Consider the following 60948-nt stretch of genomic DNA (forward strand, 5'->3'; position numbering starts at 1 on the left):
TGTGGTGTGGAGATTTTTTGTTTGTGAGTGCAGGCTTCCAAATGATTGACAGCCTGGTGGAATCATCTCTTCTGTTCATGCTTTCTGGTCTTTTTTCAATCTCTATGGCTTCTCTGATGACTCTGTGGCTAGGGTTTTCCATAGTGGCCAGGGTTTTGGTGCCATTGAAGTTGATGCTATGACCTGTAGCTTCCATGTGTTGGACTAGTGAGGAAGTGTGTTCCAGCTTTTTGACTGCATTTTTGTGTTCATCCAGGGGTACTTATTCTTCTATTGGTCTGTCCAATGTATGTGGCCGGGCATGATGCACAGGGGACTTCGTATATGCATTGGTTTTCCAGGTCAATTTTATCTTTGGGGTTGCTAAGGATGGCTGCTATTTTTCTGTCTGTTTTGAAAGCAGTCCTGATGTGATGTCTGTGTAGTACCTTACTAATTTTGTCTGTAGTACCTCTTATGTAGGGCAGGACAGCTGTTCCATAGGTCTGTTCATCTTCTGGGTCTCTATTATGTTTCAGTGTGTTTTTGTGGATCAAGCTGGTGATTTTGCTTTTGTGGAAGCCGTTGGCTGTCAGTACTTTAGTCAGGGTGCATAGTTCAGCCTTAATGTGTGTCTTGTCTGCCAGGCGTTTGGTTCTGGTAATTAGTGTTTTAGCCACGGAGTTTATCTGTGCTGGGTGGTGGTGGGATTGGGCGTTGAGGTAGCGGTTGGTGTGTGTTTTCTTCTGGTATATGGTGTGTCCTAGTGTGTCATCTGTTTTTTTGTAGATTAGTACATCTAGGAATGGTAGTTGTTTGTTTGTTTCTGTTTCCATGGTGAACTTGATTTTGGGGTGTGCGCTGTTTAGGTGTGTTAGGAAATTGTTTAGGTTTTCTTGTCCATGGGGCCAAATCACGAATGTGTCATCGATGTATCTTAACCATAGTTTGGGTTTGAGGATGGCATTGGCCAGGGCTCTGGATTCGAATTCTTCCATGAACAGGTTAGCAATGACAGGTGACAGTGGTGATCCCATGGGGGCTCCTTCTATTTGTTTGTATCTTTGTCCTTTGTATATGTACAAAGGGAAAACTTAAGAAAACATATATATAAAGAACTACAATGACGTGGGAAAATGCCGAACCAAGCCGAACACCATATATATATGGTGTTCGGCTTGGTTGAGTATTTTCCACGTCATTGTGTTCTTTAAAGTTAAGCAACGTTTCAGCAGAATCTCATCTGCCATCATCAGGCTTCTGTATAATACAGAAGCCTGATGATGGCAGATGAGATTCTGCTGAAAGCGTTGCTACAACTTTAAAAAGAACTACAATGACGTGGGAAAATACCCGAACCAAGCCGAACACCATACATGTAAGTACCCGCGAAAACTTAAGAAAAATATATATATATATATATATATATATATATATATATATATATATATATATATATATATATATATATATATATATATATATATATATATAATGTTTTCTGAGGTTCTCGCGGGTATTTGTATGTGGATCTTTGGTTATTCGGGTTTTCTCCCGCGTAAGATTGGAAGTATCTAGGCAACGTTTCGATGAAGTCTCATTCATCATCTTCAGGCTTCTGTCTTCAGCTCTGTGCTTCTCAGAGTGATGTGAGCTTGCAGCTGCTTCTTCCTTTTAACTGCTAGTGGGGGTGTGACTTGATTGGGTGGGGGCTTGGCTGTGTTCTGATTGGGTGGGGGTGTGTTCTCATTGGTTGGGGTTTTGGCTGTGTTCTGATTGGTAGGGGGGTTGGCCATGTTCTGATTGGCTGGAGGTGTGTTCTGTTCAGGTGGGGGCTTGGTTGTGCTCAGGTTGGTCTTAGTTACTGGGGGATTTGAGCTGGTGAGCTGTGATCTTGCTGTTTGGCTTCGAGTTCGTGGTCGTGCTGCATCTTCATGGTGGGGTCAGTTCGCTTCATGTATGGCTCAGAGGGGTTTGAAGTGGGTAGTGATGCAGCTGCAGTGCGGCTTCTGGTCTGTGGTCGTGTCTCATCTTCTGTGTGGGTGTGAGTCTGCTTTTTACGTGGAAGTGTGGTGGTGGCATCTCGTGTGGCCCTCGTGGGTGTGGGTCTGGTGTCATTCATCATGTTAGGTACTCGTCTGTTCATGAGGCGGGTTTCCAAATGGCTGGTAAGCGGGAGGTGTCATCTCTTTTATTCATGCTGTGTGGGAGTTGCCTGATGATGGCAGATGAGATTCTGCTGAAACGTTGCTACAACTTTAAAAGAACTACAATGACGTGGGAAAATACCCGAACCAAGCCGAACACCATACATGTAAGTACCAGCGAAAACTTAAGAAAACAAATATATATATATATATATATATATATATATATATATATATATATATATATATATATATATATATATATATAATTTTTCTTATATGATGTTGCCATGTATTCATAACTATGTTTTTACTTATACCTATTATCTTGTAAGCAATTGACAAATAAAAATAAATAAATAAATAAAAACCTCTGACTGGAGATTTTACAGTATCCTTACCCTGCCATGCCCACCGAGCCATGCCCACAAAACTAGTAGTAATTATTTTTTTTGAATCCCACCATTGGATAGAAGGATCTTCACATGCATGCTTGTCGTTCCTGGCCATAGATTATGCATTTGGACTAGCAGAAGGAGGACTTTATGATAATTTTCTCCATCAAAATTACATTTCAGCTGAGGACTTTGAAATTAGCAGGTTAGCAGGGCAGAAAATCTTCCATGTGCTGAGAAAGTTATTGCCCTGAAATCAGTTTCAGCTTCTTCAATAGAAAATTTGTGTCATGAGTTTCTAAGACAATTGAGAAGAAGTGCTGGGGCTTGAATAATCTCTTTGCACATTTGAGGATTTTTGACCACTAGGGCAAATGGTGAGAGACAAATGAGGATAAGTTTTTCCATTCATCATGCTGTCACTAAAAGAGGCTTAATGCGAAGAAGCATTGTTAAAATCTCTGTCTCCACTAGTAATAGAATAGACTATTTTATTTGACAGTGTGATTAGGCACACAAGGAATTTGTCTGTGGTGCAGAAATTCTCGTGTACATGCAAAGCAAAGCAAAGCAGAACAGAGCAAAACCATCTTATTTGTTCTCCTAATGTCTTTGATCCTTTTTAATCCCCAATGATTTTATTTCCCTAAAAACTTTCTGAACCTGCTCTTCACATTTCATAGCGGTGTCTATTTTCTTTAGCACAATGATGATTGCCTACATATTGCCCAAAATAGATGGATTGTGAGACATCAACAGAGTCTTGTCTCTGTTTTATACAATCCTGACTTCTTTTATACCACCGACAAAATAGGGAAGTAAAAGCTTTAAAAAAACAACACACAGTTGCTTAATTGTATGGAATTAAAAGAGGCACATTGCTGTAGCTTAATATGATAATTTAGGCTGATGGTAGTTTTAATCTAATTCAGTTTAGAATGTTAGTTTTATGTGCTATATTTATCAGCTGTCTCTCTTTTATACAGGCATTTCTGTTCAAGACCTGATATATAACACTTCTGAAACTGAGAATTTTAGGAGGCATTAAAGAAGCCTACTTCTGTTTGGAAAATGTCTTTCTGATTGTAAAAATTAAGGAAATAATTTAATCTAAGAGTTTTATTAGATATCAGGTTTATTAAATATGTAGCTTTTAAAAAAAGAGAAATATATTGTTGTGGATTTCAAATGAGTGACATATGTTTTTAAAGTTCTGTAGCTATACAAAAGGAAAGGCAGAAATATAAACAAGCTGGATGAAGTAACCACTAGGTGACAGTGTAGTCTTGTAAATCTTATTTATAACTCACTAAATTTATTTTTTTGGGGTGAAGTGAAAAAGCATTTAATTAAGTAAAAATGTATTCATAATTCTGTATCAAAGAAATGTATCCTATTGTTTACATGAGGGACTGTAATACACCGACACATTTGATTAATGCTTCTATTATGTGCATATGGCTGTTTTTAAAAAAATGATGTAGTGAGACATGTGCAAATCTGTACATTGGGGAAACAAAACAACCACTTCATAAACACAGGGCACAATATAGGAGATCAAACCCATCAAGACAAGATTCAGCAGTTCATCCACATTTAAAAGATAAAGGCAACAATTTTGAAGACAGCAAAGTCCACGTTTTGGACAGAGAGCTGGTTTGAAAGAGGTGTCAAAGAGGCCATCTATGTCAAAATTGAACATCCCTCTCTCAACAGAGGGGGAGGAATATGAGATCAGCTATCTCCAGTTTACAACACAGTCCTTTTAGCAGTTGCACACCCATTTGACCCTGAGAACACAGATAAATCTCCAAGTGGCCTCAATGAATCTCTAAAAGAATGTAAATAACCAGCTGTCTGCAAGGAATATAAATCCTCCAATTCCCCACCATCCAGTCAGAGCTGAAGAAGCTTCTTGGATGAGAAGTGAAATACAAGTTGCCTCTTGAAAAAAAGCACCTTTGGGAGACATTTATAGAATTAAGAGAAAATGCATACAAAATAATCATATAGTACAAGAAATTGTATACCAATTGTAATTCCTTTTTGACTCTTCTAATATATATATATAATCAGGAGAAATGCTGAGAATAAAACACAACCATATTAAGACAAAAAGTAATAATGATAGATTTTTACCCATATTAATATTTCTGCAAAGAACAATTCAGGGTATAAAGTGGTATTTTGTGTTGCTGGAAGTCCTCATTTGCCTGGAGTCCAGTTTGTGCAGTTGTGGTTTCATTTCTGGAAGGCTTTCCTCCCAGCCAATTTATGTCCTTGAAGAAACTTCTAAGAAATTTATCCTGGCAAAAAACTTCTCATGATTTAATGAAAAAGCTATCCGAGACGCATTATGCAGATACTATAATATCTTACATATAAAAGTGCTTCTGGAAGATGTTCCACCTCATTATTTTCTGCCGCTCATGTAACTCTTGCTGAATGGATCAAATGCTATCATATATATGATATAAATTCTTAAAATGGCTACGGGTCCTCTTATTATTTTACTAGTTACAATTGAAGAAACTTCATATCCTATTTATATGTTACTCTTAGCATTCTTTGGGCATTTTATCTTGCCTAGAAATTTTATAGAGTTCTATTGTTTGTAAAACTAAAATAAATAATAAAATAAAATAAAAATAAAATAAAAATGTCTCTCACATTCTCTGGTCATTATGTATTTATTTTATGCATGTACAGATGATGGTAGTGATAGCCATTTCTGCTCATGTCTCTCTTGTAACCTACATATCCATATTTGCCACTATATTGAAATTATTTCCACTGCCTAAAAGGAAAAAGTCGGCCACTGCATGAAAATAAATTGGAATAAATAAATTAGAAATTGTGCATTACAGGCCAAAACTTTTTAAACCAAGGCTTTAAACTTTTTAAATCAAATGAGCTAACACAGAGAATGTGCCCCAAATCCAGAAATCCTTATACCCACGTTACTGAAATTTGGCAAATTTTATACATCATTTTATGAATAAAATATAATAAAGCATTTTATAATACAATACATAATTGTTATAAAACATTTTCTGTTATCAGCTCCTGATGTTTGCTTTATATGGTTTAGTAAGACAAACAAACAAACAAATAAATAAATGATATTTTCAAGCTGACACATCTCTGAATATCCTCTTTTATGTTTACATTTTTCTCCAGTGAAGGAAATACATTAGAATATCTACTCTTTGTTTCCTATGTATGATGCATTATTAAATTACAATATTAAAATTGTAATAATAAAATATTAAAAAGGAATATTAAAAAGGAACAACAAAATAACTTTCCTGGCTCTATTCGATCATGTGAGAAGCTGGCAGGAATTATGTGAGATTTGGAAGAATCTAGTAATTAAATATTTCTGAAGCCATTACCCAACCAGTGAGATGCTGCTAGAAAATTCTACACTAAATTTTAAATTGGAGATAATTTTGAAGCCACATTTCTCATTTTTCTCAGATATACTATGTACTTTATTAGTTCTGAAGATCTCTTCAGAAAACCCGTAACAAAGTACCTATTCATTTCCCTCTCTCCCCACCCCTTCCAAGGGAAAGATTTAATGCTTTTTAGAAGCAGTGTCTATGTAATGGAGCTTACTGCTTTCAGATTTATGACTTGCTGTATAAAATGTGAAAAGAAATCTGGACATCTACATATAGTTTTGCTCCATTGAATAACTACTGATTATTGTATATTTCCAGAAGAAAGCCTAGATGTTTTCTTTGGTAGATTTTCTTCAGACAGGGAGAGAAAAAGAAAACCACAAGGCCTACATAATATATATGAGACACAATTCAATTCTTAACATTTAAATCAGTTAATTTAACAAAAATAAAGGAAGTTAGATAATAGAAATGATATACATTCCATATTCTAACTAAGCAGAAAAAAATGAAGGTTCATGCTTTGATTACATTCCTATATGAATAAGGAAAAAGTGAAAAGATAAATAGAATAGTTATTATGTGAGATAATCTGTCATTGGATTTTATTTGGCAGGTTGTGATTAGAATAAGTGAGCATGGAACACACATGGAAATTGAGCATAACTAGAGAGAAGCAGAGTGCAAATGCACATTTTCCTGTGCTCATATATTCAGCAAAGTGACCAGTAATTTCAGCAAAGGACTAGGGGAGCAACATGATAGAATCTTAGGAAAATAAGCAGAACTGGAAATTGATTCTTCTGAATCTAATTTCATAATATTAGTTAATTCAGAAGAAATGAAAGGATTCTCAAAGATATTTGTTTATCTTCAGATGGTGACAATGGCTTTTATTAAGTTGGTGTAATACACTCAATAAAACATGATTTTCTGGGGATTCTACAATTCTCCTGGGTTCTGGCATTTAGAGAGGTATTATTTTCCCTCAGGAAAATGTGCTACGTACACTAGAGATTATATGCTGCTTTATAAATAAATACCAAATAAGGATGATGCATTGATGCAGTTTGGCACAAACAATGGGCAGCCAGGATTTAGATTAATTACTCAGCCAGATTTAGTGATGTTGATTACTGGTGTTGAAAATACTTTTTGATACTATTTTTACTTTGGCACTGATAGTGATAGAAGCCACAAATCTGCTCACTACAAGAAAAGCTGCCTTCAAAGGTAAGTTATCCTACCCACCTATTTAGAATAGGAAGTAAAACTGTGATAAACTTTCACAGAATAAACTTTCACAGTACTCTCTTTCCCCATTTCAATCGAACTAGCATGACACAAACAAAATGTGGCAGAAGTTGGTGTTTTGAACTATGCCTTATCTTGGAATGCTAAAAGCCATTTTGGCCTGGCACAATACAGAAACACAATTAAATGCCAATTTCTTGGATTTTAAGAAGTCTTTCAATGGTTCATTTTTGAGGCAAAAGGAGCAAAAGAGAGGAACCCCAGATGAAGAAACTGTTTAGTTTATATGCAATTGGCTTTTGGAAGGTTGATATAAGCAATGAAGAAAACATTCAGGAATTAACTTATCACTTCACAATACATGAATTGAAATAGTTAATTCTATATTCTATCATAGCTGTAGTTAATGCAGAAGAAAAGATCTTAGTCCACACTCAGAATGAAGTGTGAAGAATGAAGGTTAATTAATATTTCATAATTTCTTTATATTTTATATAAATCATCCTTCAGAATGAAGGTTAATTAATACTTTATAATTAAATTGCACTAAATTCAGACAGACTTCTCCCATATAAACATATTGGGTGCTTGATGTTCCATCTTTGATTATGCCCTGTCATGGCAGTAGATCTGTGCATCCATCATCTCTCTCTGTCTCTGTCTCTGTTTCTGTCTGTCTGTCCCTCTCCCCCTCTCCTTCTCCCTCCTTCCCTCTCTCTCTGTCACACATCTATCAATCTTCACATACATACATGCATACTTCTTAAATCTATGTAAAAATAGGAATAAAATGAAGAGATCTAATTAGTGACTTCTTATTCTAGCTGAAATTTCAAGCATCTGCAAAGGAGAGTAACTGTGAAATACTCTATGTCCATGGTTATTATTTTAGATACCATCACCTATTATGTAGGCTTGCATCTAGGAACTTCCACAAAGAACTATTTAGAAATGCCTAAAAACAATAGAGGATCTTTTCCTTACTTATTTACAATGTCATCTGGTCTTCAAGTAATTACTTCTCAAGCCTTCAAAAATAGGACAGTAGTTGTGGTTTATAGCTATGGAGTTTATAGCTATGGAATTGTTCATGGAAAAATTACTTACAATCATCTCAATCATGAATCTATTGTTTGGCATCTGCTTTACAAATGTGTCCTTTGTTTATAAGATCAAATGGTAGGAAATGGGTAACACTTTGAAAATGTAAAATGAATGTTGTGTGCTCTTTACAGGTATGAGCTAGTAAATATGGAGAAAAGAGAACAAAAAAACTTAACAGATATCATGGAATTCCATTTGGTAGGATTTGTAGGACTTGGCGATCTGCAGGTTCCACTTTTCTGCCTTTTCTTAGTTATCTACATTGCTACCATGGCTGGGAATATCCTCATCATTTTGCTGGTTGTTACTGATCCTCATCTTCAAACACCCATGTATTTCTTCCTGAGTAATCTTTCTTGCCTGGAGGCCTGCTACAGTTCTAATATCCTTCCAATGATGCTGACTAATGTCTTGTATGGTGGGCGGAGAACAATTTCTGTCACTGGCTGCATAATGCAACATTATCTTTTTGGTCTTTTTGGATCTTCAGAATGTTGTCTCCTAGCAGCAATGTCCTATGATAGGTATGTAGCAATCTGTAAACCACTGCATTACACAATATTCATGAACAATCGAGTTTGCCTACAGCTTATAGCTGGATCGTGGATAAATGGTTTACTTGTTATGGGCATAGTTTTATATTTTATGTGTCAGTTAAAATTCTGTGGCCCCAGTGAAATCAATCATTTCTTTTGTGAATTGAATCCAATAATAAAGCTAGCATGTAGTGATACCCGCTTGATTGAACTTGTCACAATTTTGATATCTGTTGTATGCATCTTGCCTCCTTTTTTCTTAACCTTGTTGTCATATAGTTACATTATTTTTAATATAATGAGAATGTCATCTGTCAGTGGCAGGAAAAAGAGTTTCTCAACCTGCTCCTCGCATCTCATGGTGGTGTCCATTTTCTATAGCACCTTAATGATTGTCTACATTTTGCCTAAATCAGATGGCCTGCAAAGCATTAACAAAGTGTTGTCCCTGTTTTATACAATCCTGACCCCTTTGTTTAATCCCCTGATATATAGCCTGCGGAACAGGGAAGTGAAAGAGGCCCACAGAAGAGCAATTGCTAAATGGTATAAAATAAAATAAAATGCACTAGTGTAATTTATTATGATTTTTTTTAAAAAAAAAACTGGTTTGATCTCCAATAAATGAAAATTTTGGTTATTTTAGGATAACATTATGTTACGATTTAATAATGATAGATTTTTACCCATATTAATATTTCTGCAAAGAACAATTCAGGGTATAAAGTGGTATTTTGTGTTGCTGGAAGTCCCCATTTGCCTGGAGTCCAGTTTGTGCAGTTGTGGTTTCATTTCTGGAAGGCTTTCCTCCCAGCCAATTTATGTCCTTGAAGAAACTTCTAAGAAATTTACCCTGGGAAAAAACTTCTCATGATTTAATGAAAAAGCTAACCGAGACGCATTATGCAGATACTATAATATCTTACATATAAAAGTGCTTCTGGAAGATGTTCCACCTCTTTATTTTCTGCCACTCATGTAACTCTTGCTGAATGGATCAAATGCTATCAGCAGAGATATATATGATATAAATTCTTAAAATGGCTACGGGTCCTCTTATTATTTTACTAGTTACAATTGAAGAAACTTCATATCCCATTTATATGTTACTCTTAGCATTCTTTGGGCATTTTATCTTGCCTAGAAATTTTCTAGAGTTCTATTGTTTGCAAAAGTAAAATAAATAAGAAAATAAAATAAAAATAAAATAAAAATGTCTCTCACATTCTCTGGTCATTATGTATTTATTTTATGCATGTAGAGATGATGGTAGTGATAACCATTTCTGCTCATCTCTCTCTCATAACCTACATATTCATATTTGCCACTATATTGAAATTATTTCCACTGCCTAAAAGGAAAAAGTCGGCCACTGCATGAAAATAAATTGGCTTCTCAAATCCAATGAATGGATTTGAATCTTTGTCTCATCTAACTTTGTCTCAACCTGGAGCACCAGGGAACTACAGAGGACTGGAAAAGAGCTGATGTGGTTCCCATCTTCAAAAAAGGAAGAAAAAAACAGACCCAGGAAACTATAGACCAATCAGCCTAACATCAATACCTAGGAAGATACTGGACAAGATAATAAAAAAACAGACCTGCCAACATCTAGAAATGTAAAGTATTAACTAGCAGTCAGCACAAGTTTGTTAAGAACACATCATACCAAATCAATCTTATTTCATTCTTCAACATAGTAACTAAATTAGTAGACCAGCAAAATACTGTGGACATAATATATTTAGATTTCAGCAAGGCATTCAACAAAGTAGACCACAATCTACTTCTTAGTAAGCTAGAAAAAAAGAGGAATAGATAGCACCATCACTAGTTAGACTTGCAACTGCATAAGCGCACAATCATGCCTACCGTCCATGTCTATTGTCCCCAATTATTAGTTCCTATTTCTTATATTTAAACTTATGTTTATTCTTGTTTCTGTTATACTCTTCAATATCTTCATTTACGACTTAGATGAGGGAATAGAAGGGGAACTTACCAAATTTGCAGGTGATACTAAGTTGGCAGGAATAGCTAACACCCAAGAAGATAGGCTCAAGATCCAGATGGATCTTGCAGACTAGAACACTGGGCCGTATCTAACAAAATGAAATTCAATGTAGAGAAAAGTAAAGTCCTACACTTAGGCAAGAAAAAAACAAGGTACACATATAGATTGGGTGAAACCAGGCTCAATAGTAGTAACTGTGAGAGGGATCTTGAAGTCTTAGTGGACAACCAGCTAAATATGAGCCAGCAGTGTGCAGCAGCAGTCAAAAAAGCTAATGCAATCCTAAATTGTATTAACAGAGGGATACAATCAAGATCAAGGGAAGTACTAATACCACTCTATAAAGCCTTAGTAAGACCACACCTAGAGTACTGCATCCAGTTTTATTCACCACATTATAAAAAAGATGTTGAGACTCTAGAAAAAGTACAGAGAAGAGCAACCAGGATGATTAGGGGACTGGAGGCTAAAACATACAACGAACGGTTGCAGGAACTGGGCTTGGCTAGTCTAGTAAAGAGAAGGACCAGGGGAGACATGATAGCAGTCTTCCAATATTTGAGGGGCTGCCACAGAGAGGAAGGGGTCAAGCTATTTTCTAAAGTGCCTGTAGGCCAGACAAGGAATAATGGATGGAAACTGAACAAGGAGAGATTTAACCTGGAAATAAGGAGAAACTTTCTGACAGTGAGAACAATCAACCAATGGAACAGCTTGCCCTCAGAAGTTGTGGGAGTGCCATCACTTGAGACCTTCCAGAAGAGATTGGACTGCCATTTGTCAGAAATGGTGTAGGGTCTCCCACTTGGGTGGGGGGTTGAACTATATGACCTGTAAGGTCCCTTCCAATTATCTGTTATCTATTATAACTTATCTATTAAACTTATCAAAAGTCACTACTTTACTAATAAATTCCAAATGCACATTTCTGGCGAACCCATTGTAAATTGCAGGCACATGACCATCAGGTGCTGCAAAAGGCTTCACATGTGAGTTGGTTGCCAAGTGCCCAAAATGTGATCACATGATCATGAGGAGAACCTGACATTAGAACTGTGGAACTGGGTCTTAAGTAGCTTTTGGGTAGTCCATCACAAGTCGAGGACTACCTATATAGTACAATTAATTATAAAATATTACTGTGAAATATAAAATTTCTGCCATTGTAACACATACTGCTTTATAGTTTGGTTAGTAGAAAAGATTGCTTTTCCCAGGAAGTTATACATTTGCACACATATGCACACCAGAACAACTAGACACAAGAACAGTTTTTTCCCGAAAGCCATCACTCCGCTAAACAAATAATTCCCTCAACACTGTTCAACTATTACAAAGTCTGCACTACTATTACTGTTAATCTTCTCATCACTCCTTATTGCCCATCCCCTCCCACTTGTGACTGTATGACTGTGATTTTGTGGCTTGCATCCTTATGATTTATATTGACTGTTTCCTGATATGATTTGATTGCTTATTGTACCATATGACTATTATTAAGTGTTGTACCTTATGATTTTGACAAATGTATCTTTTCTTTGATGTATACTGAGAGTATTTACACCAGTATTCTATTTCTATTTCTACATTTCCAGAGCTGTTTTTTAAGATATGGAATGCAACACATTCAAAATACAATTTATGGATGTTACAATTTATTGTAAGCTGCCCAGAATCACTCTGGAGAGTGACATGGGCAGCATATAAATGTAATAAACAAACAAACAAATGAATGAATAAACAAACAAACAAACAAATTTTAAACTCAAATCCACTGATACCAAAATGACATGAAGGTAACGATCAGAGATTCCAATTCTTTAGAGGATGTCAGAAATATTTACTTTTAAATCATTCTTGAGCTTTCAATGGAGATAGGTAATAGGTTTGCCTTCTGTTATGGATAATTCATAATCCATCAAATAAGAGAACATCTCAGATGTCTTTAGAGTGGGCAAAGCATCAGAATAAGCCATCAAAACCAGCTTAAGTAAAAAATATTGACTAGAATCAGAAAAACTCATTGCATAATAACTGGATTAAAAACATAATACCTATCTTAAAACATGGATCTAAAATCTTCTAGTAGTCTCTTAGATTCACAAAGGATTTATTTCCATCTCCCACTCTCAAATGTACTATTCTGTACCGGACAGAGATGAGCTTGTATATATACAACCTTCCATTGGAAAAAAATATCAAGGTAAGGCCTACTCCCTTAGCCTGATTAGAAAGGAAGTGTGTGTGTGAAAGTCCATATTTCTGTTCTTACTTACTTCAGTGATAATTAAGTACAGTCCAAAGTTGATGTTTCTCATCTGAAGAGGAGAGTCTGACCCCCTTTTCCTGATGGTGCCTGTCAGAAAAAAAGATATGATTGCCATTGTGATGTTATCATGAGGTTACTACTGTATCTGAATAAAGGAAACTGACCCTTGTGACTTCATGTCACCTGCGGGTAATTCTCAGTTTCCAACTCATCTTTCTTGCCTTTGGTGAAACTTGTACAGTATGAATGATAGTGTCTATCTAATTTTTTTTTAAATGTTCATAATTAAGATTTCAGAATGGAATAAAGGACTGCTTTCCAAGTAAGTTAAACTAAGTTTATTTAATCTTCTTGATTAAGATTTCAGAACGGAATAGAAAACTCCAAGTTAAACTAAGTTTATTTAAAATTTATCCTTATAGAATAGTGGAATTGGTGCATAACCATCCATAAATTAATGTTTTCTTATATTTAGGGCCAGTAACATATTACAGCCCAAGATATTCCTTTCCACAAAGATCAAAATAAATGACCAATAGAATAACATAGTGATTTTTACAATTGTCTGAGATTCCAAGATGTGTGGATGGTAAATATATGGATATGTTCTATAAGCAAACACTTTGTGCAGTTATGTTTTTATTCTTCATCCTTTTAATGTCTTTGTAGAAATAATTTTGTGTAGACTTTATTATTTCAGCTATTTCAACATTTTTCTCATTGGAAGTAGAGATTTATTTTTTTCTATTTGTGGTCATCATGTCTTACTGCTACAGCTTGATGATATCAACCTTCAGTGAAGATTGCAAGAGAAAATAAGTTTCTGATTTACAGAAAATTCCAAATGTGACATAAAGAACATTTCAAGAGAATAATAAAGAGATCATCATATAAAGTATGCTACTGACTAATCATAGCTTGGTAGCATGAATTATTTTTGTCTAATAGGTAGGGCTACTCATTTAGATAAATATAAGGTCTATAGTTCTATTCCACAACCAGTGGGGTCTGCAAAAGAACTTGCTGGATACTGCTGGAACTAGACAATTGTCATGACAATAATAATAATAATAAAAAAGAGTCAGAGTGCTCATCTTGATGGTTTTAATCCCCTCCTGGATGCTCTGGAACAAGCAGCCCATATCCAGTCTCCAATTAACAAATAACATATATGACTTTTTTTTAAAAAAAATCTGTGTATGAATGGGGTCAGATGAACACTTCGGATGACTTCGTTGAGAAATATTCAAATGGATCAACAAGTTATAAATCTCTAAACAACACAAAAATCTAAAGGGAAAGATTTTAATGTTAGATATCCTTTGGGATTCAGTATTAATTTGTATTTAAAAAATGATCAAATTAGCAGCAAATCTCCCAGGATTAATTATTTTAAATGTTTATGGAAATCATTTAAGAAACATTTCTGTCTCACAGAAGGAGGCATGGATTTTTCCAGCATGGAAGTTTACCGATAATTTGAAGAAATAGTAGCACTAAGTTCTGGAACATCTCTTAACTATGTCAGTTACTTGTTACAGGTACGTTTCAATCCAACTTCAGTATTATTGTATACTTTGGGAGGAGAATGTCCAATTTCATGATATTTTGCATAAAGACATTGGAAGGCTTCCCAAATTGTGCCAAACTATAATATGGGCTTATTATGGTTCATCATGTTTGAGAAGATGATTATAGCTGGAAATCATGATTTTAGTGTGGGTCCAGACACTGTGATTTATTCAACAATACATTTTTAAAAAATTGTATATTTTGGTAGTGTGTTACTCCAGCCCTAGCATCATCCCTCCAAAGAATTTTAGATACAGAATAAGGATTTTCTCTTTTGCTCATTCCTGGCAACTAAAGGACAAGTTTTGTCTTTTAGGAAAGATAACCTTTTAGGTATCTGTATTTCTCTGAATCACAGTTAACCCTGGAATATTATATAACTGGTTAAAGAAAAAACATTTGCAGAACAAGGTTACTGAAGGGAAACTATTTTCCTTTATGCAGGAACAGAGTCAGCAAAGAGCTCATGTTTCCAAAGTTGGAATGTTCCATGCAATATTGAAAACTATTGGCTTTCACATTCTCTTATTGTAGAGGAAACAAAGAGTAGATAGAAAGGGAATATTTACATAGGCCAATTACAATTTTTACTATAATTCTTGATGTAAAGTGATCAAGAAGTAGTATTGGAGACAGAAAATAAAGATCCTTTGGCTGTCCAACCAATCAGCTTGCTCATGCATCAGCATGAGCCACCGATCAGCTTTTGAGGATAGAAGTACATGACATATATTTTTTATGAATGTTTTAACAGGGTTGTGCTTCAGTTTCATTCCCTCAAAAAATTGGATTTTGCTTATCATAACCATCATGGTTTCAAAAATAGAAAAGAGAAATGGAGAAAGAAAAATTGTGTGAAAAACTGATTTAATAATACTTTTCTTTTAGTCATATATTCTTCCCAACTAATTTTTTTCCTCTAGATACAGTATATGAGTGGAATACTTGTGAACATTAGTTATCTACAATTCCTAAAATAAGTATTCATTACACAGATACCTACACATACAGAGACAAGGAAAGAAGAGAATTTTCAATATTTTGGATTTAAACAAGTCTTTTTAAAAAGTATATTCGAGATTTGATGAGACATTTCATGAATTAAGGAAATGCCAGATACAGAAAAGGAAAACCAGACAGCCATTCAAGAATTCATCCTTCTGGGTTTGGAAACTTTTCTGGAGCTGCAGATTCTTCTTTTTGGATTCTTTTTGGTGATTTATTTGATGACAATTACTGGAAACCTTCTCATCTTTCTGCTAGTTGTGACAAATCAGCATCTTCATACCCCAATGTACTTTTTCTTGGCAAATTTATCTTGGCTGGATGCTTGTTATAGTTCTACCATCTTGCCCAAATTGTTGGCCAATTTGTTGACTGGTGATGGAACTATAACTTTACGTGGATGCCTAGCCCAATGTCATTTATTTGGGATTTGTGCAGCCATAGAAACTTATCTTTTATCTGCAATGTCTTATGATCGCTTTGTGGCAATTTGTAGACCTTTGCTCTACAATTCTATCATGAATACAAAATTTTCTCTCCAGCTTATAGCTGGAACATGGATAAATAGTTTGATATTCAATGGCATTCTGGTGGGTCTCATGGATCCATTTCCCTTTTGTGGTTCCAATATCATAGACCATTACTTTTGTGATTTTCTCCCACTGGAGAAATTGTCCTGCAGTAATAGAAATTTTCTTGAGCCCATTGCCTTTTTCATGACTGTAATTTTTACAATTGCCCCCTTTTTATTGACTCTCATCTCTTACATCTGCATTATTGGTACTATCATAAAAATAAAATCCAACACCGGAAGGCAAAAAGCCTTTTCAACTTGCTCATCTCATCTCATGGTAGTTTGCCTCTATTATGGCACATTAATCATTGTCTATGTGTTGCCAGACTCCCCTACTTTGAGACCTCTCAATAAAATAATCTCAATTTTTTATACAGTGATGACACCTTTGGTGAATCCCCTAATTTACTCTTTAAGAAACAAAGAAGTTCATAAAGCCCTAAGACGACTTTACAGCAAACTGGTCATTTTGGGCTCTCCCAAACTACCAGTTCGTGCTTAATTCATTAGCTTGTGTTAATGTTGTATCTCAATACAAATATTAAATAAAAGATATTTAAATATTTAGTTATTTAAAGGGATGGATTCTGAATAAAACCATGGTGGGAATACCTATAATATCAGGATTGAAATACACTGCTTTCCATCTCTTTCTTACAATTGTTTCTTTCTACTGTATGATTCCTTTTAGCATATTTTATTGTGGATACTAGGAAATATAAAGTTATATACAAACTTATATTTCTTGTTTATTTCTGTGGTTTTCCAAGTGTTTTCATACAATTATATACTATGCATGTTGTATATGTATAAAAATGGTTCAGTGGGCTTTTGAAAATATATCAATAAAAATCAATAAAATTTGAAAAAAAAGAAAGAAAATATTTTATACAACTAGAACATGTTTATTCATTATCATTTTTTCTTGTGTTTTTTCCTATATTTCTCATCTGTATTTTGAAGATAAAAATCAGGTGTAAAGTTTATATATATTTGGTTTGGAGATAATCGTGAAGCTTAATTCACAGCTGCTCTGTTCCAATAATTTAGGAATAGGACATTTAAATATAACTCTAAACAACTTAAAATGTGCTCTAAAATTCCACATTCCATTGTTCAGTTTCCATTTTTCTTAATATGGAAAATTGCAAGATATCATGGTAACTTTCCATCAATGCCCTGCTAACTCCTCTTAATCAGCTAAATTATCCCTCTTGATTGATCAAGAATAGTTGATACTCTTTTCAGCATGTCAGAATTTTCAGAAACTAAACATTTCCTGGATGAATTGTGTTTATCAGAATTTATCTCCAATTGCACACACCAAACAATGATATGCTTGACTGATTAATCTTGTGTATTCATCTTAAATTCTGTTTTGTGAAGGTTGATTAGCACATACTCTCCCCCCTCCCCTGACCATTCTTTGGGAATCAAGTTAGGAACACACCTGATCACAAATTAGAAATATATCTTTAAGGCCTACTTCTTAAATTCTTCTAATGAACACCATAGTTAAATTTCAGTTGGCTCTCCCTTTTCATTCATACTTAATTTTCTAATTCCTTGGATTCTTACTATGTTGTATACATTATTCATGTTCTGCAATAGCTTCTGCTTATCCTGTAAAAGCAATCACTAACTCACAATGGGTAATTGTCAGGAAGCATGTGAGAGATAGCAATCATACCTGTATCTGGAGCACTTAGAATATCCATAAAACAAAGGACAACATAATTGGATTACCAATTGAGTAAGCCACCATTAAAATAAATGGAGGACTGTATTTGATACTAAAATTAACAAACTATTCAGAACTTGAGTAATAACTATTAAGAACCAAAAGTAATAAAGAAGTAATCAGGGATCTGTTTGGTACAAAAAAATAGTGCAAGCCTCTCCAAGTGAGATATGGAAAGATTACGATTAATAACAAGCAATGGCACAATAAAAAAAACTCTCTTCTGGAGGAGAGTGGTGAGAATGAAACCTAGGGGAGGCAAATTTGGAAGTGATTGTATGAGATGCTGAGAGAAAGAGTTTAATTGCATGAGTAATTGAAGAAACTTAGAGCAGCTTATGAAACTAGTTAAGAATGCAGTAGTGAAATAATTTTATTATTTAGATTTCTGTTCTTTCTCCTATCCAGTTATATTATCATTCTTCACAGATTTAGAGAAAAGCAGAATCTCACAGAAAAAGGAGGAATGTTAGAAAGAAAAAAAAAACCATCAAATAGTAATGAGCAGAGTAGAAATATTGTTGAAGATACTGGGATATTTGTTTTCCAATTGAAACAATTCCATAAATCTTAAGATTTTCAATATCCCATAAGCGATCGGAAATTTTTGAGTCTTTTCATGAAAGAAGATGGGTGATTCAAATTCACCATGTGGTTGATATTCTTATTTCTTATGAAACCCACACCAATTAAATTGTCTCTACAAACTATAACCTACATCTTCCATTACAACAAAAGTGCATCTACACTCTATGGAATTTCACTTATTTGTTTGTTTATTTAACTTATGTGCCATCCATCTTATCTACAGGCAACTCTAGGTGCTTTACCATCAACAAAAACAAGACAAAACATGAATATATAAAAGCAATCAATATTAACCCTAAATTTGTTTTAAATCCTATTGTAAGAGATGCAACAATAGATCTCTTGCATTATCTATAATAATTTATATGATTGACCATACATTTTCTCTGTGAAAAGTCTTTCATTCTATAGAATTTTTTCCCTCTTTCATACCACAATAGACACAAACAATTCAAAACAATTTCTAGAAATAATATTTTGGATGCAGTATGTGGCAAATGTTCTTACTTTGTTCCCAAATACCAGACTTGTAAAGGTAGTCAAAAAAGTTGCTTTTTCACAGTTTAGGTAGTACCTTGTTTGTGAGGTGGTATGAGATCACAACCATAATGAGAGACTTCATATGAAAAAAAAATATTCCCAACTATTGATATTCCCAGTTTTTACCCCACAACATCTCATCAGAACAAGTGTCTTCATAGTGTTCTACATTCATCCTACAATTTATCTGCCTTTAAGATAAGGATTGGCAACTAGAGCTTTACAGACATCAACTAAGGTGTCTGCCACCTACTCTGAAGACCAAAAATAAATACTGAAAGCAAAAATGTAATATAATTCTAGTGAACGTCAAAGCAGAATGCCAATCTCTGTCACCTTCATTTCCATGAATGCTTCTGTGGCTTAAGAAGCAGAATATAAGGTGGGTGATGACATCACAGTGCTTTATCCAGAAGTGAGATTTCTGCTGCCCACCCTTCTCCCCACCAAGATGTCAAAGGGCCAATGGTATAGGAGAAAACAATCTGAGAAAATAAGAATAGACTTGGATCTTTGCTGTTGTTAAACTTAATTTTAAATGTCTAGGAGACAAACAGTAATCTACAGGATCATCCTTACCTTACCAGGATCCTAGTATCCTCAAAAAGGATGAAACTTCCAATGTGAAGCATTCACTTGAAAAGCTAAGCATGCACTCAGAGAAAGCCCTTATTGAGTGATGCTACATAGCACAGTCAAATGACAGCACTGGAAATGATTTAAGACATTTTGTATTAAGTCGTAATCTAGTATGTAGTTTTGGGTAGAAGCTAGGTATATACCCCCATATACGTCAGATCAACTGTAGCTTTGAATACAAAGTATTATAAGCTAGAACAAGGGACCCTGAAAAGTCTAGACAAAGTCTGTTAAAAAGAAGGAGGAAAAAATGGGTGGTGAAAGATTTAGGGAAGGCCTCAAATCTTCCAATGAGAACTGAACATTTCTTTATTCACAACAAGTTCCAGGTTTGAGACTATAGTTTACATAAGAGGGTTATGAGTGGTTGTGACAGGCAGAAGGATGGAAAAGTTCCTCTTCTTACTAGCGTCTCTCAACCACAACTTAACTTCTGGGTTAGGAGGTTCTGGCTGAGAACATGCTGGCTGGGAAATTCTGAGAGCTGAAGTCCACACATCTTAAAGAGGGTAAGGTTGATCAACATTGCTCAATATGACTTTGTTCTATCCAATTGGTCCCTTTGACTCTTGATTATGCCAGGCTCTTGTGAAAAACAGACTGTCTGAACCGATCACACAAATTAAGGAAGATATAAGAGGAACACAGTAGTAATGTTTGTTCTGTCTGGAAGGATGGGTCCAAGAACGGAGACGAGACTCAGAAAGTGACAAGCTCTTTATTAGTGACTTCCGATCTGAGCGAAAGCTCCTAGCCGCAGCAGCCCCTTTTATAGAGCTGGCTGCGGCTAAACAGCCAATGACAGTGGTTTGAGCTTGCCGCGCTTGGTTCGCCCAATCGCGGCAGCCCGTTTACCAGCCAATCGGATCAGTCTGGAGTGACCAATCACGACCTGCTGTCAGCGGACCAATCCGCTTTGCAGGCTTCAAGCCTGCTAGTCCGGAACACCCCTCCCCTCTAGGTTCCGTCTAAGGGGTGGGGTTATATAGTCTTGCAGGTAGGCGGGTCTTCGCACCTGTCTACCTGACTTGCGCTGTTCGAGTTGTCTATGCTCGGTCTCGGGTTCCGATGGGCTGCTTGCCTGGAATGGTGAGCCGGTTCCGTAGCTGTGACTCCCTTCAGGTGACCTTGGGCTGATTGGCACGCCTCCTTCGCTGCTACTGCTTGTGCTCTCAGGATTCGCTGGACCCGTTCGGTTGCTGCTACTAGGTGAGATGATCATTTGCCAAGGCTCTTCATCAGCTGGTGAGTACTGAAAGCTTGGACGTGGTGATTGTGGGGTTCTTTCTTCTCTGCCAGATGTTGGTTTAATTTCAGAACCCCCGGTTTCCCTTCCCCCTCTGGTTTCGTGGTTAGGGTCACTGATGGGAGATGTGGTTAGCCTGGATCGCAGCTGGTCGATGTGGCGTTTCCACACTCTCCCATCTGTGGTTTCCAGCCAGTAAGAGCGGGGGCCTGTAATTTGAGTTATTTTGGCAGGGATCCACAGAGGATCACCTGAAAAGTTCTTAGCAAATACAGGGTCTCCTACCTTGAAGGCACGGTGTTTACTGCTGGAGCCCAGGGGTTTTTCTGGGGTGTATGCAGGGTGTAGGCAGTCTAGAGGCGATCTGAGTTTTCTGGCCATCAGAAGCTCAGCTGGGCTTTTGTTTGTCGTGGTGTTTGGTGTAATATGCTGGAGAAGGAGCATCCTGGTGACTTTATCGTGGATGTTGCCTTGTTCCATTTTTTGTAGAGTTATTTTTGTGAACTGAACCATGCGTTCAGCTCTACCATTTGCCGTCGGGTGAGCCGGCGATGTCAGTGCGTGTCGTATGCCGCGGTCTGCTAAGTATTGTTCAAAAGCCAAGGCGGTAAATTGAGGGACGTTTTCGGATACCAGGACATCAGGCAAACCATGTGTTGTGAAAAGTCTGTTTAATTTTTTGATGACTGCATCTGTGGTGGTAGTCTTCATCTTGTTAACCTCGAGCCAGTTCGAGTATGCATCTACTGTTATTAGGAAGGTATGCCCTTTTGTAGGTCCCGCAAAATCAATATGGATACACGACCAGGGACCCCTGGGCGTTTCCTATTCGGCTGGTGAGGCTTTTGGTGGAGCTGAGTGTGTCTCTTGGCACTTGCTACATGTGGCGACACAGGTTTCAATTTGTTTGTCCATACCTGGCCACCAGGCATAGCTCCTTGCCAGCGCTTTCATGTGTACGATGCCTGGGTGCCCATCGTGTAGTAATTGTAAAACTTTTTTTTGTAATTTTGGTGGTATAACCACTCGGTCTCCCCACAGTACGCACCCCTTCTGAGAGAAGAGTTCTGTCTGTCTGTTCTTGAAGGGTTTAAAGGTTTGTGGGTTCGATTTGTGGCCATCCCCTCTCCACCCAGCTAAGAACTCGCGCTAAGCATGGGTCTTTTTTGGTTTCCCATGCGATGTCTTGGGCTGTCAGTGGAGGTGAGGGAAGTGTTTCAATTTGAAGTGTGGATAGTGTGGGTGCTGGGTCATCTTGGAGTTCTGGCAATGGAGAGCGGCTCAAAGCATCTGCGTGGGGAATGGTTTTCCCCGGTTGATGTCTTAATTGGTAGTCGTAGGTGGCTAGGAACTCCGACCATCTTGTCATCCTCGGGGATAGTATGTGTGGAGTAGGTTTGTCGCCGGCCAAGATGCCAAGTAATGGTTTATGATCTGTGATGATGGAGAATGATCTTCCATACACATACTCGTGGAACCTTTTGATTGCAGATACGATGGCGAGGGCTTCTTTGTCAAGGTGACTATAGTTTCTCTCTGCTTTTGACAAAGTTCTTGAAAAAAATGCAATAGGCGCCTCTGTGCCATTTGGTAGGACATGGCTCAGGATGGCTCCTACTCCGAATGGTGAGGCGTCACAAGTCACAGTTAAAGGAAGTGTTTCATTATATTGGATGAGCACTGCATCCAAGGTTAAAATGTCCTTTACTTGTTGAAAGGCATGCTCCTCCCGTCGTCCCCAAATCCAGGAAGCCTTTTTATTGAGGAGTCTATGAAGGGGTTCAGCAACAGTCGCCTTCTGGGGTAGGAAAATGTTATAAAAGTTAATGAGTCCCAGGAAGGCTTGAAGGTCTGTTTTGTTTTGTGGTCTCGGGGCATTTTTGATTGCAGCCAATTTCTTTTCTGTGGGGTGAATTCCTTGTTTGTCAAGGAGGTAACCAAGAAATTCAACCCGCTCAGTGCATAACTGGCACTTTTCCTTCTTAACCTTGAGGCCAGCGTCTTTGAACTTCTGGAGGACTGTTCTCAGTCGTTGTTCTAACTGATTTCTTGTGGGGGCGGCGATTAACATGTCGTCAAAGTAAGGCACGACCCCTTTAATGCCCTGTAACAACCTTTCCATCAGACTTTGGAAAATGCCTGGGGCAACGCTTACTCCAAACTGGAGTCTGTTACATTTGAACGCACCCCTGTGCGTAACTATGGTTTGGGCTTCGGCTGTATCAGCGTCTACAGGTAGCTGTTGATATGCTTGGGTCAGGTCAAGCTTTGCGAATATTCTGCCACCCCCAAGTGAGTGAAGGAGGTGCTGGACCACGGGTACCGGATAGGCGCTCTGTTGCAAAGCGTGGTTTAGGGTGGCCTTATAGTCCCCACAAATTCTCAAAGATCTGTCAGGCTTTATGGGGGTCACAATTGGGGTCTCCCATCGGGCGTGATCAATGGGTTCTAACACGCCCTGAGCAATTAGTTTGTCCAGTTGCTCATCAATTTTTGGTTTGAGAGCAAAAGGGACACGGCGTGGTTTTAGGCGAATAGGTGCGATATCAGGGCAGAGATTAAAAGAGATAGGGGACCCCTTGTACTTGCCTAGCTGTTCACTGAAGACTTCTTGGAAATCCCGGACGAGGGCCGCTTCCCAGTCTTCGTCTACAGTCTGATTGATGCCTGCCATTCCGATTCCTAATGGCGCAAACCACTGTAGACCCAGTAGGCTGGGTCGGTCTCTGTCAACGACGGTGAGAGGTAGTATTGCGGTGTGGTTCTTGAAGGAGACCTGGAAATGACTGGAACCAACGACCTGGATCCGGTTGCCCCGGTAGTCCTTTAATATTAGTCTCTGAGTGCTGAGGTCCTGGCGGCGGATGTTGGGAATCAGCTGCTTCAGGGTTTTCCAGGAGACCATGGATAGGGAAGATCCGGAATCCACTTCCATGATGCATGGTCTATTTTCAATGTTGACCTCTACACAGATTTTTCTGGTGTCTAAAAATGAAGCGTGGCCGGTGGTGATGGTCTGATGTGCTTCTTCCCGTCTGGGTGCGCCAGTAAATTTCCGGTTTCTGTTGTACTGGCTCCACTGGTTGTTTGGGTGGTCCCGATTAGTGGTGGGGTTGCCCTCTGTTTGTCGGAAGCTGTTTTCTTTTCGTTTGGGACTGAATCCCCTTTTATTCCGGCATACTTTAGCAATATGCCCTCTTCTCTCACAAAAACGACAGGTGGCATCTAGGAATCTGCATTCGGATCGTGGGTGGTTTCCACCACAACCGGCGCATTGGAATCAGCTGCAGTGGCATCAGCTATGGCGTCTGCGAGGGAGATGTCTCCCTTGGCCATAATTTTGCTCTGGACCATGGGGTCTCTTAAGCCAAGGACAACCCGATCCCTCATGGCTTCTTCTAGATTTGCGAAGCCACACAGGCCGCCTAAATTCCTTATCTCAGCTACAAAATCCCCGATGCTCTCACCTTCGCGTTGGTCCCTTTGGTAAAACTCGTGTCTCCGGATGAGAGTCGGGACTGCTGGGGCGTAATGGTTGCGGAGGATGGGAGCAAGGGTATCCCAGTCCATCGTTTTGACTTCAGCTGGCCTTGCAAGCGCTTTGGCCATTTTAAAAATGGTGGGGCCGCAATGCTTCAGGAAAACTGCTCGTTTCTTGCTAGGAGTGGCATCCTTCAGATTGTTGGACTCTAGGAACATTTGGAACCTGTCAATGTATGAGTCCCAATCTTCGCTGGCTGGATCGAACGGGGCAGGTGGTATAGCGCCGCTGGCCATTCTGCCGATGTCTGCGCGCTGTCAGCCACGTGCTCTGTTGGTTTGCTAGCGAGTGCTCATTCAGCTCTGTTGTCTCCGTATCCCATCCTCATCGCCAGTGTTCTGTCTGGAAGGATGGGTCCAAGAACGGAGACGAGACTCAGAAAGTGACTTAAGCTCTTTCTTAGTGACTTCCAATCTGAGCGAAAGCTCCTAGCCACAGCAGCCCCTTTTATAGAGCTGGCTGCGGCTAAACGGCCAATGACAGTGGTTTGAGCTTGCCGCGCCCAATCGCGGCAGCCCGTTTAGCAGCCAATCAGATCAGTCTGGAGTGACCAATCACGACCTGCTTTCAGCGGACCAATCCGCTTTGCAGGCTTCAAGCCTGCTAGTCCGGAACAATGTTGATAAAATAAAGCTGAGTTATTTAATTGTTAATATTGTCAGTAGCATTAATATACAATGCTAACTTTTAAATAGATTTAGATAAGTTTAACTAGAACAGAAATAAAAGGACTAAGAAAATGTAAAATCTGTTTTAAAACTCTATGTTATTTATTAATCTGCCAAAAGCAAAATAATCAAATATAGAATAATTTTTAAAAGGTTGCACTGGTTGTCTTTCTAAAATCAGAACGTTATTGCACAATGAAACTATTAACAGCTTATTTACAAATGCTAAAATAGTAGGTTAATAAATGAAAGATAAAATCTTATTCAAAATCAAGAAATTATAAAAGAGAGAGAAACTCCAAGGAAGATGACAATAATTTCTCAGTCAATGAATCGTATATAAAACATCAGATGGATCCTGTTAAAATCTTTTTCTTCAAGACTTCAGTTACTATTTCCCATAGATCCATTATCTAACACAAACCTCTCTTAATTCTGAATTTTTAAAAGTTGAATAAAGTTAGACTAGAAAGTTATACAATATAAGCTTCACTGGATTATATCTAATTATATCTGTTAAATTTCCTATTAGCATTTTAAAAGTATGGAATACCAAAAGTGTAAAAGTTGGATATTAGTGTCTCATTTTTACTATAGGTAGTAAAAGTAATGACTGTAGTTAAACTCAAAAATTCCATTGCTAAACAATACAGTGTTAAATGAATTTTGCCCGTTTTTATGACCATTCCTACCACAGTTGTTAAATGAATCTTTGCAATTGTTAAGTTAGTAACATGGTTTTAAAGTGCATGTGTCTTTCAATTTTTCAATCTTTGATTTGGAGGTGCCAAGGTTTGAATAAAGGATAGTTATATAAATGTTTTCAATAAACAAATAATATGAAATAATCCTAGAAAGTATACCATTTAGCAATCATGGCCTGGGGGCATGGAATATTTTTTAAGTAAGAGGTAAGTTTTTCTCACTTACATAAATTCACATTCTACAGCTCCATTCTGCAACCATTTTTTTTCAACAGTACATTTAAAAACAAACAAGAATATATTTGGATAATGTATGAAACCACTATTAATAGTAGTTGGTTTCATACATTATCCAAATATATGTTTTTTTAAAAATGGACTGCTGAAAAAAACCAGTGGAATTAACACAAAGAGTTTCAAAAAATGAAATGTAGACTTGTTTTTTAAGCAGATGAAATTAACTAGAATATCTATGACTGCACCAATTGCCTATGGAGATATTGTAAGTAGTGCACCGTGGTCTTTTACATTAATATTACTTACACAATAAGTTGATTAGGGATTGACTAAAGAAAATAAGTTTCTTTATACTGTAAGATAATTATATTTCAGATTCATTCCCTCAAAAAAATAAATTTTGCTTATAATAACCATCAGAAATCATGTTGGCAAATTTATACTTTTTCAACAACAATACAACAATAACCTACATGTCAACACGGACTTTTTAAAGATAGCGAACCATGCTTTAGAATGACTTAATTCAAATGACTTATTTAGAATGACTTGGAATCATATCTAACAACATTTTAGAAAACAACAGAGGATTGGAGGGAAATATATTTGACAGGGGTAGGAAACGAGAGTACTAACTGATCCCCTGAACTATACTTTACAGGCCTCAAGTTATATCTCTTCTCTTCTATGAAATAAATAAAACACATTATTGTGCTGCTTTTAGTCATATTCTTCCATACAAAATGATTCTTCTAAACATATGAGTGCAATAATTGTGAATATTAATTATCCACACTCCCTGAAATAAATAAACAGTACACAGAGAGAAAGAAGAAAAATGTTTCAGTATTTTGGATTTAGCAATGTGTGTGTGTGTGTGTGTGTATATATATATATATGTATATGTGTTCTTAAGTTTTCGTGGGTGCTTACATGTATGGTATACAGCTTTGTTTGGGTATTTTCCCACGTCATTATAGTTGTGCTTTTAGTTCTGTTTTTGGCTAGCACCAAATTTAAAACAGAATCAGCTGTGAAAGTCTGACTCACAGACGAACACAAAACAGAAGCCTGATGATGGCAGATGAGATTCTGCCAAAACATTGCTACAACTTTAAAAGCTCAACTACAATGACGTGGGAAAATACCTGAACAAAGCTGAATACCATAAATCTCTCTCTCTCTCTCTCTCTCTGTATGTGTATGTGTATAGGTCTAGGTGTGTTCGGGTCTTTTCCCGTGTAAGATTAAGAGTATCTTGGTGATGTTTTGGCGAGATCCCACTCACCATCCTCAGGCTGGTGCTTTCGGCTTCATGCCAGTGCAAGCAGTGTTTGATCGGAGCTGCCATCTCTCCATAAATGCTGGTGGAGGGGGCCTGGTGTGCTGGGCTGGTTGGCTGCACTGCTGCCTCTTGATCGGTTGATGGAGTTGATGTTGGTATAATGGGCTATGTGGTGGCCTTGTGAGTTTTGTTGTGGAGATATCCTGGATCTTGTGCTGTAATCTCTTGGGTCGTTTGTTTTGTAGTGATCTTTTTTCCATTAGCCTCCCATGTTTTAACGGCTTGGGTAATGGGTTGTGTGATGGGCTTGCGAGTTCTTTTGTTGTGGTATCCTGGGTCCTGCGTTGTAATCTCCTGGGTCATTTGAGTTTTGATCTCTTTTCCATTAGCCTCCTGTGTTGTAACGGCTTGGGTAATGAGACCCAAAACAACATGGGACACCACTGCCAATCCCCCTCATCAGACCCAGGCCCAAACCCATCCTATAAACAAAAGACAACCACCATCCAGAAACGAGACCAGAGCTTCTTCACCAGCTGTCACACACCCCGACCCCAAAACCAAACAAGCTGACACATGCCAAGAACACAGACCCAGACCCCAAACTCGAAGCCAGACTAAAACACAGAATGCTACATCATGGCCACCTGCTCAGGATATCACATCAGAAAACTCAGGAAATTACATCACAAGAACTCAAGAAGTTGCAACACAGCAAATGACCCAGGATATCACAGCACAAGACCAAGGATACCACAGCAATAAATCTCACAAAGCACAGTTGTAAATCCAGAGGACGGCAGAGGTAGAGATGTCCTGGCCAGCACAGGTGTGGCGGAAGTGGTCCACGCACTGCAGATTCGGAAAACAAATGGCGTTCTGCAACCATGTCACCTGAGGATTGTGAATCTGAAGCCAAGCCATGCCAAGGACCAATGGGAAATGGAGGTCTACGGTGACATAAAAGTGAATCGCCTCATGTGCTCCAATGGCTAGGCACAAAGGCTGGGTGGTGAATTTAAAGGGTCCTGCAATAAGTTCCCACCCATCAATAGTCTCGAGCCTCATCGGGGGTTCCACCAGATCCAAGGGGACATCAAAATGGGACACAAAGGCCTGGTCCATAAATTTAGTCGTGGTCCCTGAGTTCACCAGCACATGCGCCGGAATCCCCTCTGACTGGTTAGCCAAGAAAACCCGAGTGTCCAAAATCAGATGCCAAGGGGGCCCAGAGTCAACCTCCACTAATTCAGGTGGGCGTTTGATATGTGCCCGGCCTAGGGTTTCCCCCAGGTCAGGCCTGCCCCATTTCCCAACTGATCACGCTGAGATTCAAGCACAGGCTTGAGTGCCCCACTTCGCTCTTGAGGACAAGAAATACCGAAATGTCCGGGATCCCCACAATACAGGCACTAACCCCCTTGACGTCTCCGCATTCACTCCTGGGCCGTCAGGCGAGGTCTGGCTGCTCCCAGCTCCATTGGCTCCTCAGCCGTTGCCACGAAATGTGGGGTGACCTGGGACGCTGTCAGCGCAGGGCGCGGCGCTGCAGACATGGATGGCAACTCCTGGACTGTGCGATAGGTCTTTCGCCATTGGAGACGTGCGTCGATGCACAGGCATTGCACCACCAGAGCATCGAGGGTCTGGAGCGTCTCCATTCGAACTAATTCATCCTGCAGCTCATCTGACAGGCCATCCTGGAAGGCGTCCATTAACACCACATCATTCCAGTTGGAGTCCAGGCACAAAAGCCGAAATTCATTAGTTATCCAAATTCTCCAATTATTTTAGTTATAGTGACAGAGAGAAATAGAGTGCTTTAGAAATTTACATCTGTTTTCTTTTTCTTATATATTCTAGATCTGAGTTTCATTTTATGATGGTAGATACAGAAAAAGGAAATCAAACGGGAATTACAGAATTCATCCTTCTGGGTTTTGGGACTTTTCCTAAGGTGGAGCGTTTTCTTTTCTGATTCATCTTGATGATTTATGTGATGACAATAACTGGAAACTTCCTCATCTTTCTTCTTGTTATGGACAATCAGCAGCTTCATACCCCAATGTACTTCTTCCTTTCAAATTTGTCTTTCCTGGACACTTGCTGCCCAAAATGTTGGCTAACTTGCTGACTGGTGAAGGATCCATTACTGTAAGTGGATGCCTAACCCAATACCATCTCTTTAGCTTTTGTGGAAGTACAGAAACTTATCTTTTGGCTGTCATGTCTTATGATTGCTATTTAGCAATTTATAGGCCTTTACTCTATGCTTCTATTATGAAAAGGAAATTATGTCTCCAACTTATGTCTGTGGGATGGATAAGTAGTTTTATATTTAATGTTATTCTGGCAGCTTTTATGGATCAACTGCCCTTCTGTGGTCCTAATTTCATAGATCATTAGTTTTTTTGACTTTTGTCCATTGGAGAAATTGTTATATACTGATACAAGTCTCTTTGAACTCTTTGTTTTTTGCATGACCATCCTATTTACAATTCCTCCATTTCTATTGTTTGCATCATCGTCACAATCATCAAAATCAACAAAGCAAGGAAAGCCCATGGCTTAGAGGTTAATACATCTACCTAATATGCAAGTTGCTTAGGTTCGAATCCCAGAAGGGTATGGCTAGCTGATGAGAGCTAAATAGCTTGAAATAGATCTATAGAAGTCTCTCTTTATTTCTTTGTCAGTAAAACATAAATTCAAGGTAACCCAGTACCAAGAGGTAGAGAGTACCAATATATAGAAAGAAAGATATAAAAACTATAGCTGATGGTACAGGTTACTCTATATCATCTGTACCTAAGTATCACCCTGCAGATTCTAAGGATTTATTTTCTTGGGGGAGGGGACATTATTCTTCCAAAATAATAAATTCCAAACAAAAGAAAATTCAGGGGAACATAATTAAAGGAGAAATTTTTTTTGAGGCTAGCAATTTGGTTGTAGATTAAAGCTTTATAGAAAGTTAGATAATCAGCAGCAAGTGATCTCAATGGATCATTTAATTGAAATGCCTGGGGAAGATTCTTTAGAGACACACATGTTTATTGTGGAGAATGTTAGTGTTAGGTTTAGTGATGGCTGGACATCTATGAGTTTGAAAATCACTTGTGGCAAGTAAGTTTCATAATGACATCAATCCTTTGTACAAAACAATATGCATTTATTGGCAGGGACTCCAAGTGTTTCAGACTTTAAGAGACTAACTGATATAATAGTTCTTGTAATCTATTTTTCCCCACAAGATGGAGCTTCTGATAGCAAGACTGATAGCTGGACAAAACCTATGGGAAATATGCTTCCTTCATAAACCCATCACTGTGAAAATTTCATTCATTAGATAAAAAAGGGAGATATAAAGCAGTCCCGGATTAGATTGTTGATTCTAAATGAAGTAAGACCACTTTGAATTATAAATTTGGGATTTCTAATTTTAACTGATCCAGTGGAGAACACAATTGCGTGGTTTCCTGATTGTGTTTTTATTTTTGGATATTTGCTGAACTGAAAAAAATGTTAGTTGCAGAGAAAGAAAATGAGACAAGCATCACAGAATTTATATTCTTAGGTTTGGGAAATCCTAATGGATTACAGCCTTTTCTTTTCATGCTTTTCTTGGTGATTTATCTTGTGACAGTAACTGGGAATCTTCTCATCATTGTGTTAGTTGTAGCTGACCAACACCTTCACAGCCCCATGTACTTCTTCCTGGGAAATTTGTCTTGCCTTGAAACCTGCTATTCCTCAACTATTTTGCCAAAAATGCTGACCACTTTGTTTACTGGAGACAGAACAATAACTGTAAATTGTTGCCTAACCCAATATTTTTTCTTTGGCTGTTGCATAGCTATAGAAACATTTCTCCTGGCAGCAATGTCTTACGACCGCTACTTGGCAATATGCAGACCTTTATTTTATGCTTCTATTATGAACAGGAAGTTTTGTTTCCAGCTTATGGCTGGGGCATGGATAAATGGTTTGATAGTTAATAGCATTGTTGTGTTTCTGCTAGCCCAACTTTCTTTCTGTGGATCCAATATAATAGATCACTACATTTGTGACTTAACTCCATTGGAAAAACTGACTTGCAGGGACCCAACACTATTCAAACTCATTGTTCTTCTCTTGTCCTTCATTTTTACCATCCCTCCATTTTTACTGACCTTCAGTTCTTACATTTGCATCATTGGCAGCATCATAACAATTCAATCTACCATTGGTAGGCAAAAAGCTTTTTCAACCTGCTCCTCTCATCTCATGGTAGTTTGTCTTTTTTATGGCACATTAATCATTGTCTATATGTTCCGAGATATCCCCACTATGAAACATCTCAGTAAAATTTTCTCTATTTTTTACACAATCCTAACTCCTCTAGCCAATCCGCTCATCTATACTTTAAGAAATAAAGAAGTTCATAAATCCTTAAAACAAATTCTTATCAAATGTTCACTTGCTTTAAGAAAATATCCATAGAATTCTCTCCTTGCCTTTGGTGATGAATGTAGCTGCTAAAACAGATGCAAGTATGTTTTGCAATCAAAACTGCTAATCTAGATTTGAGGTTTCTTTTTCTTTTAGGACAGCAAGGAAGTTGCTGGCGGGGGTGATATTTACTGTCTATTCTCCCATGAAGTTTTATAATTGTTGCATTGAAATTTACGCATTGATTTCTCTTTTCAGTTTGGCAATACATTTCTCAGATATCAAAAAATCAGCAATTTTGTGTTTCAGGATTTTAATATGAATTTTCCTGTATTAGCAAAATATAATTATTAGTTTTGCAACAACAGCAAAAGTAACAGGGTATGCACACCTGACCCAAGCTCTGTAAAGGACCTTGGAATACTCACCTCTAATGATCTAAGTGCTAGAGCCCACTGCAACTACATAGCCAAAAAGGCATTAAGAGTTGTTAACCTAATCCTACGTAGCTTTTTCTCTGGTAATATCACACTACTAACCAGAGCATACAAAACATTTGCTAGACCAATACTCAAATACAGTTCATCAGTCTGGAACCCTCATTACGTATCTGATATTAGCACAATTGAGAAAGTCCAGAAATATTTCACAAGAAGAGTTCTCCACTCTTCTACTCGTTGTAGAATACCTTATGCCACCAGACTTGAAATTCTAGAACTAGAAAACCTTGAATTACGCGGTCTTCAGTCTGACTTAAGCATGGTATATAAAATCATACATTGCAATGTCCTACCTGTCAATGAATACTTCAGCTTCAACCATAACAACACAAGAGCACACAATAGATACAAACTCAAAGTAAACTGCACCAAACTTGATTGCAGGAAATACGACTTCAGCAATAGAGTGGTCAATGTCTGGAATACTCTACCCGACTCTGTAGTCTCTTCCCCAAACCCCAAAAACTTTAACCTTAGACTGTCTACTATTGACCTCACCCCTTTCCTAAGAGGTCTGTAGGGGCGTGCATAAGCGCACCAACGTGCCTACCGTCCCTGTCCTATTGTTTCTCTTATTCTTTTATTTTTCTTATATGTACCCATTTCATGTATTCACAACTATGTATACACTTATACTTATTATCTTGTAAACAATTGGCAAATCAAATAAAATAAATAAATAAATAAATAAGTTTAACTTTGCACAAGAATTGTGCCCCGGTATACAATACATCACACGTCATGTTAGATACAATCATCTATTAATTGGTTTTAAGGGGGCTAAATGCTTATAAATATTGCAAATTAGCAGATGTAAATGAGGAGAGAAATCAGCCTATTTTAATTTTAAAAATAACCATTTTGTATAATATATATTTATTACAATCATTAGAAGTAATTGTATTGGAGATACATAGAACAGGCACATTTCTAAAGCTTAATAAACTAGTGTATTGTACATATTCTTCAAGTTTTAATTCCTAATGAAGATATTGTTACAATTGGGCTTTTCTTCCAGCGTTGAACAAAGTTTATTCTCACAAGTGTAAGCATATATCTCATTTAGTTATTATGTTTCTTGTTGATTATTTTAGAGATTATTTCTAATAAAAAGTTATGATTTCATTTCAAATTTAAATTCCAAAATATTCTGTATTATGCTATGTATAATGTTTGCATTATTTTTTACTTATATACCACATGTAATAAAATGTTTATTTTATATCCTGGCATTTCCACCATCTACTGACGTATGTCTTAGATAATATTCATAGATAGTGGTAGTATATCAGAGGTGGTATTCAATAGGGTCTGACCAGTTCTGAAGAAATGGTAGCAGAAATTTTGAATAGTTCAGAGAACCGGCAAATACCACCTCTGACTGGAGATTTTACAGGATCCTTCCCCTGCCATGCCCACCATGCCACGCCCATAGAACCAGTAGTAAAAATTTTTGAATCCCACTATTGTAGTATGCCGTCAATAAAACATTTTATAACAATTTTTCTTTAGTTTATAACAGTGTAAATTTTTATAGATTTAGTCCATCATTCTTCCAACTATTGTATGGTAACTTTATTTGAATGTTTTATGCATTTTATTGCAAGTTTTTATTCTGTGTCAAGTCTAAATAAAAGTTTGTATTTACAGCCTAATAAATGGTGTTGATTTATTATTTAGCATTTCATATTCATTTTTTCCTGATGTTCTTCCTTCCTTTTTGAGATCTGATCTTCAGGTGAAGATCTTTTCATTAAATAATTCTTCCTTTTTTTAAGTTCATAGAACCTGAGTGTATCATGTCTGTATACATAGCTACCTCCAGAATTGCCATTTTGCTATTTGGAGACTTTACTCATTACAAGCAGCTTACTTTATAATACAATTTAAAACTTGGAGGGGCAAGGCCACATTTCTCTTTAGAATTTTGTATAATTAGTGTGTTTTATTGATTGTTTCATTGAAATATTTTTCAATTAATTACTTTTCTCCCTTAAAAAAAAGAGTTGTTCAATAGTGAAATGGTCAGTTTAAATTGAATAAATACACATATTTTTGAACAATACATTTTAATTACCAATTTTGATGTAAACTGAACAACATTTATTTTATAGATAATTTGTTTTATTATTCACTTCCACTTTCCCTTTCATTTTAATTTATATTTTAATGTTTGATTTTGAAATTTGATAAAGATGTAAATTGAATAAGAGCATTATAAGAGCTGTGGTGGTGTAGTGGTTAGAGTGCAGTACTGCAAACTACTTCTGCTGACAGCTGGCTGCCTGCAATTTAGCAGTTCCCAGCAGGCTTAAGGTTGACTCAGCCTTCTATCCTTCTGACACGGGTAAAATGAGGACCCAGATTGTGGGGGGCAATATGCTGACTCTATAAACTGCTTAGAGAGCTCTAAGTGGTATATAACTCTAAGTGCTATTGATATTGTGAAGTGGTATGTAACTCTACGTGCTATTGATATTGCTATAATTTTTGTTTTGTTTTAAATGCATAGTGCTGATAGCATGATCATCAAGGATCATGATGATCTTAGAAAATTATGATGTTCCAAGAGGTACAGCAGGGCAAGGTAGGGATCTAAAAGTGCTTAATTTTGGATACTGTCTTGAAAGTTTAAAGAAAAATATGGGATCATTTTCAGCAAACACATGTTTGTGAAACTCTAATTTCTACTTTCCAATTTCTTGTCCTTGTTAGAGACAATGCAGATGATGCCTGACTTGGCTAGAAAGACAACATTTATGATCTCATGCTGATTCTGCACTCCAAAAGGGAGAAAATGTTGTTCCATACCAGTTTTGATTCTCTCAAGATGAATGATAATGACTGCAATAATTCAAATAATTTAATTTGGCCACCCATTCCATGAAAAAACCCATACAAACCAGCAGCCTTGACTAAAATGAACAGAATAATAAATGGTGCAGATAGTACAAAATAGCTATATATTGGGGAATAACTAGCTATATATTGAGGCATAATACCAACATTAACCCCATCCCCAGAAATATAGCCAGATCTTGAGAATTTTCACAATCTGCAGTAAGGCCACTTTAAACCAGAGATTAATTAGATAACATTTGATTATCTACAAAATTGCTCCTCTAAGAGACTTGAACAATTCAGAGAAGACAACAGCAATTGCCTCTCTCACTCTTGGGAACTTTACATTAAATTAAATACACTAAACTAAAACATCAAAAAATAAAACAAAACTTTTATCTCTATCCTGTTTATTTTTTTATCTATCTATCTATCTATCTATCTAACTATCTATCTATCTATCTATCTATCTATCTATCTATCTATCTATCTATCTATCTATCTATCTATCTATCTATCTATCTATCTATCATCTATTTACCTATTCATATCTATCTTCTATCTATGTGTTAGAGTTATCCAACTCTAATAAAATTGCACAATTTTCTTCATTTAAAAAAATGTGATTCCATTTTTACAGAATAAATTGAACTTAATGTACATAGGAACTAGCAATAATCCTTTCACGTGCTCTTATCTTTGCATCAATACAAAGCTAATTCAAAGACTGAGGATTAACAGTTTCTTTAGGACACTATTTACAGGCATAAAGATAATAATTTATGAATGTATATTCACTTTTTTTGCCATAGCCCAGGTATGATATTTTCAAAATAATATTATTCAAAACATCTAATAAGAAATTTTAGATATTAAATATCACTATACATTTTAGTAGTTAAACATAGAAATCTTTGAATAGCATGCGATAGATGTAATTTTATGGTTTAATTGAATACATTTTACATTATTCTAATAGTCGCTGGAAATTTTAATTTAGGGTCTATTTTTGGATAGAAATAAGATTTCTAAAAAGAAAATAGATCATAGAAGAGAGTAGAAGAGAAGAGAAGAGAACTTTATTTGGTCAAGTGTGGTTAGACACACAAGGAATTGGTCTCCAGTGCAGAAACTCTCAATGTACATGCAAAAATCCCAGAGTAATAATAATCATGATACCAATAATAGGAGGTAGTAGAGAAAATGAGAAAAATAATAATACTACAGTCATCAGTAAATATACTTAGATATAAGACAGTACTGTGGGAATTAGGTGTTCAGAACAGTGATGGCAAGAAGGAAAAAACTGTCTCTGTGTCTAGTTGTGTTTGTCATGCAATGCTCTGTAGTAGTGTCCCGAGGGGAGGAATGGAAAGAGTTTATGTGCAGTATGTTAGGAGTCTGTAGATATTTTCTCATCCCTCCTTCTCACCCTTGCAATATACAGGTCATCTCTGGAAAGCAACTAAGTTGCAATTGTTTTTTCTGCAGTCCTAACCATCCTTTGAAGTCTGAGCTGTCAAGTTTGGTTCCTGTACCAAACTAGACAGTTACAGAAATACAAATGACAGACTCAATAATTCTCTCTAGAACTGTATCAAAAGCTCCTGGGCCAGTCTGAATTTTCTGATTTGTAGAAAATGAGATGCAAGAAGAACATTCTTGGGTATGGCTTTTTAATGATGGTTCTAATGTTAGGCATTCATTTCATATAGAATCCAAAAACTTGAAGGACTCTACTATTGAAATTGTGCTATCTAATATAGTAATAAGTGGTAAAATAGAAAGACTCCTAAATTCCACTCTCATCTCTATGGTTTTAAGCATTTTCAACTCCAGATTATTCTGGCTGGACCAATGGGCCAGTTGTTATATATGTAAGCCTATCACCATCTTAAATGATACTAATGACTGTTGTATCCTCTGCAAACTTCAGTACTTTAACAGAGGCTCCTTAGAGGAGGATAATTATTTTAAACTCAAACAACAGATTGCGAAAGATTTGACAAAATGGGGAAACTTACAATTATCATTGATTGGGAGAATATCTACAATTAAGATGAATGTATATTTATTCTGGACAATTCCAATCCGACTAGGGAAGGAGTTTTTTGAAGATTTAAATAGAACTGGGTTGAAATATATTTGGCAGGGCAAAAAAGCAAGAATAAAATTAAAATTGTTATAAGATGCAAGAATAAGAGGAGGGTTTGCCTTGCCTAACTGGGAGTTGTATTACCAATCAACAAATTTGATGTGGGTAAAGGAATGGATAACATTAAGAAACAATAGACTATTGACCTTAGAAGGGCATGACTTGCTGTTGGGATGGCATGCCTTCCTTTGGAACAAGGGAACTAAAACACAGGAGTATTTTAGAAGACATTATATTCGAGAGGCATTGTTTTTAAATTGGGAGAAGATAAAAAGACAATATTATTTAAAAATTCCACTATGGATATCTACCATTGAGGTTTTTTCTTATCCAATAATATATAAAAAGGAACAAACAGATATGGTGAGATATTGAATGAAAAGGGTGAACTTTAATCTATGTAAGCATTGGAAGAACAAGGTGTAAAAATGAATTGGTTTTCATATTTGCAAATACAATCTAGATTTGACAAAGATGTTAAAGCAGGAGGTATTTATGATAAGTTGACTGACTTAGATAAGATTTTGATGGGTACTGATGAAAAGGTAATTAAAAAACTTTATGGACACTAATTAGAATTTAAATTGGAGGAGGAACAAGTTAAAGAAATGATGATTGCTTGGGGAAAATTTTTTGGATATGGGATTGATTTAGAAAAATGGCAAAAATTGTGGTTCAAAATTATAAAATGACAATGTCAACTGCATATAAAGAAAATTTGTTTTACAGGTAGCATCTATCCCCGACGAGACTTGCGAGAATGTTTAAGAATAAATCAGATAAATGTTGGAAGTGTCATCAGATACCTGGTTCATATTACCATATGTGGTGGACATGCTTGGACGCAAAGAAATATTGGACTAAAATCCACCCATGGTTGGAAAAAATGATAAAACAACATGTAGACTTTAAACCAGAAATATTTTATTGGGAATTATACCGGAAATATACAACAAAGAGTTGAAATATTTGATTGTAAATGTACTAACAGCGGCTAGGATTGTATTTGCTAAGAATTGGAAAAATGATAAAATTCCTAGGCAGGAGGAAGTTATTAAGAAAATTATGGACTGTGCTGAAATGAGTAAATTGACATTTGAAATTAGAGAACAAGAAGGTAATTTTATATGATATGGGATTTGTTTTATCAATGTTTGGACAAAAAGACATGGTAATATAATAGACTAGATAATTTTGTGATAGAAATTTAATAGATTGATATAAGACATAATATAGACATAAATAACCACTGGTTGAAAATATAACATAAATTTTATGATAAAACTTGGAACATCTCGTATAAAATGATGGAATAAATAGTTTAGTCATGGATGATTAATAACTGATAAATATACAAGCATACGTTAGTTCGACAATATGAAAATTGTGAGTAAATGACTACAAAAGAATAGCACAAAAGATTTGTAACCAACTGACACACTGTATGTATATAAAATGAAAGATGGTTGTATGTTTTTATGTTTTGTATGTGTATGTTTGTTTTTAAAAATAAAAATTCTTAAAAAAAAAACAGAGGCTCCTTAGACATATAGTAATTGGTATATACAGAGAAGAGTAAAGTAGAGTACATAGCCTTGAGAAGCACCTCAAATTCTGTGTGTTGTTTCTGAAACCTGTCTATAGGCATAATTGAAAATGGATCTTGAGATTTCAATCATAGCTCCTTGAAAAAAATCATTAAACCTGTATGCTGCCAATCTTACCAAAGGAGACTCTGGTTGAAAAAAATTCCCAGTTGCCTAAGTGCTGAAATGCTCTTATTTCATAATAACTGCTTGCAAGAGGATTTTAAAAGTAACAAAAACTGGGTGACTTAAAAAATAAAACTGTTGCCTGCACAAGGACCAACTACTGAAATAGGATTTGTATATTATCACCTGAAAGCTGAAAAATTCACACTGGAGCAACTGGAAAGGAAAACCAAACCCATGATTTTTTCCCATTACAAGAAAGGCCATTTATTCTTTCTCAACTTTATCTTAATTTTAGATTCATATTTCTAATATATATAAAACAGCTACACTCTTTAAAAAATAAACCTTTCTTTATATTCTCTGGGGAAATGTCCTTGTGCACACTTATCTCATATAGCAGGTAAAACCTGTGGGATACATCTCCCAGTTTACTTATTATAATTTAATGATGCACAATAAATTTACCAAAAAGCTAATGCTTAATGATGCACATCAAAATTATCAAAAATGAAGGAACTTTGCCCAAATATACATCTCCCACAGTTCATTTATTTTATTCAGACACTGTTGGCAGGACAAATCAATATATGCTTATTGAAAGCACATCTCATTTTATTTAAAAAGATTTAATTCAAGATAAGAATTATGATTTCCAGAATAGGACTGTGCAGAGGCAAACTGATAGAATGCAGAATGCAGAGGTAATTTAAGGTGAAAGCACAACAAAGTTTTGTACCAAATACACTATCCCGTCCTATTATTGGATCCATTATTCCACTGAACAAATTAAAGGGGTAAATATTTTTTTTCTGAGACATAAGGTTTTAATCTTTTGCAAGATCAATATTTAAAGATTCATATTGATGAACCTCAGGATGTGTAAATTTAAAATTATCATTATTATCATCAGGGCATAATCAGGAGTGAATTTAGAGATTGCAGAACAATTTAATATACAGTATGCCACTGGTAAATACCCTTGAGTACAGACACACTACATTTTGCACCAATTCAAGCTTCTCTGTGGTTTTTAATATCACCACCATGCAATGTGCAATCACTAGTCAGATCAGATGGTGGTATGAGTCATTCCAAATAAAGCTACAATTCCTGTGGAATTGACATTTGCTGAATTTAATAAAAACACTTTGTAAAATTATCATAAAACATAAATGACAGAAAATCCCACTTCCTTCTAACACTGAAGATGCTATCTAATTTGGTAATGAAAGATCTGCAAGAAGAAGAAAAAAACAACAAAGCTCAGAGAGCACCAAAGAACTCACAAGTCAATCCTGAGATATAAATATTCTCTTTTATTAATATCATAAAATATTTTATGACATACTCCAAACATTTCTTGTGATCAACTGCTAATGTCTGACCAGGCTTTTTACATGTGCTATTTTCAAGGCAGATACATCTCTGAGTATCTCCCTGAATTAACTTTTCCACAGAAAGAAGTATATTATCACCGGGGAGGATGAGTCTGCCTACCGAGATTGAGGTGGACCGGTTGCTTTCATGGTGTGGATAACTTGGTCCTCAACACCAATAAGACCAAGGAGCTTATAGTGGATTATAGAAGGAACAGATCAGACATCCAGCCCTTACTTATCAATGGAGACCGAGTGGAGAAAGTGGCCAGTTTTAAGTTTCTGGGTATTACCTTAAAAGAGGACCTGACCTGGGGTGCCCACATTGCAGCCCTGGTCAAAAGGGCCCAGCAGAGATTATACTACCTGAGACTTCTCAGAAAACAACTGAATGAAAAACTGCTGGTGACCTTCTACCACTGGACCATAGAGAACATTTTAACATACTGCACCTCTGTATGGTTTGCCAATTGCACAGTGGCAGATAGGAAAGCACTCCAAAGGGTTAATGTCATTGCTCAGAAGATCATTGGTTGCCCTCTTCCCTCTTTGGAAGAGCTTTATAGCCTTAAGAAAGTTCAAAACATTCTCAAAAATCCATCTCATCCTAGGAACCCTTTTTTTTTTGAACTAGCAGACAGTACAGAATAATAAAAACAAGGACAAATAGGCTGGAAAATAACTTCTATTCCAGGGCAGTAGCTTTTTGAATTCTACTGTATAGTGCAGTGTTGGTGTGGTGTCGGAGGTTTTCAGTTCAATGTGTGAAGGGTGAAGGATGTGTGTTTGTGTTTATTTTCATGGTCATGGTCATTATGTGCACTGAAGATGGTGTTTGATTTCGTTGTACGAGGTGCAATGACAATAAAGTAAATTAAACTAAATTAGAAGCACTATCATTGCTGAAGGCATTGGAGAATCTGTCAAGGGAATTTATTTATTTATTTATTTATTTATTTATTTATTTATTTATTTATTTATTTATTTATTTATTTATTTATTTATTTATTAAATGTATATCTGTTACAATGGCCAAGAGGTCACAGATTTTCTAGTCTAATATAATAATGAAGTATGGGATTAGTTAGTTCATTGCTTAATAACTTTCCCCCCCCATGTGATTGATTTTCAACATTCCAAACTGACAAATTTCCAGACATGAAGGCTCTGTTGTAGTCCTACCAGGGATACATAAAGATTCAGACCATTATTTTAAGGGAATAGAAATTGGTTTAGTAGCCAGGATGGAAGATAGAAGATTGAAGTCAGCTCCAGTGAAGGCGAATCCCCTCCCTCCTAGGATTTCTAGGAAATTTAAACTGGGAAACAGGAAACAAAATGAGATATAATGCTTGGAGTTATGCAAACTAATAATCAGAACCTGGTGGTATCACTAAAAATATATCTCAAAGCAACCCATCTGACCTTTGAAGCATATGCAAAGTCTGCAGATCCTGCCTTTTCTTGAGATTAGAGATAAAGTAAAATTTTCAAAATGCTAGCAATAAAAGGTGTACATTAGTTTTATTACTAGTACAAAAAATGTGAGCCTATGGATTGCCCAAATAATATTGCAAAGGGTTAACATTCTTCAGAATTAGCAAGCTCTGAATAAAAGAGAAATCCCAAGTCCTTTTTAGTTCATAATCAAATTGCATCAGAAAACCAGAAAAGCAGCCTCAGATCTCCCGGGGTTAATTATTTTAAATGTTTATCAAATGCTATTTTGGAAATAATTTTATCTCAAAGCAGAAAATGCTGTAGCTTGCTTGGAGTAGTACTTTGGGGGAGGGAATCCAGTATTGATTCTCTGGGACATCAATAAATAAAACAATAACTTGCTGCTAATTATTTTAGATAGTTTCATGGATTTTTAAAAGATGATACTCCTGTCCTAATGTTCTCTTTCACTAAAATATTTGTTGGCTTCGTAAATCTTAGTAAGTACTATAAATTTATATCATGATATCATTTTAGTTCAACTTGATCTGGGGAATTAGGGTTATGCTCTGCAAATGATAGTTTATACTTTACTTTTGTATAGGAGCCCAACCATTGGATTTATTTAGCAATTCAACAAATATTTTTAAAAGAAATAATGCAATTATGTATTAATAAAGCCAATTTAGGCCACATTAAACAAAAGAGAAGTTTTTTCCCCCTGTATTGATGTCTAGAAAAATATTTGGTGCTCTCCTTGAATTAATTTAAATATCCAGTTTGGGGGATTTATTTATTTATTTATTTATTTATTTATCATTTATTCAATTTATATAGCCATTTGTTATACATCTATATACATCTGGCCAAATGCCGTTTGCCCAAAGAAGCAGATAAATCAACAATATATTTATCTTACACTAGAGTAATTAAACTTTAGAACACATCCTTCTAAGAAAAGAAATGACTACTTATTGTATTAACAAGAAATAACATTCTGTTGAAATTAATGTTTTCTTATTTAGATTAGTCTGAGTTGTTATTAATAGTTTTGTGCTGGAGTGGATTCAATTTCTTATACAAAGCAATATGTTTTACAGGAAGGCTAACAATAAGGAGACAGGATTCTTGTCAACAATTATGATTATCAACTAGAATTTTTATGCACATATGTTCAGGCATATATAAATTGAATAATTAATTCAACTTACTTAATAAGCAAAATAAAAGGAAGACATAATGATAATTATTATAAATTAAACAATGTAGTTGGCTATGAAAGCCTATTGCAAAAGCTGAATGCAAATACAAATATATTCCTGGTTAGCAAATCATACCCAAACCAGTATTCTATTTACAGTAATAGAATCAAACATGTTTTACAAACTCTTGATAATATTCACAGTTTTACTATTGCAAAGTTGCCTTTACCATATTTTATCTGCAAACATTTATTAACTAGCAGAAGCATGAAGACATGTCAACAAAATAATTGAAATAAGTATTGCAATGAAATAAGATTTCCTTAAATATCAAGGAAGACAGACCCAAATTCTAGCCAAGGAAATGGTCTTCTTCTATTTATGTTTTTTATGACAATAGGAAATATAAAAAAAATCTTCTGAACAAAACATCTTTGTTATTGCGGGGATGACATTGTAGTATTTCTGGAGATCCCATTCAATGAATTGTTGTAGTGTTAAGTGAACACCCTTAAACTCAAATAATTGCTGTTTGTGTCAATATTTATTTGTAGTACAAAAGCACTCAATTTAGGTTTATTAATTTATGCCCTTCAGAAAAAAAATGTAGAATTGACAATATCGTCTGTAACTAATTATTCTACCTTCAGTGTCCACTATTTCGGCAGTCCTTGTAAGGTGTTTCTGTCAAGTAGTGTATTCCTCAAATGGAACCCTTGAACACTGTTTGTTCTATAAAGCTAAGTACTCTTAATAATATCAAAATTTAGTTTTTTTATTTAATTCTAAATTTATTGCTTGGTTCTTCCACCATTAAAGAAGATTCCTAAATGGTTTATCTTTCAATTGTATGGGTTTCCCCCCACAGTTTTTGCTAAGGAAGGATATTCTTTTAAAACTTATTAAAGAAGCATATTGAAAAAAGATTTATGAAGATTCAAGTTCGATTGCTTTATATTTTCAAGCATTGAGCCAGGGATGTACATGAACTCTAAATGCCAGATCAAGTTCCATAGTTCCACTTCAATTGTGTTCTCCAACACCTGAAATTGAAATGTATGGTTCTTTCCTTTTTCAATAAGCAAAACTCTGTATAATCAACAGCTATTGATAATTTTCTCCTCTTTTTTAGATTGGTGATCATCATCTACTCATAAATATTTCTATTTATTGTTTCTTTTGTGTGGAAAATGTAATTTTATTCCAGAATTAGATTTTCTAATGGTTCAGCTATTATATTTTTGTGCAAATTTTTTAATATGAGGCTTTATATGATGATGAAGGAAAATAATTTGTCACCATAATCATTAGTTCCTTGTTTAATCAAGTAAAATTGTGTCAACATTTTTGCTAATTATAACTTTCATTATGAAAAATGACAGTATCACTGTTTCAATTAGATCAAATAGCATCTTATTCGGAATTCTGTATGCATGTTTCTTTGCTACAAAATCATTTTCCCTATTGTTAGTTGCACCTTAATTCTAATGCTTAATTTATCATTATGTAGATATAATCTTTTACAGTTTAGAGATGTAGACATACGGGACAATCACAGAGAAACAGGGTATAGGTAGTCCTTGACTAACACCAGTTCATTTAGTGACAGTTCAAAGTTACAATGGCACTGAAAAAAGTATCATGATCATTTTTCAGTTACAATCCTTGAAGCATTCCCATGATCATGTGATCAAAATTCAGATGCTTGGCATTGGTTCATATGTATGACTATTGCTGTGTTCTAAGGTCATGTTCACCTTTTATAACCTTTTGACAAGCAAAGTCAATCTGGGGAAGCCAGATTCACTTAACAATCAGGTTACTAACTTATCAACTGCAATGATTCACTTAACAACTGTGGGAAGTAAGGTTGTAAAATGGCTAAACCTCACTTAACAAATGTTTCACAACAACATACATTTTGGGGTTAACTGTGGTCAAAACTGGAAGACTACCTGTAGTATCTTTCCTCCCATCACCATTGTCACAAAAAATGGCACAAACTACGATTACTATATTTTAATTTTTGCTGTTCACTGTAATTCTCATTATTTTCCCAGGGCATATCTTCCAAGATCCAAGCACGTACACTGAATAAAACCAGATGAGATGCTTCCTTCTTTTGCTGATTTCACTTGTTAGCCAAAACACAGAGAAAAGAATCCCTGGTTTATTTTTCGATAAGACCTTCAATTCTTTGAAGACTTTTTAAAAAATGAAAGTTGAGTTATCTAGTAGAGCATAATATTGTATGATGTCCTGATTATATTCTAACTTTGGTATAATAATTATTAACCAAACAAAATGTTGTATATAGACAAGAGAAATGAGACAAGCACCACAAAATTCCTATTCTTAGGATTAGGGAATCCAGTTGAACTGCAGCCTTTTTTTTTCTTGCTCTTCTTGGTGATTTATCTTGTGACATCAATTGGAAACATCATCATCATCATATTAGTGGCAGCTAACCAACACCTTCATATCCCAATGTACTTTTTCCTTGGGAATTTGTCCTGTGTGGAGATTTGCTATTCTTCGACTATCTTACCAAAAATGTTATCTGATGTATTCGGTGGAGACAGAACTATTACTGTTAGAAACTGTCTAATCCAATATTATTTCTTTGGCTCTTGTGTAGGCGTAGAAACATTTCTTCTTGCAGCAATGTCTTATGACCGTTATTTGGCAATATGTAGACCTCTATTCTATACTTCTCTAATGAATAAGGAAGTTTGTTTACAGCTTATAGCTGTAGCATGGATAAATGGTTTTATGGCTAATAGCATTATTGTCTTTCTGATAGCTCAGTTTTCATTCTGTGGATCTAATGTGATAGATCATTATTTTTGTGACTTAAGTCCACTGAAAAAACTGTCTTGCAGTGATCCTAGCTTATTTGAACTCATTGTTCTTCTCTTGTCTTTTATTTTTACTGTTGCTCCATTTTTCCTGACCTTCAGTTCTTATATTTGTATCATTTTCAGCATCATAAAAATCCAATCTATTATTGGAAGACAGAAAGCTTTTTCAACCTGCTCCTCTCATCTTATGGTGGTTTGTCTTTTTTACAGCACCTTAATCATTGTCTATATATTGCCAGACACCCCAACTCTGAGGCATCTCAATAAATTTTTCTCCATTTTTTATACAATCCTGACTCCTCTGGCCAATCCCCTCATCTATACTTTAAGAAATAAAGAAGTTCACCAGGCTTTAAGAAGAACTGTTGATAAGTTGAGAACCATTTTTTGAAGGCAACTAGACAGAAGATAAGAACACAAATAATGCCTAGCTGGATCAGATGTCCAGTCCATCTAGTCCAGCAGTCTGTTCTTCCAGTGGGTAACCAGATACACAGGGAAGCCCCCAACTCTCCCAAAATATGGCCTTCATATAGAACCACACTGCCATCAAGATTTTCCTAGCTTCCATGGAGCACTCACAAAGGGATAGGCCAAAGAGATTCTTTATCTTTAACTGGTAAAAATGTTGAACATATTTGCTAAACTAGGAATAGTTACTGTATGTCTTTGCAGCCACAACTGTACATCTCTGGTGTTTTGCTTGTCAAGGATGTAACAACTGTGATGAAGTAGTGAAAATGATTTTGACTGTAATTTTGTACTTTGTCCATTTTATAAAGAAGGGTAATATCAATGTTAAAATTAGTGCGCTGACTTTTTTTTAACAAAATGAATCAATTGAGAAAATACAACTTAATCAGGAATGTAATTGTATTTGGACTTCTGATTAATCATTGTAACTTGATTCTAATCAAAAATGATCTGTCTTGTAGATGTGACATTATATACAGTAGTTTAGAATGGAGAAGGAGGAATGAGATGGATTATATGAAACAAAGTTGTAAATTTCCTACCATAAGCACTGATTAAAAACAATCAAAATTAAACTTTCTTGCTCAAATATTAAAAAATATTAATCAGTAGAACATTTTGAAATTCTATTTTTTTTCAAGTTTCCAAGACAAAAATAAATAAATAGATTGAACAAAACTGGAAGATTTCCTTTTTATACCAATCATTTCAACAATTTAATTCATAAAATAAAGATGTTTAAAATAAAGATGCTAAAATATGGTGATTGGTTTTTGGTAAGGCATTGGAAGCTACTATCTTTAATAAAATTGGGATTTGTCATTGTAACATCTAGTGGAGGATATATATAAATGATTTCTTCATTATATTTTAACTGGTACACTGCATAAAGATATGACAAGATTGCTGTATGAAGAGAAAGCAAATGAGATAGGTATCACAGAATATATCCTTGTATGTTTGGGGAATCCTACTACATTATAACTTCTTCATTTCCTTCTTGGTGATTAATTTTATATATAAAAATTATATATAACTTTAAATAACAATAAGAACCAATACAAACTAAAGTAGAAAAAGAAAGAAAAGGAATAAATGAAGGAAAATAAAACTAAAAGCGCAAAAAAGAAAAATTAGAAGAAAAGGAAAGAAGAAAAAGAGAAAAAAGAAAGATATTAAAAAGTTGCTTCCAATCTTCTTCATGATGGTTGTAAGAACAATGATAGTTTAAACAGTTTTTCTATAAGATGGCTCTTTTTTTCTGTTATCTATTTCGTCTAATCATAAAAAAGGAACATTTTTTTTCTTTTATGCAAAAATTCCATAAGAAATTTAAGGTCAGTGTAGATATTATCTTTGTCATCACCACTAACCATTTCTGTTACAGCTATTGCCAGATGTTCCATCTTTGTATATACAAGCATCTTACTTCACTTACCATGCATAAAAAGATGTTCCATGACTTTTTTCTAACTCTTTATTCACCAATCCCAAGAGGAAAAGTTCTGGTTGCAACTGAATATTAATTTTTGAAATCCTCTGAATAACTGTATGAATTTGAGGCCAAAAATTTATTTCTTTTTTAATATGTCTACCAAACACATTATAATGACCCTTCTAGTTGTTCTCTTGATTTTATTTTATATTGGTAAAATTCTGTTATCTCATGATATGTTAAACATTTAACTTTGCCTATTATTTCTCACCCATAAAACACTTCTTGTGCTGACAACAACAAAAGTGTGGCTCTCAGCATAAGAACAAATGTGACCAGGATTTGTATCTATTCCATATTCTCTCAATTACAAGTCCAAATAATATAAAATTTGAAATCTACATTAACCTTGACTTCTAACAGGAATCCATGCCATCCAAATTTGAGATCTTGTTCTTCTAACTCTAAAAGTCTTTTACTTTTCAGAAACACCCATTCTTTTTCCACAAGCTGCAAAGTCTAATTTTAAACCAGATAGACCCAATCTTCTTTTTTCTTTTGCATCTTATAACACTTTTGTTATTTAACTTGTGACTTTTTCTAGTGCCATACAAACTTGGATATATTGTTTTATCTTTGTTAATGGTACTACAGTTGTCAAAATAGATATTGTCTGAAATAAAAAGATCATTCTAGGGAAATATATGTTTATCATAGAAATTCTCCCCAACAATAAAAACTGTAGCTTCTTTTAGTATGTTATTTTTAATTTTGTTCCCAGTTTTAACATAATTATTTTGAAACAACATACAATTAATATTTCTCATAGCGACACACAAATATGTAACTTTTTATTAATCTTAAAACTCATTTTCTTCATCAATTCTGTTTGATCTTTTTCATATTTCTTGTTAATTTTTGTCTTATGATTATTAATCTCAAAACCTGCTAGCAGTTTTCTTCTGAGTGGAATTCAAGGTGTTAGTTTTATTTATTTATTTATTTTGATTTGTCAATCGCTTACAAGATAATATATGTAAGTATATACATAGTTATGAATACATGAAATGGGTACATATAAGAAAAATAAAAGAAACAATAGGACAGGGAAGGTAGGCACATTGGTGCACTTATGCATGCCCCCTACAGACCACTTAGGAAAGGGGTGAGGTCAATAGTAGACAGTCTAAGGTTAAAGTTTTTGGGGTTTGGGGAAGAAACCACAGAGTCGGTAGAGTATTCCAGACATTGACCACTCTGTTGCTGAAGTCTTATTTCCTGCAATCAAGTTTGGTGCGGTTTACTTTGAGTTTGTATCTATTGTGTGCTCTTGTGTTGTTATGGTTGAAGCTGAAGTATTCATTTACAGGTAGGACATTGCAATGTATGATTTTATATACCATACTTAGATCAGACCGAAGATGGCATAGTTCTAGGTTTTCTAGGTCTAGAATTTCAAGTCTGGTGGCATAAGGTATTCTACAATGAGTAGAGGAGTGGAGAACTCTTCTTGTGAAATATTTCTGGATTTTCTCAACTGTCCTAATATCAGATACATAATGTGGGTTCCAGACTGATGAGCTGTATTCGAGTATTGATCTAGCAAATGTTTTTTTTTTTAAACAAATTTTATTCAGTTTTTCACATAAAAACAAAAAGCTCTTTTTAGTGGACAAGATATTTCTGGGCCATCACTTTTACATACAAATATGAAAATAGTTATACATTCATATATGCATACTTAATTCTATTATTACCTTTTCCATTCCAAACTTTCAGAAAAGAGAGAAACAAACAATTTAATCCTAGTCTCTTAGATTAATCTCAATCCAAACATCCTTTCATTTCATTTCAATTATTTCAAATATAATCCTTTGATATTTATTTTAAAAACAAATAATAACAATATATATTTATCTAATTTTTAAAAAGTTACCAATGTCTCTCCTTCCTTTTACTAGTCTGTATTAGCTTATTAATTTAAATAGTTCTTTAATCTGTCATTTTTTTTTCCATCACACATTCTTCCTATAAATTCTAGATTAATACAAAATTTAACACTAAAAAAAAGAAACAAGCATAGGTTTCCCCCCTTTTACTGCTTTGAGTGTGACACCTCAGTGGTTAAAATATACCTTTATTCCCTCATCTTGGTTCCCAATAAACCTTTATTTTTAAGTAGTTACAATAATAATCATTACATCTTTTCATTTGGATTCCGCAATATATCCCCCCCCCTTAATTTTATTTCTAATTTCAAAAAAATAAAAGGGATAGATTGACTATTTAATTCCTGGTCACTGATATTGACCTCATTTTTAAACATCTTCACATTCATTTCAATTATTACAATTTCTTCAATAGACCTTAACTTTTCTTTTAAAGATAAAAATAAAAATGTATATTCATCTAATAAGAGTTATCAGTATCTATCCCTCCATTAATAATCTATATTACCCTATTTTCTAAGTATTTTTTTAATTGCAAATATATTCTTGTTACCACTTGTCACCCTGCAGAATCCCCCTTTTAATTCATCAACCATTATCTCTGAAAAAACAATTTCTTTTTATCATTTTACTATTTCCGTGTTTCTTTATTTCCTGCAGCTTTCTTACTGCCCCTCCTCCCCCTCTTTTTCCCATATCTTTTCTCATTCCAGTTTATATCCCTCTCTTTCTTGATATCTTCCTTTCCCCTTTTCTGCTGTGCCTTTCTACCTCTCCTGATCTCACAGGTATTCCCCTTTATGATTATCTTCTTAAATTTCAACTTTTAAGCCTTTCTTCTTTCCCCTCGTCTTTGTAGTGTTCTTTGTGTTAATTGTCTATTTAAAATGGCTTCTCCTTGAGTCGACTCCTCCTCCTCTGGAGTTCTTTCTTCTTGTTCTTCAATCGCCCTTTCCATTTCTTCTAACACAGAGCAAAGTGATTTGCCTTTTTCCTGTAGTAATTCTCTCATATTTTTAAGTTCCATTCTTAATTCCCAAAGAGATATCATCATTACACACTCTTGTATTTTATAATCGTTGAAGTCCACAAAAAAACACTTTTACTTTCCTTCTTTCTTCTTCAAGTTTTCTAAAGTTTTTAATTGTTCCAACCCAGGGTCTATACCAAAAACATCAATCAATCCCACAGTCAGTCTTTCCTTGCTTCTTTCTTTATTCTGGTTCTGCTTTCACTTTCTAAAATTCTTACTTTGTTTCAAAAATTCTTTAACATTATATTGACATAAGTTCATACCGAAACAGGATGATTTCCCTTTTGTTTGAGTTTATTTGTCAAAAGATGGCACTCTCCATTATACAAAGTTCTCACCTTTCCTCCCTATTTTATTATTTAGGGTTTTTTGAACCTCAATATTCCAGCACAATCCAGTCTCCAATTTGTAAGTTTTATTATTATTATTTTTTGACAATCTTAAGTCCAGCTTTATTTTACACCTTTTTATTGCCAAAATATTTTAGTCCAATTTAATTAAGTCTTTAGTTCCGGCTTCTTACTTTCCCAGTTCAAAGCCCCACTTAGCTGTCAAAATTATTTTCTTATTTTTTTCCTGTCCCTTTGTATTTCCGCCGCTCACTTTTCTTTTCTTAACAGTTTGATGTTACCTTAATCACGGGGTACTTTTGGTTAGTTGTTTTGCCCAATTATCCTGGCTCAGATGTTATCCACCTCTTTCTTCACTCCTGCACAAATCTTAATCCAGCCGAGTCCTCCTCTTTGGGGTGGCCATTTTAAACCACCACTGCTTCAGTTGTCTTCAGGGGGGAAAAAGACCAAGCCCAGGAGGGGAGATGTGGCTCTCCTCAACCTGGCTTGCAGCTTCCCCTTACTCCACCCCCCTGCAAGACAACTTCAGCCCCTAATCACAATGATCAGGGCTCTCCAACAAAAGAGCACGGACCATAGCCACGGACAGTCGCGATCTAGAGTCAGTCTGTGAGGAGGACTAAACCCGGAAGTCTGGTCTTGCAAATGTTTTGTATGATCTAGTTAGTAGTGTGATATTACCAGATAAAAAGTTACATAGGATTAGGTTAACAACTCTTAATGCCTTTTTGGCTATGTAGTTACAGTGGGCTCTAGCACTTAGATCATTAGAGATGAGTATTCCAAGGTCTTTTACAGAGCTTGGATCATCAACAAGGTCTTGACTATTCAGCTTGTATTTTATTTTCTGATTTTTTTTTTTGCCAATATGTAAGACAGAGCATTTATTTGTTGAGATTTGAAGTTGCCATTTGTTTGACCATTCTGATACATAGTCAAGATCTTTTTGAAGGGTAGCAGTATTGTCTGTGGTATTGAACAGCTTTACATCATTAGCGAAGAGAACGCAGTTTCTCTTGATATGATCACAGAGGTCATTTATGTAGAGTATGAAGAGAGTTGGCCCTAGAACACTGCCTTGGGGGACACCACTGTTGACAGGTACAGAATTTGATAGGACACTCCCAATTTTGACCATTTGTTGTCTGTTTGACAGGAATGCTTCTATCCAGTTATGCAGTTGTCCAGAGATACCGTAAGATTTTAGTTTTAGGAGTAGTTTGTCGTGTAACACTGAATCAAAGGCTTTACAGAAGTCTATGTAGATTGCGTCTATTGTTTTGCCCTGATCGAGTTGTATAGTCCATATGTTTTTGCAGTGTAAGAGTTGCAGAATGCAGGATAGTTTTTTTTTCTGAAACCAAATTGTTTCAATAAATAGTTATTGCCTTTTAAGCTTCACATGGCCCAGGACCAGCTTAACTGCAGGATCACCTTTTTCTGATGGTTTCTGGTCATCCCACCAGAATGGATAGAGTGGACTGGCACTCAAGGTCCCTCTTCTTAAATATTGATATCCTGTTTGTTCTCAGGAAGGTGCCAGACACTGGGATAGGACAAAATCGGATCCTCTGAAAGTGACTCCCTGAGCAGCTAGGAGATTTTCCTCTTCTGCTAGTTCTTTGGCCTCATGCTGTCCAGATTCAAACAGTAACAACTAGGAATGGCATCAGATGGTCCGCAGACAACTGCAATTAATTATTTGTGAAGAGGAATCTGGGTGGTTGCAGTTCATGGTAAGAATGGCCAGATTGTTGGATCTATCATCTGTTCAGATTTCTAAGCATACCTTCATTTTAAGATCACTTTTTGAATTTGTTTTATTTTGCTTTGCCTTACATTTTAAATGTTAAAATCTGATTGAACACTGAAGTATCTTTTACACGTTGCTGGATTATAAATGTGATTTTTGTTTTTTACTACTTTTCTGGGAGGTTAAACACTTGATTTTGCTGCATGGAGTTGGCAGCATGAATGTTTCTTTTGTAGTGAAAACGATCTGATTTACACTGGGCTCTTACTGTAAGGAATTTGTAATTTACTGGATTTTACAATAACTTTACTGTTTTACTGTACTTTATTTCTGAATATTTTTTAATTCTTTTTTTTAAGACAGGAACTCTTCCCTTCATCTCTTCTATTCATGCTCTATGGTGGGAAAAATTATCTCAATCATTCCTGCAGTTAGCTGTTTGTGGAATAGACTGTCTCTGAGAAGAATTGCCTATGTTTTTGGACTATGGGGTAAAAATGGAAACAACAAAAGACTTCTTGGAAGTCTTTGAAAGAATAATTCTTTTTTAATATACAAGTTCTCTTTGAAAATTTAATAGGTTCAATGAAGCAACAGTAACCTATGAAGATAATAGGTTCAATGAAGCAACAGCAACTATAAAACAATCAAAAGATACTCAGATACAGGCAATAGCAAAAACAGATTTGGAATCAAAATGGATTGGAAATTAATTTGTCCCTGACAGAGTTTAAGGAGAAGGAACTTTGGTGGAAAATTACAGATTTGATGGAGAAGACGGGAATGGCTATGAATTCAAGAGATTTTGAGATGATAGAATGGATGGTTATGAATTAGATTTTTTAAAGAAAATTCATGGACTTTTAAAAAGACAAATGCTGTGGCGATACTTGCAACTGAGATTCAGAATCAGTTAAGGATATTTGATCCTCCATGGACCAAAGACAATGACTGTAGTGGATTAGACGGAAATTGAAGCCAATGCAGACTTTCTGCAAACTAAATGCAATAATAAATTGTTGTGATTGGGATCTTTTGCACAAAACCTAGCACTGCATACTGTGGAAACTAGCTATCCTTGGGATATCTCTTATTAAGTAGCTCCTGACAGCTTCCAAGTTACTTGGGTGTCATCTTCCTTGGTATGTTTACTTTTTATATTATGCTTTTAAACCTGTTTGCTTTAGTTAATAATAAAGCTTAAAATATCTTTATTTACTGATGTGCTTACTGCCTCTTGATCCAAAACATCCAACTGCCTAGGCATCTGTTCAGTGTCCTGACAATGAAAAAAAAATCCCACTTGCCACTAGAAAACTTTATAGCAAATCTTCAATCTTTTTTGTTTTTTGAAGGTGAGAAGAAAATTTTCACAATGCTAGAAAGTCAATTTCACTCCTGCCAAATATTGGACTCCTGCTTATGTTAATTGTGAAATTGTGAGGATGTGATTGAGATTTTATTAAAAAGATGGTTTAGAGAAAAAAACAGAAGACAGTTCTTTGAGCACTTACTAAATTTTTTTTTCAAGATGTGAAAAAAAATAGCTATTGGATTCTATAAACTTTTGAGCAATATAATGCATGATCTTAATTGATGCTTATTTTCTGAAAAAGACTCTAGGCTGCTTGAATTTTTTATTAAGAAATTTTGGTTAAGAAAAATCTGAAGCTATAATCTTTATTATGGTCAGTATGCCAGATCATTTTCATATATATGTCTTCCAGGTATTGCCTTCAGTAAAATATTTTCTTAAAATAACATTATTGACAATTATTTGCTTTCTTTTGGCCTTCCTTGTGTCACTCGTGTTTTGGAGAACCTAATCTAATCTGCTGAGTGCAGACTTAACTTCCTGGGAATTGATAATTGCTCAAGAAAACTGATTATATTTGAGCTAAGCATTTTGGTCACCTTATCCTAAAATCACTAAGAGAGTCCATTTACCATTTATAAAATGGCATGTATTAGTTTTGTTCATGAAATAATACTGAAATAATACTATAATGAAGTCATTCCTGAATTGGAATTAGACATATTCACAAGGGATTGTTTCTCTAATTATTAGACATGATAATTTCAACTTTTTTTTTACAAAATAATATTTAATAAAGGCAGAGACATAATTTCTATTGACTTCTAAAGCTGCTGTTAATTCTTTGGGGCTGGACAGGCTAGGAAACAGAGCATACAAAGATTGATTCTATTATTACATGGAATATGATATAGTTTTGAAAGCCTCTCTGAGTGTCTTTTTTCTTCCTCACTCCTTTCCATACCAAGGAGAAACAGACCAGGTTAGTCTTGAATAATTTTTTCTTCCTTCTTTTCTTCCAGGGTAATATAGTGTTTATGTAACAACTTTTAAATGCAACTTTTAAGGCCATCTCTGTAATTTTCTACAATAGAGCAGTATCACAAAAAACAGCAAAGTAGTGTCTTTTCTGTCATCACTATTGTTCCTGAAAACTACAAAAGGTTTGCTTTCTATTTTATTTTGGGTGTCTTTTGATGACGCAAATGTTAAAGAGACTGACATAATAGTTTTTGTAATTCTCAATCTTTTTTCAGTCTGAACTTCAAATATCATCAAGCAGAGATGAAGAAAACCAGATGAGAAGATGCCATCTTATTATAAAAACCATTGTCACAATTTCATCATTAGTTAAAATGGAGAAATGTAGAGTCCTCATAATTCATTCTAGCTGAGTTCTTCAATTTTATGTGGACTCAAGCTAATTCTCAAGCTATATTTTATAAGAAAGTTTGGATTCATTATTATATGTTATGCATTTAAGGGCTCAGATTGATTGATTTGGAAAAATGTTGAATGTAAATAAAGAAAATGAGACAAGCATCACCAGATTCATCCTCTTGGGTCTGGGGAATAACACTGAGTTGTGGCCTTTTTTTTTCTTACTCTTCCTGGTGATTTATCTTGTGACAATAATTGGGAATCTCATCATCATTTTATTAGTTGCAAATGACCAACAACTTCACACTCCTATGTACTTTTTTCTGGGGAATCTGTCTTGTCTTGAGACTTTCTATTCCTCAACTATTTTGCCAAAAATGTTGAGCAATTTGTTCACTGGAGACAGAACTATTACTGTGAATGGATGTCTGTCCCAATATTATTTCTTTGGCTGTTGTGTAGGTATAGAAACATTTCTCCTGGCAGCAATGTCTTATGACCGTTATTTGGCAATTTGTAGACCTCTATTATATGCTTCTGTTATGAATAAAAAGCTTTGCTTCCAGCTTATAGCTGGAGCATGGCTAAATGGTTTGATGGCTAATAGCATTGTTGTATTTCTTATAGCTCAGTTTTCCTTTTGTGGACCGAATGTAATCGACCATTATTTTTGTGATTTAAGCCCACTTGAAAAACTGTCTTGCAGTGATCCTAGCCTGCTTAAAATAATTGTTTTCCTCTTGACCTTCATTTTTACACTTGCTCCATTTTGTCTGACTGTTAGTTCTTACGTCTGTATCATTTCCAGCATCATAAGAATCCAATCCACCATTGGGAGGCAAAAGGCCTTTTCAACCTGTTCCTCTCATCTCATGGTTGTATGTCTCTTTTATGGAACTATTATAATTGTCTATATGTTACCAGACACCCCTACTCTGAGACAGCTTAATAAAATCTTCTCCATTTTTTATACAATCCTGACTCCTCTGGCCAATCCCCTCATCTATACTTTAAGAAATACAGAAATTCACAAAGCCTCTAGACGCGTTCAGACCAAATTGAGCCGCTTTTTTTGAAGGAATTATTTGAAGACATTCCTTCTTCTTCAGTACTAAGCATTTTAAATTCTTCATCAAAACAACAAAAACGTCATCAAAAAAGCACAACAAAGAATGTTCTTTCTGCACCAACTTAGAAAGCTCAAACTGCCCAAGGAGCTACTAATACAGAGGAATTTTTGAGTCTATCATCTGCACCTCTATAATTGTCTGGTTTGGTTCTGCAACCCAACAAGCCAGACACAGACTTCAGAAGGTAATTAGGACTGCAGAAAAACGATTACTACCCACCTGCCTTCAGTCAAGTCAAAAAGAGGGTTGTGAAAATATCTACAAACCCCTCACATCCTGGACATAAATTGTTTCAACTCCTACCCTCAAAACAATGCTATAGAGCACTGCACACCAGAAACTAGACACAAGAACAGTTTTTTCCCAAATGCCATCACTCTACTAAGCAAATAATTCACTCAACACTTTCCAACTGTTTACAAAGTCTGCACTATTATTACTATTAATGTTCTCATCACTCCTTATCACCCATCCCCTCCCACTTGTGACTGTATGACTGTAACTTTGTCACTTGTATCCTTACGATCTATACTGACTGTTTCCTAGTATGATTTGATTGCTTATTGTACTCTATGACTATTATTAAGTATTGTACCTTATGAATCTTGATGAATGTATCTTTTCTTTTATGTATACTGAGAGCATTTGCACCAAGACAAATACCTTGTGTGTCCAACCACACTTGACCAATAAAGAATTCTATTCTATTCTATTCTAAATATAGTTGCTAAACCAGAGGTAGCTATCAGAGGAAAGCACTGCTCCTTTTTATCATCATGATGAATGGGGAAGAAGGAACTTATATTGTCCATTTTGTATGTCAAACATGATTTGTTTCTAGGTTCAAAGCAATGTTGCTTAACATAGTGATATTTCTTTTCAATTTGCTATAAGTTTTCTATTTCAGAAATACAAAATGGATGTATATTGTGAACATATATGGATTGGGCTATGAATTGCTTAGCTCATTTCCAGAAACGGATGTTATTAAGTTGTCCTAAGTCTTTCTAAAGCTTAATTTACCCACTTCTTAGAAATCTTCCTTCATTATGTATAAGTTTTCTTTCCAAGTGGCATCAGACTTGCCCTATTTATGACAGTTTTAACTTCACAGTTTGTCAATTTCTAAACATTTTTTGGCTGTTACCTTTCTCTTTATAGTGTTATTTCCAATGTGAGTTTAGAATATGAATTTATGGCTATAAATTTCCCCCAAAAAAGGTCAGTTTCTTTAATATTTCAATCTCCATTTTTAAGGTTTAGAAATGTATCTGTTATAACTGATAGCACATTTTAGGAACAATAATTACTTCTGATATTCTAATAAATATTTATTATATTTTTCATGATAAGGAAGGAAGCAATGGCTGCAGAAAACTTAATTAGGTATTTTTGCATTAGCTTTTTTAAAAATAAAATTTTATTCAGTTTTCCACATATTAAAAACATCTTTTTTCAGTGAACAGCATGATTCCAGGTTATCACATTTCCATACAAACATGACTTTAGTTTCATACTCATCTTTCACATTTAAATTCATATCTTACCATTATTTTTCATATTTTCTATCATTTTTATTATATACTTTCCTCTAGCTTATTTTATATATTTAATCAATTTATTACTTGATCTATTTTCTTAAACTTTGAGTAACTCTCATTTTTCATATTCATTATACTTTATGGTTTTCTCTGTCAGGTTTGCAATTTCATCACATATATTTAATTCATCAGTACAAAAGTTTAATCTCAATTCAAACATTTCAAAAAAATTTCCCTACTATTATCAATTTGAGTGTGCCACTCCATAGCATACATATTATGTAATCCCCCTTTAAATCCTATTAATTATTTAATTTTTAATTATCACCTAAAAAGTTAATACTAGTATTCTTCCAACACATACTACATTGCATATATATCTTTCAGTTCAGGGCCTGCAAGTTTCCCCTTTAATTACATAAAAATATTTATAGTTTTAAAAGAAAAAAAATAATCTATTCAATTCATCATAAAAACTGATATTATTCTCCTAGTCACAATTTCCATGTTTCATTTCAGCTGTATTTTATAAATTCATTAAACATAGTTAATAAACTTATCATAGCTTCCCTTTTTTCACAATTATTTCACATTTAACTCTGTATATAATTCCATAAAAAAGCAAACATTACAGTAACAGAACAATATCAGTTCTAATCTCTCATTTTAGTAATCTGTATTTCACTATTTTCTAATTAATTTATTACTTTTTTCATTTATTTTACACCTCATCAACTTGCAGAATCCCTTTTCTTAATTCTTAACTAATCATTATCTCTGTGCTTTTTAAACAAACAATTTCTTTTCATTTTTGTTCGATTTCCATATTTCTTTATTTCTTGGTTCTGTTTCTTATTGTCTCTTTTCTCCTTCATTCTTCCCCTCTTTTTTTACTCCAATTTTTTAAAACTCCCTTCTGCAATTCCCTTTTCTGCTGTTTTCTTTTACTTTGCTTGGTTTTCAAAATAAACTCCTTTTTAATTACCATTTCAAACCTCCTATTTTTAATTTCCCTTCTTTTCCCCTTCGCTTTAACTTTTGTTGTTTTAAATGTTCATTAAAGATGGCCTCTTCTTTAATCAGCTTCTCTTCTTCTGGCATTCCTCATTGTTCTTCATGCTCTAAGATTGCCATTTCTAAACATTGTAAGGTAAGGCATATCCTTCTTCTTGTAACATTTCTTTCATGTTTCTAAGTTGTAGTTTTAGTTCAAAGAGCAATTCTGCCATTTTTCCACTTTTATCCAGTAACTTGATTTAACCAATATCTATAAAGTTTATTTCCAATGATCAGCTTTTATTAATTCCTCTTTTAGGTTTTCCAAATTCATCTCATAGTTCAGTATCAATAGATTAAAGTTTGTACCAAGATTATCAAACAATCCCAAAAAAGTTTCTTCCTGCTTTTTTCTTTGTCTTAATGTTCAATATTCCATTTTCATTTTCCAGGGTCTCTATTTTATTGTATCCTAATTTCAGTTATTTTATATCAAATAAATTCTTGAAGGTACCAGGCTTTTAAAAAGAAAAAAAGAAAAAAGGGAAACAAGCAATTTCTTTTGCCAATAGATGGCACTCTCTGTTATGTCTAAAATCATTTCTTTTTTCTTTTTCCTCATTTTTTCTCTCTAGTTCAGGCCTTTAAAGTTCAAAAGTTCTAATATTTCCAAGTATCAATTACTTTTTTTTTATTTCCCCCCCCCCTGACACATTCAAGTACGGCTTTAATTATGCCTGTTTAGCGTCAGAGTTATATATTCATCCTATATAAACAAGAATCTTCTTCTGGCTTCTTCCTTTTAAGGTTCAAAACCCCTTTAAGCTGTCAAAAATTCCTTTCTTCACTTCTTTATTAGTCACTTCAATTAACTCTCTTAAAAAAAAATTATTTAATTCTGGGGTACCTTTTATTTAAAAATTGCATCCAATGCTCCTGGTTTCTGTGCTGTCCTCTTCTTCATGATTTTATCCCGGTCAGCTCACCTCTTCAGGGTGGCCATATTGGCCACTGCTACAGCTATCTTTGCAGGGGAGTATTACCAAGCCAAGGAGGGGAGATGCGGCTCCCCTAGACCCAGCTGGCGGTCTCCCCCTTCTTCACCACCTCTGCGGGGTGGCTCTCGCCCCGAATCAGGATGATCAGGGCCCTCTGATGGGAGAGTATGAACTGAAACCATGGACGATTGCGGATTTTGGTCCATTGGCGAAGGAGTCCAGCCAGAAGCTTTTAAACTTTCAGATGAATCCAGATTTTTATAGACTACAACAGGGGTGCCAAACTCATAGCCCATGGGCCGGATGTGTTGTGTGCTGGAGATGCCCACCCCTGTTTTAGTGAAGGGGAAAAAAGTCACACTACATCATGTGACAACAATGTGACAATGCAAGTTTGACACCCCTGGACTACAAGATAGGTCCATGCATTTTTTTAGTTACATGTTGTAAGTAGATTGCCAATATGTTCTTCTAAGGACTGTAGGACCATAATCACCAAGTTGTTGAAGAATAGAACACCCAGTCACTACACTCCTAGGGCAGTACCCGTAACCATTACAGTATAGACTCTTTCTTTAATACTAGCCTGCAATAAGCATATCCTGTTATTGCAATTTCCTAATAT

At 35.3% G+C, this 60948-nt stretch overlaps 4 protein-coding genes and 2 pseudogenes across 4 annotated transcripts; all 6 read left to right on the top strand.

Annotated features, from left to right (window-relative positions):
• LOC148129050 (olfactory receptor 10C1-like) overlaps positions 1-3335 on the top strand; it is a 4586-nt pseudogene extending 1251 nt beyond the window's left edge.
• A 5098-nt stretch (positions 3336-8433) lies between these two features.
• On the top strand, positions 8434-9409 carry LOC113431162 (olfactory receptor 10C1-like). The gene is given in 2 exon segments (XM_026693514.2): positions 8434-9378; positions 9380-9409. Coding segments are annotated over 2 exon segments (975 nt in total).
• A 6377-nt stretch (positions 9410-15786) lies between these two features.
• LOC113424406 (olfactory receptor 5G3-like) lies at positions 15787-16758 on the top strand. Its single transcript, XM_026686079.1, has one exon. The coding sequence runs from the start codon at positions 15787-15789 to the stop codon at positions 16756-16758; it is 972 nt and encodes a 323-aa protein (XP_026541864.1).
• A 14209-nt stretch (positions 16759-30967) lies between these two features.
• Positions 30968-34256, top strand: LOC113424407 (olfactory receptor 5G9-like). Its single transcript, XM_026686080.2, has 3 exons — positions 30968-31884; positions 32671-32734; positions 34155-34256. Exons 1-3 carry the CDS (start codon positions 30968-30970, stop codon positions 34254-34256), a joined length of 1083 nt encoding a protein of 360 aa, XP_026541865.2.
• An 11153-nt stretch (positions 34257-45409) lies between these two features.
• Positions 45410-49745, top strand: LOC113424408 (olfactory receptor 5G9-like). Its single transcript, XM_026686081.2, has 2 exons — positions 45410-46346; positions 49723-49745. The coding sequence occupies exons 1-2, from the start codon at positions 45410-45412 to the stop codon at positions 49743-49745; spliced, it is 960 nt and encodes a 319-aa protein (XP_026541866.2).
• A 6041-nt stretch (positions 49746-55786) lies between these two features.
• LOC113429488 (olfactory receptor 5AP2-like) lies at positions 55787-56773 on the top strand (annotated as a pseudogene).
• The last annotated feature ends 4175 nt before the right edge of the window (positions 56774-60948 follow it).

This window comes from Notechis scutatus, chromosome Z (assembly GCF_049901735.1).
Source record: "Notechis scutatus isolate UNSWTSFEM ecotype Mainland chromosome Z, rNotScu1.2, whole genome shotgun sequence".
Lineage (NCBI taxonomy): Eukaryota > Metazoa > Chordata > Lepidosauria > Squamata > Elapidae > Notechis > Notechis scutatus.

Coding starts and splice junctions, on each gene's coding strand:
- LOC113424407 (XM_026686080.2), top strand. CDS start 30,968: ATGTTAGTTGCAGAGAAAGAAAATGAGACAAGCATCACAGAATTTATA. Junction 31,885..32,670: donor GTTCATAAATCCTTAAAACA/AATTCTTATCAA, acceptor CAATGTCCTACC/TGTCAATGAATACTTCAGCT. Junction 32,735..34,154: donor ACAATAGATACAAACTCAAA/GTAAACTGCACC, acceptor CCTTTTTTTAAG/TTCATAGAACCTGAGTGTAT.
- LOC113424408 (XM_026686081.2), top strand. CDS start 45,410: ATGTTGTATATAGACAAGAGAAATGAGACAAGCACCACAAAATTCCTA. Junction 46,347..49,722: donor AACTGTTGATAAGTTGAGAA/CCATTTTTTGAA, acceptor ATCCTTTCATTT/CATTTCAATTATTTCAAATA.
- LOC113424406 (XM_026686079.1), top strand. CDS start 15,787: ATGCCAGATACAGAAAAGGAAAACCAGACAGCCATTCAAGAATTCATC.